At 37.3% G+C, this 72,089-nt stretch overlaps 1 long non-coding RNA gene across 1 annotated transcript; it reads left to right on the top strand.

Moving 5' to 3' along the window:
• The first annotated feature begins 28,816 nt into the window (after positions 1-28,816).
• Positions 28,817-39,839, top strand: LOC136790692 (uncharacterized). The gene is made up of 3 exons (XR_010831116.1): positions 28,817-30,712; positions 34,426-34,547; positions 38,769-39,839. It is a non-coding gene; the product is annotated as an uncharacterized lncRNA (long non-coding RNA).
• The last annotated feature ends 32,250 nt before the right edge of the window (positions 39,840-72,089 follow it).

Here is a 72,089-nt window from a genome sequence, read left to right as displayed (position 1 = left end):
AGAAGGGTCCTCTGAGAGACCAGGCAAGGTAGACAACTGTTTAATGTCCTCTGTCTCCAAAGCAGCTATGCCAAAAGCCCAGCGGAACCCTTTTGGGTCCTTGAAATATCCTCTTCTAAGATAGTCTATGCCAAGGATGCACGGAGCATCTGGGCCAGTCACAATACGGTGCTTTTGCCACTCATTACCGGTTAGACTCACTTCAGCCTCCAATACAGTTAACTGCTGGGATCCCCCCGTCACACCATAAATACAGATGGGCTCTGGCCCTTTATAGCTTGATGGCATTAGAGTACATTGTGCACCGGTGTCTACCAAAGCCTTATACTTCTGTGCGTCTGACGTGCCAGGCCATCGAATCCACACAGTCCAATAAACTCGATTGTCCCTTTCCTCCCCCTGGCTGGAGGCAGGGCCCCTCTAGTCCTGGTCAGAATCTTCATTTCTGTGTTTAAAGGACTGCCTGCTGGAAGTTGGAGCAGCAAACCTTTCAGAGAACTCCTTTTTCCCAATTGTTTTCCTTTGCAATTCACGTACCCGTGCCTCTAGGGTCGCAGTAGATTTTCCATCCCATTTTCTCATGTCCTCTCCATGGTCACGTAGGTAAAACCACAGGGTGGCGCGGTGTGTGTGCCCACCATATTGTCTTCCTTGCATAGATGAACGTTTACCCCTAATAGCTGAGACACTGGTTTGTACAGGTGGGGAGGAAAATAAACTCTCTTTAAGTTGGTGGACCTCTTCAGAGAGTTTCTCCACAGCTGAGACACAGGCCTTTAGGGAAGAGGAGAGATTTCCTTCGTACTGCCGGAGTATTTTAGTCACTTCATTCACTGTGGGATTCTCCTCCGTTTTCCAGGCTAGTATTGCCAATGAGTTGGCATATGATGATGGGGCACTCCGTACAAACTTCCGCCACATGGGTGGTGTACACTGGACTGCATCTGGATCTGCGGATGTTTGTGCGTCATCTAGGTCCTTATAAATTACTTCCCGTACGGCCAATTCCCTCAGGTACTGAATTCCCTTCTCCATGGTGGTCCATTTGCTTGGTAAACATACAAGTTCTTCCTTGAAGAGATACCTTTCCTTCACAGCTGACAGGAGACGCCTCCAGAGGCTGCGAGATTGTGCTCCATCTCCAATTGCTTTGTCAATGCATGCGTCCCTAGCAAGGGATCCCAGCCGCCTGGCTTCCTTGCCCTCCAATTCCACATAATTGGCTCCCGTGTCCCAGCACCGGAGCAGCCAGGTGACAAGCTGCTCGCCTATACAGCGACCAAAATCTTTTCGCACATCTCGTAGCTCACGCTGGTATAGAGTCCGGGTAATTACTGTTGATTTTTCGACATCCTCATCCTCATCTTCAGTCTTCTGCACCTTTGATGGCCGGTGTAGAGTCCGGGTAGTTACTGTTGATTTTCCGACATCCTCATCCTCATCTTCAGTCTCCTGCACCTTTGATGGCTGGTATGGAGTCCGGGTAGTTACTGTTGATTTTTCGCCATCCTCATCCTCATCTTCAGTCTCCTGCACCTTTGATGGCCCAGCCTCGTCTTCACTTCGCCCAGACTTAGCAGAAGACTGTCTGCGTTTTAAACGACCTGAGCCTCTATACCATTTTTTCACCTTGTCTACAGGGGCAACTTGCACTGCTACAGCTCGTTTCTCTGACCCAGCCACAGGGTCTGCCACAGGGGTTGGAATACCCTCTGCGGGGTCAACTTGCACTGCTACAGCTCGTTTCTCTGACCCAGACACAGGGTCTGCCACAGGGCTTGGAATACACTCTGCGGGGTCAACTTGCACTGCTACAGCTCGTTTCTCTGACCCAGACACAGGGTCTGCCACAGGGGTTGGGATACCCTCTGCGGGGTCAACTTGCACTGCTACAGCTCGTTTCTCTGACCCAGCCACAGGAGTGGGAGCAGCTGCACGAGCTGGGGCAGCTGCAGGAGCTGGGGCAGCTGCAGGAGCTGGAGCGGCTGCAGGGGCTGGAGCTGGAGCGGCTGCAGGAGCTGGAGCTGGAGCGGCTGCAGGAGCTGGAGCGGCTGCAGGAGCTGGAGCTGGAGTAGCTGCAGGAGCTGGAGCTGGAGTAGCTGCAGGAGCTGGAGCGGCTGCAGGAGCTGGAACTGGAACGGCTGCAGGAGCTGGAGCTGGAGTAGCTGCAGGAGCTGGAGCTGGAGCGGCTGCAGGAGCTGGAGCGGCTGCAGGAGCTGGAACTGGAACGGCTGCAGGAGCTGGAGCTGGAGTAGCTGCAGGAGCTGGAACTGGAGCGGCTACAGGAGCTGGAGCGGCTGCAGGAGCTGGAGCTGGAGTAGCTGCAGGAGCTGGAACTGGAGCGGCTGCAGGAGCTGGAGCTGGAGCTGGAGCGGCTGCAGGAGCTGGAACTGGAGCGGCTGCAGGAGCTGGAGCTGGAGTAGCTGCAGGAGCTGGAACTGGAGCGGCTGCAGGAGCTGGAGCTGGAGCTGGAGCGGCTGCAGGAGCTGGAACTGGAGCGGCTGCAGGAGCTGCAGCTGGAGCGGCTGCAGGAGCTGGAGCTAGGTTGCTAATAACATCAATTGCAGCTCGATAGGCACAAGCCAGACCCCAGCACGCTACAGTGATTTGTGTCACTTTGGAACTGCCAGAGTCATGACACCTTTTTTTCAAGCATTCTGCCAGCTTTTTAGGATTTTGCAGTTGTTCAGGGGTGAATGTCCAAAACACTGGAGGTGACCACTGCTCTAGAAACCTGCCCATATCCTCCCACACTCCCTGCCACTCGCAACTACCCCGCCTCAAGACAGATCTCCGGATGAGATTCCTAAGTAGTTGTTTAACCCTCCACAAAATCTGAAGCGCATTCAGGAGACATAACAACAAGAGCAGGCTGGTCTGAGTATCCCAAGGATATTCAACATCTCGGAGAACCACCGTAACTAACTCGGGGGATAAGAGAGTGGTGGTGAAGGAGAAAGGGAGAGTGAACAGGTAGGGAAACATGTCTTCCCCTGTCCCCTTCACAGATTGGCTCCCTAACGAAAACAGGCAATAGGTGTAATTGCTAATAGTTTCCGAGATATGGGTTCCAAAGTATAGAGTCGACGTCAGTGCTGAGTACAAATACCAGGTTAAAGTCGTGACCAGATATTTCATCATTTCATAAGCCATTGCTACACCGCACAGTACCATAACAATCTTAAACCAGGGCCCGGAAAGGATAAACAGTGCAACAGGGAGCACATACAGAAAGTAACGCACCATAAAACTCAATTTGGAATACAGGTACAGCAGACTGGAGATTAAGGCAATCAACATCGTGACTAGCAACTATTAAGCAGGTCCAATACTTATACCAATTTTAGTTTAACACACTCTGGTCAGATTTGTCGATATCTCAACCCTTCGGGCCCCACGTTGGGCGCCAAAAAGACTGTTGTGGTTTAACCCGGCTGGCAGCTAAACACCACACAGCCGTTCGCTCACCCTCCCCCCTCCCTCTCTGGGATGGGGGGAGAGAAACGGGAAAGTGAAGCCTGTGAGTTGAGATAAAGACAGTTTATTAAGACAGGAAAATAATAATAACAATAATAATAATAATAGTGATAATGGTAATAGTATTAACAATAATAATGTGTAAGAAAACAAGTGATGCACAATGCAATTGCTCACCACCCGCTGACCGATGCCCAGCCTATTCCCGAGCAGCCGGCCCCCCACCCCGGCCAGCCACCCCTATATATTGTTTAGCATGACGTCAGATGGTATGGAATACCCCTTTGGCCAGTTTGGGTCAGCTGTCCTGGGTCTGTCCCCTCCCAGCTCCTGCTGCACCCCCAGCCTGCTCGCTGGCAGGACAGAGCGAGAAGCCGAAAAGTCCTTGGCCTGGTGTAAACACTGCTCTGCAACAATTAAAACATCAGCATGTTATCAGCGCTCTTCTCATCCTAATCCAAAACATAGCACCCTACCAGCTACTATGAGGGAACATTAACTCTGTCCTAACTGGAACCAGGACAATAAACTTTCAAATGAAAACAATATGGAAAAACTCTGTACCTTAAGGGCAGAACAGCTTTACTGTATAAACCTTTTTATTTGGTCTGTTATGGTTTTCTCTGCAGAACAAAAATATCACTGTCTGCTGGCTAAATGGAAAACAGTTGGATCATAAAAATATCAAATGAATCTATTTGGCAACCACTAATAATCTACACATATTTATGTAACTGTTAGTTTTCTTCTGGAATATACTGTCTGGAGATATAGCCTGGGGCTTCCTCAGATCTCCTGGAAAGAATTAGCATTCAGATCACCTCTGTAAAAATACATTACTTAGAACAGGTTAATTTTTGCTACATTCTTTGATTATTTTTTTTTAATATAAATTATTATTCATTCCTTCATAATGAATTGGTATTAGAATAGTTCTTCTTAGTTATAGCTAACACAGATGTTTACATTACCAGGAAGCCCTAACATCTGCTTTCCAGTGACCATCAAACTTTAGTGAATTAGTAAATATGGAACACATTGTGAGTTTGTTTTGAATGCTTAAAAATGGGAGATTTAATACTTGCCTCAGAGCTTTTGGGCCCCAAAGAAAAAGGAAGTTGCTAATGAATTTCCGATTGTTTAGAGTGCTTAAAGAAATCAGCGCAATCCAGCGTACAGATTCTGAATTTCCCAGTTGCTTAAAGTGAAACATAATTGTTTGTTAAAGCCAGCTAAATTACTTATGAAAATGATTTCTGTTAATGGAGTCACAGGAAGCCTGTTCTACAAGGTGATAGATACGTATCTTTCTTGCATAGTTCATGTGTCCTCAGAAGAAACCAAATCTTTGCTACAATCTCTCTCTAATCTTTTTGCTTGGTACTATTGTTCCCTCTTAGATATAAAACTGTTATGTGAGTTACAGATATGATCTTGCCTTTTGTCTAGACAAAATAATAAGCCCAACGCAGCAGAATCATGTTAGATACCCACTGACTTTATTAAGGTCACTGGCAATATTGCATTAAATTTCAGTGGAACTATTTTTTTTCTCTATAGACGTTTAAAATTTGATTTAAAAGGTCTAAATGATTAATATATCTACTAAAAATAATTTGCCATATTTTTTGCTTTCTACTATCAGATTTCCTAGCCACTTAGAGCCCTTTCTGTAGAAATTGTTTCAGTGGTTGCAAGTAATCATGTTCATCATTTTTATCTGATCCTGTTTGTACACCCCTTACCTTCTCCACAAGAATTTGCTCTTTCATTGTAGACATTAGCTCAAAGATGTAAATTTTATAATTAGAGAATATGTGCTAGAAAGCTCTAGACTAATGGTCATCTACGTTAATTTTGGGGAATTGGAGAGATCTAATCCTTAAACAAAAAGTAAGAAAAGGTGAATGTCATTGAGAAACTGCAAAGAGTAATGCCTTTATGTAGATTAAACTGATGATATAATTTGAAATCTCACTGCTATTGTGAGAATCTGCATTAATGCTTAGGGAACTTCATATGGGTCATTCATGAAAGCCTCATGCATATGTGATCTCACATTCTGTAGTAATACTTTTGTTTAAGTGCCAAGTAGTTTTTACAAATAGCATCTGGGTACCTGGGTCTTCCTACAGTTAAATATTGTCCATTCCTTCCACTCACTAGAATTATTTTTACCTTAGCTTCTTATTTCTGATCTCCAGGACTGCCCATTTTCTTGTGAAGCTCCAGGAAAAAAAAAAAATCTGCTCATTGGTGTTGCTCAAGACGACAGTGGTAGAGAAGTTGCACCTGGTTCCATATACCTCCATAACATTATAACAACTCATAAAATTTATGAAAGCTTTGACACTTTTGCCATTCTGAGGCCAAAACTTTACTAGGACTAGAGATTTTCATTTGTAGTTTGAGTGCAGTTGGTGAGGTCTTCTGGGAGGATTATTGAGCTAAAGATCAAAAATACATCCTGTCACTTAAAATGGGGCCATATGATGCTTCTGAAAGGCAATCAGACTTGCTCTATCTGGTGTCCTCTGAAAGGCAGAGGATCCCTTCAGAGCTGTGTCTCTTTACAGAGGAAATGCATTCTCCCTGGCTCTTGCATGCTTTGTTCTGGCTTCTGTGATCTTCACTCTCAGTGTTCCCTGAAAAAATATCACTGTTTCTGTGATTTATACATCAAAATGCATTCTCTGATGTAGCTGCAGCTTGATCCCTTAACTGCTTTGAAAACTTGAACCAAGGATTTCAGCTGTTATAAGAACGTGACTGGATGTCAGTGGACAGTTTTCAGCATAAGCTACATGTTCCTCCTCAATCCCTGGCCCTGGAAGAAGGAGGGCAGTCACATAAGCACCATCAGGGGCTTTAAGTTATTTTGGCTTTCAGATTTGCCTATGCATTACATAAATGGAGTACAGAAGTAAAAATGCATGAATCATTGTAGCCATTCCATCATCCAAAAGAAACATTTTTCTAAAAAAGTGTGGATGATGGAAGATATCTTTGGAAAATGTTGTCATTCTAAGTATAACTTTGCATCATCTTGATAAGTGGTGGCTTATGTTGTTGTTGGAGGAAAAGGGGGATATCTTTTTGAAAAATTTCTTCTATCTGGTAGCCTTTTGGTCCTTTCTCAGTTCTGTATTAGATTTTTTTTTTTCTTCATTCACAAGTTAAGAGATATGCTGGATTCAAGAGAATTGCCTCATTAGGAAATGCGTGGTTATTGGAATACTGCTTTAGGCTAAACCAGTCTGTCACATGCCATTTTCTCCGCCATGGTTTCCACAAAGAGGGTGGATGAAGTGACCTGTTGAACAGAAGCCTTCAGAAAGGAGGAAGAGACACCCACCAGGGTTCTCCCAGTGGTTTTGGAGAACGTGATGTGCGATGCATGTCCTCTGCTCCTGCCACATAACTGTGCACCTCAGTAGCTCTCTAGAGACTGCCCTGCAGGATGCACAGGCATGACCAGTCCTGTTGCGGCCCTCACACTGTCAGCAACTGGCTTCCACCTACAAGGATGAGGAAGAAGATGAAGAATACAGGCAATCGGCCACAGAACTGACATACCAGCCATGCTACAGCAGCAGTACAGAGGTGCAGCAGACACATCAGGCTAGGGATAAGGGAGGTAGGTTTCTCTTGTCCATGGACACAAGGTGTTTCTTCTGAGTATGCATAAGTTGCTGGAGTTCTTTTGCTTTGGTTTATGCTCTGAGACATTCGGGGTGCTTTTTTAAAAATTGATGTTCCCACTTTTTATTTCTTTTGCCCAGGAAGAGAACATTGGAGCATAATGGTACAGTGGCATATAACTTTCTATTTTGTAGACTCTGATTTTATGTTTTGCTTTTGATGGAATTTGCAGTCCAAGATGTTCTCTTTAACCAACTGAAACAATATATTTATGTGTAAACACAAAAATACATTTGATTATAGCTCATGCAATTGTGGTTAGATTTCATTAGTAGAACTTCCAGAAAAAGAGCTTAAGCTCTGGATTTGAATGTAAACCTGAAATCCAGATATACTGTTTCACATTTATTGTACAACTTCAGTGCACAAGAAGAAAGTCTGATACCTTTTTAAGTGCACCTATGCCAGTACAGTTCAGCTTAATTTTCTGTTCATTCTCCCCCCTGCCCTCCCAACTACAGATAAAAACTGGATAAGGGATAAAACGGGGCAATTGCATTTTGTAGAAAATAAACTAGCTGATTCCATATTTATAACCTTTATTAACCTGACAAGGAGGCATGGAATAGCCAGCAAATCATGTGCAGGATTGAAAATGTCAAAGTTGTGGAACATAGTACCATAATTACCAAAGTACCTCAGGTATTATTAGAATGTTGATAGTTCCCTCTTCTGACAAGTATGGTAATGAGAACAGAAAATATACAAAATTAATTTATTTTCATGACAAAAATAGTAATGAGGTGAGATGATTATATCCAATTCGCAATCTCAGAGTTGTCATTTCCCGTTGGACTGGACCAGTAATCTTAGCAGCTTAATTAAATCAGTAATAATAATTCCTCCTCCCTTCCCCCTCTGCTCAGAAGAGGGAAAATTTAATGGAAAGGCAAGAACATTTCCACAATAAAAGTTGCTTTGAGGTTTGCACTCAAAACAGTGATTAAGCATTTTATTATGTACTTTTATCTATGCTCTTGAACACTGATATTTCAGAACTTGTGAGTTAGTCTTCAGAAGAGACCTTAAGAATAGTTAAACATTTTTCTAAATATGCATTACTTATGTTGCAAGGGAAAACTTGAAAGATTTGTATTTTCTATAAACTCTATACCAAGTTTTTGTTTGTTTGTTTTGTTGTTGTTGTTGTTGTTATTTTTCCTTATACTAATAGTATAATGTGTATATTAATGTTTAAGGAAGTGATCAAATAATAATGTTTGACCTCAACATTATTTATATTGTGAACTTATTAGTGCAGCATTATTGAAAGGATTTTAAAGCAACTGACATTCTGAATAAAAATCATATTAAACAACAGTACACACAAATCCAGAAATTGCTATTTTAATTAGCCAATTAGCAAATTAGCCGCTCTCGTATTTGGTTACACTTCTACCGTAGAAAGTCCAATGCAAATGAAGTATCTTTTTTTTTTTTTTAAATCAGTAGCCATTAGGCTAGAAATTAGTAGCAACAAGTAGCCATTAGGGCACAAATTAAGCTGTCTCCGTGATTTAGACTGTGATTCAGGGGTACCTCCTTCAATAAGAAGGACAAAGGACATAGAAGAAATAAATGGAAAGCTTTCTTATCAAGTCTCGAAGTAGCTACAGCCAATTTGTCTTTGTTTCTCGATACTTCTTTTATTTCTCTGCCTCCTTTTCTCCTCTTTCTCAGGAACAAGGACTTACAGGGGAAGCCTATTTATCTCTATCTGCAATTTTCTGAAACCAGTGTGAAGCTATGTTAACTCTGTTAACTCTGTTAGCATCCCCATCTGATTCTAGGTAATCAATTTCATCTTTTTTTTTTCCTTTTTTTTTTTCCTTTTTTTTCTTTTCCTTTTTTTTTTCTTTCAGTAAGTTCCTCTGATAAACATCAGTCTCCAAGTATAAAAATAATTTCCAAAATCTCTTAGGTTTTCTATCAGCCATCATAATTACCCTACTTATTAGATTCTTATATTAGATTTTTTTTTCTTTGAAATTCAGCACCTCTTAGAAGCTGGAGATAGGGTTAATAGAAACAACCTTAAAAGACTAAGGTGCTCAGTCACACTTCTTAAGTAGTAGGTGGCAAAAAGTACATTATCTAATAATATATCATTATGCTCTGTGGATGTTTCTAATGTGAATCCTTACTGACCTGTTCCAGTGCTATTAGAAACATCAGCAAAAAATCTGGAAGAAAATATATGGACTTGTTACTGAGAAAATGTACAAATGACACCACAGCTGATTGAACAGTAAATAATTATGAAGGTAGCTCATATACATAGATTGGTCTAATTTGGTTTCTAGGGTGTTTCTTTTGGAAAAAAACACTCAGGTTTTAAAAAGGCCAAATGCAAGATTACAGGGTTGAGGACGAAGAATGTAGGCCATAATGTGAGATGATGTCCTGCTAAAACACCACTGGGAAAGACACCTGGCCTCATGGTAAAGGTAATAGCAGTGCATGAGTTGCCAGTCATGTTGTAGATATGGGATGATATGGGATGTTTGAGTAGAGAATATTGAATAAGAGTTGATATACTAACTACAAAAATGTTAAAGGTCTTTCCAGCCAAAATTGTTAGAATATCAAAAGTTGGATCAAGGCATGCAGCTGCCGAAAGGACCCAGCAAGACCTAGGCAAATCAGATCACTGAGAGTTTTGACTTGGCTGCACAGTGGAAGGCATTTACAAAGTCTCTTTAGCTGGTATTCTTCCTTGAGTACTGAGGCATATCAGAGACAAAATCAAAGGGAGAAGGTTACAAGGCAGTGGGTTGTTGCAGCTGTTGTCCAGCCCAGAACACGTGCTGGTGGGGGACCCCAGGGCCAGGGAAGTTGTGCCTACGCTGGTGGGGTGTTTTGTATACTGCTGCCTAGGTAATCATGGCAATATTATTTGTTCCTGATGCAGGTACCTCAGTGCTTCTGGCCTCACAAACCTTGACCCCCACAGAGCTCCCCTCTGAGTGCCAGTGAAGTTTGGCTATTTGTACCCTGGCTCCCCCTCAACCATTGACAAAATCCCTCCACCCCTCCTGTTGTCTATTGCGTGCAGCCGTTTCTCATGTCACGTCCAGCAGTTTTCCATGTCCTTCCAAGTCATTAAACCCCTAACAGAGAAAAACAATACTGATTTAAGAAACATCAAAGTTATGTAAGTGCCTTGTGATTTTTTTCTCACTTGTGTAAACCTGGGTGTGGGCAATGGTGTCATTTGATCCTTTAATTGCTGCTAAAAAGACTGGTCTTGCTCTGGGTAGTAGTTTTACAAACATGTAGTTTTGCACCCAGAGATTTTCATCTGGCATGCTACTTGCTATTTAGAAAAGCTCTACATTAACTTGTGAATATTAGGTATAGTTTGAATCCCGCTGTGAAATCCAGTGTTTGGTTTGGAGCTTTACCTTTTAATTTTTCACAGCTTCAAATGGTCATATAAATAAATACAACACAAGTTGTGAGAGTACATCAGAACTTTAATGAAAAAACAACTAGGGCTTTCACGTATCTATTAACTTTCTATTTTCCCAGAAGAAATTGTTTCTGTCAATATTTTATTATGATTGGGATGAACAGGAGAAAGAAGTGAAGTCTAATCTAAGCAGATGGTTGTCAGAACTGCACAGAGCAACTGAGAATATAGGAAGAAATAAGAAGAGAGTTTCCCTCATTTTGTTTTTATGTCATGAGTAGTGAATAAATCATACATTATAGACAAATCAAAAATACCTTAAAAAATAGATAAAGCATAAAATGAAAAAGAACTAAAACAAGGTTGCTGAAAGTATTTTGTAGATTAATTTGTTATTACGGTTAGACCTTAAATAGTCAGTGAATGCTGATATGACTGAAAACAATAAAAATGGACATATGCATTATATTTATGCATTGATAATCTCATCTTGGAGATATTACAAGGATGATTCACTTTAACAAGAAAAGAAGAATGTCTTTCAAGCTGTTACTTAGTTACTGACAAATCAAGTGTGTTACTTGGGCACAAGGATGGGCAAAGTAAACTTTTAAGACAGGCTGCTATGAGTTTTACATCTGATTGTGGATGAAAATCTGAATGCTAACCCAAACTTTTCTCTCCATTTAGAGACTTCTCTTTAGCCAGTCTACACTCTGATTTTTGATTTGTACTGGAAAAATCATAGAATGGATCTATCTTTCTGTATTTAGACGAGTTTCTAGACTCGGACTGGACTGAATTAGACCTGGACTAATTATTTTCTATGTAGTTGGAAAGTACACAAGTTAAATAGAAAATTGAATTAATGGAACAATATGTATCTACCAGCCTTTTTGACCAGTGTCTGACTGCCTTGCAATATTTGTGTAAATGTGTATATATTGTATTTCAATGCTCATACATGCAAAAGTAATTCTTTAATGGAATTTTATATAAAGAGGTTAGGACTACATAAGTGACTCTTGGTGTCACTGCAGAATGTGCTTGTGGTTACAAGGTTACTTAACCTATCGCTGCAACAGAATTTATCTGACTCACAGATTAGAGGGACTGCAACACGCATTTCCATTTAAGTGGGTGCCTTTGAACTGTGTTAGATTGAGGGTCTTCGTTGACTCAGATTAATAAATCATTACATGTGGTACAGTTAGTATTATTGCATTGTATATATATGTATATGTATGTGTATATGTAAAATATGCATAATATATGAATACAGTAATTATAAGAATTCTAAAGGATAAAAATTCTTCAGAAACAAAGGATCTGATTTTATTCCCAGTTCATTTGTGTCTGAACTTCTACTTTGAAGGGTAAGTTTTTTTTCTCACTCCTTCTGCTCTCCCGGAACAAGGGAATTAAATCCACAGTCTGTTCCCCACTAATTTTCAATTACTAATGCCTCCTATTCAAAACATAAAGAGGTTTCAGTTCCTATACATAAGTATTCCTGTTCTAAAGTAAAAGGTTAATTTGAGTACTGAAAATGTGAACATTGCCTTGGCAGCTTAACAGGTATTTTGAGCCCTTGTAAACTAATTTATACTAGCAAGGATAAAAATTACAAGGGTTACTAATCTTCATGCTGAAATCATTAAGATAATTACCACCAACTGTTTTATTATCCAAGTATATCAAGGGACATGTAGTTGCGTCCTGGAGCAATGAGTGAAAACTGAGTAGGTATGTATGCTTTAAATGGCATGTTGAAAAATGGATACTGAACCTGGTGCGTGTCTTGTACTGGTACATAACTTTCCCATTGGTAAACTTAAAAAGTGTGTGTATTAAGTGGAATACCGTCTTTGCAAGGAGATCTATGATTTCCTAATATAGCCATGTCAGGTCTCCTTAGTTTGGTATTTTCCACTCATTACAGTACTCCCACTGATCTGGTTCACATCTCTTTCTTGTGTCAGATAAAGCTATTACTTGTGTTTATTTTTTTTTCCTAAGTCAAAAAGATAACACTTTCGGGATCTTTTTGTAACTTTTTTTTTTTTTTTATTGAGTCTTGTAAATAAAATGAACAAATCTTAGAGGAATCTCTTTGTAATCAGTGCTGCAAGTTGTTTTTGCTTTCTTTCCCTCTGTGTTCCACGCTAGAAGTATTTCCTGCTTTCCCAACAGGAAAATGTAAGGGCCTCCATGAAGTCTTTTTAGGCTCGTAAAATTCAGAAAAGACACAAAAGTTATCCTGAAAGAGCAAATACTCAGTGCTATCATTCACACCAAATCTGTGCCATCACCTTTCCCAGAACAGCTCAAGCAAATAGGCTAACAACCAAATATAAATAGTTTCTAGACTGTTTTCTTTTACAATAAATAGCAAAGCAAAGTAACTTTAAATTCCTCACACATTGTCTTGTAATTTTTAAAATATCAGAAAAGCCTTTAAGGATTAAAATTAAGGGTTTGCTTTGGAAAAGGGATAAAAGAAGTCAACAACCAATCAAATTCTTCAGTCTTTTTTCCATATTGAAAATAAGAGGAGAAGTCTGTAAGGTAGTGTTTTTCAATTTTTATATATCCTTCTTATGGGAAGGCCCACTATCATAATAAAAGCACCCTCAACCAATGAAACTGTGAAAGCCAGGTTAACAGTGAACAAAATATTCTGTACACAGTTGTATCCTTAACAGGTGCAAATTGACTTTGCTTCATTGACTTCAATGGCCCTATATGTGCAAAATATGTATGTCATCTGTGAATCCAATCCACTGTATTAATTACAATATGAGCTAACTACCCAGGGACTATATTTATACTTCAGATGATCCTACGTAAATACACAAGAAAAACATTTCCTAGAAACTCCCCATTTAGCCTTTTAAACAGGTTCAATTACTCAGTATTTCATTAAAATTACCTACTCTGTGAATTAAGAAGAGGGGAAAACAAAAAAAACCAAACCCTTAGGGACTGTGTTTATGATGTACTTTGAGGTTCTGCCTCATTGTAAAGATGTCTTTGCTTTAACAAACAGAATTCAAGGTTTCACTTACACTGAGGCTCTCACAAATATATATAAACATATGAAGCTTTAATGTAATAATGTAATAAATAATGTAATAAATATATGTAATAAATAATGTAATAAATGTAATAAATAATGTAATAAAGCTTTAAAAGTAATGACTCCCTGGACTTTTAGAAAGGAACAGGAAAAACCGGAGTGAGTGTTTTTGGATGTGGCACCTTTCTTGTTTTTATTTCAGTGTTGTGGTTGTAAAGGATGTGTACAAGTCTAGTGCATTAGACCGATGTAGGGAAAGAACATGTGTAGTTACAGAGAAGTCTGACAGATGGGAAGGGCCCAGGGGATCTGAGGTCAGAGGATAACTGATTGCTCATACATTATCAAGTAAAATAAATAAATAATTGACATTTTAGTCTGTACAAATTCAGTGAAGGGCACATAGGTTGCCAGTTTGGAGTAATATATAGATTCCTGAATGCAGTTGTTAAGATTTTAGAGATAGTATTGAGAGATTTTTCTATTAACAAATAAAATATTGGATCCTGCCTAATTTTAACTGTTGCATACAAGTCAGAAATTACAACAAAATAAAAAGAGTATAGCAGTATTACATTAACTTTCTCGAAAGAATGATGATACTTTTGAATTAAATGACAATTTGGATATTTCCCAGTTCTTACAGAATGCCTGTGAAAAATAGGAAAAGGAAAAAAAAAAAAAAGAGCGCAACGAACGGGAAACATTCTGGTCAAATGGATAAGGAAAGAAAACATGCAAGCCAGATGACCATTTCAGACCCTAAAAACAATTAATTAAAAATAATCTCTGCAACATTCTGGACAATATGGAAAAAACAATGCCACAAGTCATACTCTACATTGCAACAGCTGGCCTGTGGCTTAAGGTTTCTAAGAGCAATTGACTGTCATAGGTGAAGAACAATATCTTGACAGAAAGTAATTGAATCAAATTGAAAATTCAGATCTTTCTGTGCTTTCTTTTTCAGTTTTGTATGGATTTTCTCCTGCTGTGTGCCTCTGTGAATGCGGATGGCAAGACCTGTAAGTGCAGGCACTTTATGTATGTAAGTAGAGAAAGGGAGGGGTGGATTTCCACACCAGCTCTTGGACAGTTTTTTGTCAGTATTGTCAAAGGATGTTAAGGATGGTACAGGGAGTAGTTCCCATTTAGTAGTATAGAAAGGGTCTGACAGACTTTGCTGTTTATGAAAATAGCTGTTGCACGCTTTCTAGCTGCATTCCCAGCCTTTTCTTCAAGTGCTGCTTGTTAGATCTCTAGTAATGCTAGCAACCTTCACTAAATGGGGCTTTGGGGATGCAGTTTCTTGCAACATAAAGCTGAAATATGTTTGCATAGATGTTTTCACCTAGCATCTGGCATCCAAGAGATCTGTGTTTAGGAAAACGCATTTGCCAGTTGCCGGTATACCTAGGAGTGGTTCAGCCGAGATTTCCATAGCCTTATGGGATTTTTAGGCACTCAACTGGGCAGAGCATTATGTAGCAAAGAGCGGTTCATGAAAAAATACAGTGGCTCCCAAACCCTAACTGTCCTTATTGTATTGGTATTGAAGATAAAAATAAGTCAGAACTACATTTCTCAGTCAGAATCCTTATCAGGCATGCAAATATAGAAAAGACGTTACCTTCACAACAACCTCATGGTTTATCATATATTGACACAGAGACATTGATAATTCTATATACACTACTGAATGTCCTCACAACACAGCAGAGTAACTAATGTCATTTGCTTCCTGCAGACTTCAGTGTCAGAAATCTGTTGTTGGCTCAACTCTTATAGAAAGCCACAGTACTTGCAATGCCGAAACCATGCAACTGCAGTGCACAGCCTGTGACCAGTTCAAAGATGAAATACCATCTCTGCTTCCTTCCAGTGTCCAAAAATATTTTGCCCTGGAAACTCCTGTGGGGGTGACTCATCTGTATCATACAGTACACAGATTTGGTTGTGATGCTCAGTTTTTTTAAAAATGTGTCATATTATTTTTGTCCTTGAAATTTGTGGAAAGAAAAGATCACTGACCTAATTTAGATCAATGCAAAAGCCTAAATATCCTGTTGCCTATGACTCAGAAGCATACTTTTTACTGAAGACATACTACTAGTAACTTTAAGTTATAATTATTTATATAATTTTAGTGGCTTACAAGAAAACTGGATGAATAACCATTTAAGAATATTACCAACCAATTTACTTATGTAATTGCAATATCTTTGCATGCGAAATAGCTAGAAAGTGGCATACTGAGTTTTATAAAGCAGTTACCCTGCTCCATTTGAATGTATGGTGCTTTCCATGCTGCACTATCCACAGATAGCTTTAAGAAAAAAGAATAAAAGAATAAAATCATCGTATTTCCCTCTATTATAATCGACCATTTTAACAGAAATGTGGGCCCAATAAATAGTATTAAAAGTTTTAGCCTAAAAGTCTTCAGGATAGATTGATTTGAAATGCTTTCAATGTATTTTGAACTGTAAAAATAATTACCATGCAGATAGAATCCTATAATATTCTATGGTAAAATTCATACTAATTCTAGATGTAAGGAATTGACAAGCACATGAATAGTTCTGTGTGACTTTTCATGTAAAAAGGTAAAAAACAGTTCTTCAGCCTTTCTTGACCTTTATGCAGAAGCAAATTCGACAAATTGTTGATGAACATTCTAAAAAGATAAGCTATTTCAGGGCTAAAAAAGAGTATGAACTGTATTTCAAGGTAGGTTGCAGATATTTTGACAGATACGTGACAACATTGTTAACAACTATTTTGTAAAATTAAAAATGGGGAAAAAAGAAGGAATTTTAACTTTCAATAATTTGTGGTTCATAGTAACAAAGCATAAGAATTTTATACAACCTTCCTTAGAAAATAAGTAATTTTTTGATAATTCTGAAAAGCAAGCACAGTAAACTACATAAGGGCTGATTTCAAATCCTCAACAAAATACTTCTCTTTTGCTATAAGTATTACAATGCGAAACGATATTATACCAAGTTTGTTTTGGAAATTTAAGCAGGTAAGATATTGATTTTGCTGAAGTTTCTTAAATGATGAAACAACCTCTGGGATCTTAAATTGTTTGTTTTCTTGACATTTTAAATACACTTTTAATTGTTAAGAATTAGAAAGAGTAACAAAAGCTGCAGATAATATAGCTTATTCTGAGCAAAATCCAGCCTGAAGGTAGGTTTGTCTTTCAAAGAGAGTGAAAAAAACAACAATTAAATGATGCTTTCACTTTACTAGGCTGATTAGAAGCAATTCAAGTGCCTCAAGTGATGTAAAGTTTTAAATCTATTGATTAAATTTGCATCTCTTAATTTAGAAATGATCATCCATGTGGAGTGCAGCCTAAACAGCAGAATCTTTCACTACTTAAGTATTGATTTTTAATATGTCAAACGTACTAATTAAAATTGATATTTTGTAGATTACATTTTAAATATTAATATTTCCTTGAATTTTAACCACTGACATCTGCGATATTTTGCAGAATTATATGGGTCATCACATGTTATTCCAGCAGAGTTACAGAATGAAAGTGGAAGTAGCTGCTTTCAATACAGAAGTCTATGAAAACTGGACTTCTTCTCTATATGTTATATGGCACAAAAGACTGTTTTAGCTGAGTGGAATGATGCTTTCACTGTATGGTACTGCCATCATGCAGTCTGGCTTAGTTCATTTAATAATGGAGAGCCATGAATAAATGGGTTGAAAACAATGACTGGGCATTATGTCCCTTAGGATTACAGACACAGAGTTCTGCTATATGTTCACCTGTTTTTGTTGCGAGCTAATGCTCACCTGTTTGGAGCTTCTTCCTGACAGTCTTTGACACTTTCATCACTAGAGAATTATTCTACATCAATTAATCTTGGTGATTTGGATTGATGCTCCTCAGGACAAAGGCAGCAGGGCAGAATTTGTCTGGTATTTGTTCCTTCTTCTGTGTTCATCTGTGTAAGGGGAAAAAACCTTTCAAATGTTGAGTTTTGCAATATTACTGCCTTTTCAAGTACAATTTCACCCTCTCCATGGAACCAGACAGGTGGAGTTTTAAGATTATTTTTTCAGTTGACTGATAAAGTGCATTTCAAATTATTTAATAGTGAGTAAAACTTTATTGTTCTCACCTAAAGAAGGAAGGAAGTACAATTATCCAAATTTTGTAGGAGATCAAAAACACTTAGAGAGCTGACATAAGAACCCAGGTGTCTCCAAGTGTGAGCCCAGCCTATGGATGCAAACAGTCAAATAACAGGCTACATGGAAGTTCTCCAAGTAAAACTGTCTTTTTTTAGTAGTTTCTCCTTATTCTCTATGCAGAAACAATATACCCTTGAAATGTATTGTATGAATGTAGCATATTCCCTGCAGACAAGTGGAGCTTAAATGAACAAAATGTAAATGAAGGCTTTATTGCCTGAAAAGTTATGAAACCTGTTGCTCACTATTACGTAAAGAATATATGAAGAATAGGATATCTAAAAAAGCATCAATCATTTAATAAAAATGACAGTGGACTTTGGCAGTCCTCATTCTTTACTAATACCATCTAAAGAATCTCATCGTTATTGACAGACTCCTACTATGGACAGAGAATAAGCACATAAGGAGGTAATGTATTAGTGAACAAAGAATAATGTTACAAGGAAAAAGACAGAAATTTATGTAGAGAACAGGTATATAGCAGAGTTTATTAGAAAATTAAATGTTATTTGCCTCACTATCCTCTGAGTTGTTTGGTGATTTGGCAGCAGTGATTTAGATGTCCTAATTTAGTGAGAGATGAATGAAACCTACTTATTTCCATTGACTGTAAAGGGAACCCAGACAACTAGTTTGAATGTACATGTCTATATTGCAGAAATCAATTCTTGGCAGATGAAATTCTCTCCCCAAATCCAAACTAAATGAACAATGACCAAAGATCAATTGCACATTTTGGGTGAGCCCAGCAATATGGAAAAGGAGAAAAGCTGATCTTGTGCTGCCGCTTAGTGAAGGCCTCAGACTGCATTTATTTGCTGGGTGTATGGACTGGTCCTGGGTACAGGCCTGCATGCTCAGTGTCTGGCTGTCCTTCTGCCGGGAGATCTCATAGTGATATCAACAATGGGCAAACACAGAAACAACATTTTTTTCTGTAAAAGGTTGTATGCACTATGTGATTTCAGGAGAAGTAGTTGTGTTAACCTGGGCTATTTTAAGAAGAGAGGTGGCACATCACCCTGCCTTGGATCCACTGGGGAGTCAGACGAGAGATGGGCCAGATGCTATCCCCTTGACTCTTTGTAAACTTGGGCTACATAAACGAATGGTGAGTTTGGACTTTAAAGCCCTGCCTCTATAGCTGAACATCCTTAAATAGAGTTGCTGTGATCTCAGGTGGACTTCACTGTGCATTTCCATTCTGTTCAAGCATATTTTGTGTTCAAGCAATGTAATTTTTATTACTATCAGAAAGCACAAAATGGAGAATTATAACTAAAAGAGACTCCAGCTTCCTTTATATTTAGCCTGAAATGAATCTTCTTTAATGAAAGGGTTTGTCTGAAGGCTTGAAGTAAATGTAAGTGATACATTTCTCCCAATCATAACATTCATTATTTTCAATTGGTAATATGCATATTTCATTTTAAAAAATACATAAGATGCTCAAATTCCTTGATTACTAGGAAATTCTGTGCAAAGAATTTATGAGAGAATGTTTTCAGGCTTGTCAATAAAGCCTAAAATCCTGCTGTGCTGAAGCTTATATCATATGCTGCATGCGCTTTTCTAGAGTGAACCAGCAGAATTAAATATGACCCAGCTTTACCTTCCTGTATTTAACTCTTACCAAATGAGTCATTTATCCTATACTAAAAGCATTGAAGGAACAAAAAGCAGTAACAGATAACATCATAAAAAATAGAATTGCATTTAGAGCAAATAGCAATCTGTAAGTAATAGAATAGACACGTAGATCACAGGTGTGACTGCTGACTTGGGAGTAGCATTTGTTTATATGGACACTTTTGCAGTTATGTGATTAAAGGAAAACATTTTAAAATACTAACAGCTATATTTTCATTCTTGTTCAGTACATTAAAACACTTTTTTAATTTTTGAAGGAGAAAAAAAAAAACCATGCATTTCTGCTGAGCAGAGAATTTGTGAGGCTGAGCAATTTTCTCAGAGTTGAATTATGGACTATTAACAGATAGAACCTGGCAAGAGAATCGCTAATGTGAAAGAGTGAATGTTCTCCAAGAAAGCAATACATTTAGAAAAAGGGAACAAGTTTAGTTGACATGGTAAGGACTCTTTCATTTAAAGCTCACCACATAGTTGCACATTATGAGTAATACTCACCTGGTATACCTAATTAGTGATCGATTTCATGCAGACAGCTTTTGGTTTTGGTGAGAGATCCTCCAGTAAAGGAAGCGGTGTTTCTGCTCTGGCAGCTCCAGTTCTTTCTAGCTCAATTCCTCTCCATACAGCAGGAATTCAGACATTTCTCTGGTGTTGCATGCTGATAATTTTGCAGGGGAGATTGAACAATTAAAAAAATGGCCTCAGATAACTTTGAAATGTACTCAAAACAGCCTCTCGTTGGCAATTTTTATGTTCAATCCTTATTTTAAAATTGCAATATGTGCACTTTATATACAAGAGTTTGAAAAGAGATATCACAGATGCATTTTTGACTCTCACTTGATATGGGACTCATTTTGAAAGCACGATGTCTTAGCCCTCTAACTTTCTGTATCTTTCTTACTACTGTATATTAGTTATAGTCTCATTTTTTCATCTGTGTTTTCATTCTCTTGAATTACATATAAATATTTGTGTTACCTCCAAGAAGGCAAGGCTTCAATATCTGCCAGAGAAAGATTTCCTGTTCTCATCATGCTTCCTCTAAAGTCTAACAAAAAAGACATACTGTCATTTAGCTAGTTACTAGGCCCAAATAAGTTTCAAAGCTTAAGCAAACACAGCTGGGAGCATGGTACCTGTGGTGGACGAAAAGCGACTCTGATATAAATTGTCTTGTTTCTCGCATCTACTTTAAATTACTAAATTTGAGCCAGTTACAAAGTCACAGTTACAGTCATGACAAGATTTTATTCATTTTACATTGTTTTAACAATTTTCAGCTTAGACAACAAGAAAATGATTTAATGACTTAAGTAGTTGCTTATGTACACTTAAATCTAGACTATTGGTTTAGGCTGTCTAAACACCTAGAGCAAAATTTTGCTCTGCTGACTCCAAACAACTTAGTGCTGCAGAGTTTAGTGGAAAGGATGGAAGTATTAAGAGCATTTAAAAATATGTACAATATGCTTTTAAATGCTTGATATAGAGAATTTGCTGACTTCTCAGAACTTCTACAGGGGTTCTGAAACAAGGGGTTTTAGTGATCAACATTAAAATTTCACTGTTAATAACAGAGCGGGAAAGTTACATGTAGCAGGAATTATTCTCTAAACTAAGGTTTCTTCCCTTCTCATCCCACCATGCAAAAAATGATGCCTGTGAATTCAGTTTTCGTCTTTTCAAAATATAGGACATAAAAATGACACAGGAATGCTGTAGGAAGTAGGTATGTAGGATGCAAGTGAAAAGAATGAGGGTAATTGAATGTACCTTGAAAAAAGAAAACAATGTAAAAGATTATAAGTTAGAGATCTTGTATAAAGCAATGCATACAGAGTGCACGGAAAGAGGCAGGTGACTAGAATGCAGTGATATTTTAAATGACAGTGGAAAAACACATAGGGGCTTAATCTTTTGCTTTCCTTTCTTTCTATTTTTTTCCATTATTTCTTTGGTTTGTATTTGCAGATCTCTGAAATAGCAGTGATTTCTGTGTGGCCTAGGCTTTTTCCAAACTAGAAATATACCTTGAAATAACTTATATAATACATTAAAGCCTCTACCTCACTTTCAGTTTCAGTTTGGAGCTTGAGCTCTGTTTCGTTACAACACACCTGACTCCTGGCACCACATGGACACAAATGCTGTTCCTGAGCATGGGGATCTGGAGGTCAGGATCCCTTCACACCAAAATCTGGTAAACCACTCCTTGAGTCTTCTTGACAAATTTGTTCAAACTTTTAAAATGATCCTGCTTTCTCCACTTACCATGTGGTTTATAGAGTTCAATTAATTAACTTTTCACTTTTTTTTTTCTTTTTTTTTTCTTTTTTCCTCTCTGTGGTGATGGGAGGTGTTGCAATACAACCCAAGCTTGAGCTAGATAGGAAGACAGGTGTTTTCAAAGATAACATATTTGCAGATGGATTTCTCTTCTCTTTCTCAGACTTTTCCTCTCATTTATCTCCCAGGGTCCAAGATTTCTCTCTCTCTCTCTTTTTTTTTTTTTTTTTTAAAGGTGGAAGTTACCAGTATGCTTCACAATATGACAAGGTCCTTATCAGCTGTGGTTGCTTTGCCTTTGTGATAGTCTCTTCATGGTGCTACAATCACAAGGAGGCACTCCCTCCTCTGAAGACCAGAGCTCAGCTCCTCAAAAGTGTTTAGAAGTTCCCACTGAAATGATGGGAAGTTAATTGCCTTGCTCCATCTGGACTCATATGTTGTGCTGTACTGTCCATGTTGAAAATAATAGGACCACGTTTTAACAGTATGGTTTTAGGCATGTGTGAAAACCACGGGCAACTCTCCAGGTACTCATATACTACAGTGATGGAGGCTACATGGGCACTTGCTTAGACAGACAGTTGAACAGATTTCAAAAACAAGGCTTCCAAAATGTGTCTTTTATAATACATTGCTGCTTTTTAACAGCTTGTTGGTGATAGATTTTTAAACCTGAAGCATATGAATAATTCAAATAAGAAAATGTTGCACAGTAATGTTGATTCAGTAACATTTTATATGCTCATTAGCTAGTGTGCATTGTAATTGAACTCTTACATGTGACAGCCACATGAATGCCAAATGAATACATTATGATTAACGTTGTTACAATGAATACCAAATGATTTTTTAATGACTGAACAGTTACCATTTTTCTTTTGATTCTGTGGCATGCAAAGTTTCGATTCTTTTTAAAAATTGGATCTGAGGCAGTGATATGAGTGGCTGATTGTATTTTAACATGGAACATGCTTAGCTGGTGCTGTTGTTATTCTCCAAGACCCCGTGATAATTTTGTTGACTGTTTAAAAAAAGCAACAGGTTAAAAACAAACAAACAAACAAAACTGTTTTCGTAGAAACTTATAATGAATGAAGGATTATTCAGTTGAACCTCTTAGATAGCAGTGATCCATGGATACTAACCAGACATCGCAAGGAAAAGGAAATGGAGGTGACTGCTAAGGCAATAAATCATCTTTCTTTTGGCAAACTGTGGTTCTCAAGTGATGGAAAAATAAAATTAAGATGTTTTATTGTTGTCATGGTTGGATTAAATGCTACTTGAATAAACAAACAAAATGTTCATGCTTTAAATACAAACTTTGTGCTTTATTCAAGTGAGCAATGCTTCCACTGGCTTTCTTAGCCCTCAGACTCTATTTATCTGCAGGGAACAGTTGTCATTAATGCTACCTTATTACCTTGTCTGAATACCAATTTATTTTATAAATGGCCCTACTTGGAGAATGGAGAATGAATGGACCTACCTGGGGAAGTGTTTACCAATAATTGCAAGAATTCTACAGTGAGGTTTGTGCTGAAAAATCACCCTATCTAATAAAACCCTTGGTCCAAAGTGTAAAGCCTCTTCTCACACTACAGACATTTTTCTATTTCACAGAGATGCAACTAAAATTAAAATTGCATTTACTGTGCTTCTGGAGTACGAAAAGGGTCTGCACTGGAGACACTTAGGTAAATCCATTTCACTCTGTTTTTGTGAGCTACACTAAATGTCCTGTAAGCCTTGTATATGCAGACTAGTTGATCTCCTCTGACTTTGGTTGTAAGAACTTCAGCAAAGACAGAGCACAGGTTTGCTCCTGAGTTCAGTAACACCAAGCTGTTACTCCATATCTTTTGCTTTTCTTGGAATTCAATCTCTAAATTGGTATAAAAAGTTATAGTGTTAGTCTATTTACATTTATTGCAAGAAATAATAAAAATAAACTGATGTGAGTAAGAATAAGCAGCTTGCTAGTTAGGTATTCTGTGAGAAACTGCTGTAAATTAGGAAGAAAGTGGTATCCCTTAAATAACTGGCTAACTATGGAGAACAACAATAACATTCCTCATGACAGCAGAAGAAATGATAACAAAATGATAACAAAAGATGAAAAAAGCTTTTCAGGCAAAAAGAATGAAAGGTCAGACTTGACTGTGTGTGGACAGCCCTCAGTCCTCCACTGCTTTCCTCCTTCCTCACCTGCAGACCCTCTCAGAGATCATAAAATCATTTAGGTTGGAAAACATCTCTAAGATCATCAAGTCCAACTGTTATCTTAGCACTTCCAAGTCTACCACTAAACTATGTCCCTAAGCATAACATCTACACATCTTTTAAACCCCTCTAGGGATGGTGACTCAACTACTTCCATGGGCAGCCTGTTCCAATGCTTCACAACTCTTTCAGTGAAGAATTTTTTCCTAATATCCCAAAGTAAACCTTCCCTGGCGCAACTTGAGGTCCCTTTCTTTTGTCCTTGTTTCTTGGGAGAAGAGACTGACCCCCACCTAGCTACAATCTCCTTTAAGGTAGTTGTAGAGAGTGATGATCTCTCCCCTGAGAGACATCCTCCTTTTCTCCAGGCTAAATAACCCCAGTTCCCTCAACTGCTCCTCATAACACTTGCTCTCTAGACCCTTCACCAGCTGTCCGACATCCGACTGCATCTGCCATCAGTGGATCATTCTGCTGTATGAAATACTTAGGTAGGTGGGCATGAAGACAGATTTTGCCCAGGTTTTCTTCAGATGCTGGGTGAATTTTAACCCAAAAGCGTTTTGTGTGTCAGCCTTTGAGCCTTTCAAAGCATTGGTGTTCTGATATTTTTTTATTCTCTTTTTTATTCTCCCTTCCCTCAATATGCTACCTGAATTTTATCTCCAATGTGATATAGCATCATAGTTTTCCATTTTTCTCATTCCCCTATCATATTCAATTCTCTCTGAGAGTTATTCCATCATCCAAAATACTGATTTCCTGAGTGTTTCGTTTCCATAGGCAATGTAACCTATGTAAGACCTCAAATTAGATTATTTTTCTTAAAAATAAAATACAGTTTTAGGTTCCTTCAAATAAGATTGATGTTTATTCAGACAGGAATGTTCATGACCCATATGGGTCACACTGGTTTTGGTTCATGGGAAGTAAAGGCGTAGACCCAAATCAGGAGATGCTGTTGTGAACCTTCCATAGAATAAAATTATAGTTTCATTTTAATGCACTAAATAAATATTTAGTTCCATCGAATAATAGTATGAACTATAGATTGAGTCCTTTTAACTACAGCATACAAGAAATTGATCTGAGGAAGCATGGAGGGACAGACAGACAGATCTATTTTACAAAAGTGGGGAACTGGGGTGCAAAGAGGTAAAGCAGTCTGCATGATGTCAAAAAAAAAAAGCTGGCTGTAGCTGAGCCAGACCTTGTCCTTCCTGGACCTGGCCCTATGTCTTATGCACAAAATCACCAATCTTTGCTTATGCCAGCTCCAGGCATTTTTCTAACACAGTTAAATTTAATCTCCTGCTCCACACTGCAATGTTTTGGAAAACTGCAGTTATGGATGGGCCCAAGGATATGTGAAAGGTGCATACTCTGGGTAAATTTGGAAAGAGCAACTTTTATTTATACATACTAGCAAGTGCTCGTAAACTTCCCCTGCAGAGTTATTTTGGTCTGCTAGCACAAATTTGTCAGCTGCCGAGAGATATTTCTGCGAGCTGAGAGGAGGCTGCTTTTCTGGGCAAGAGCAATGCAGACGCAGACCAGTGGGCTTCCTACCACGGGGGCTCCTCGGGACAGGCGACCTCCGAGCACGGTCAGGGTTCCTCTCCCAGCTCTGGATTTTAGGCTGTGGGCCAGAAACTGCTGGCAGTGCCACCCTGAGAGAATGACAGCGGGTTGAAGATTAGTATTTCATTTTCTTTCTTAGTTTTGTTTTAGTAGGGGGTTGAAGCAATTAAGAGATCAGTGGAGCTACCCTAATTTTTTATTTTTATTTTTGTACTATGCTCACTTTCGCCAGCAGAATACCTAAGACCTTTAATGGGTTTAGAGGCACTTAACAGGGTCTCTGGGAGGGATAGTTTCTCTCATTTCCTCAGCAGATCCAGAAAGGTGATGAGGATCAGGACTAAGGACATTGTGTATGCTTATTCATTTACATACAATTCTATCATATGTTTTAGTATTGCAAATACAGAATCTTTTGCCTAACCTGAAAACTATATATGCACCCATGAAAATTACAGTTACAGTCAAGAGTAGCTCTTAGTATTGTCCTTCACTTTTCTTCTGTGCCATAGGTTCTTATTGTGTTCTTTAACTTTTAAGCATTTTTTTTTAAATACTGTTGACTTGGACATCTTGCTAGGTCTCCATTAGTAAGCAATCTCTTTTCCGTATTTCAGGTTTTTCTCTTAAGAGATGATGGTGTTTCACCCTATGGTGAACTTGTAGATGTCTCTTCAGGTAAGCAAGAAAAGGTCTGTGTGAACCAACTAGATAAGTCTAGGATATTCTTTGTTGCATCTATTTGTGTCATTGGTTTGCTGATTTTTTGGAGCAAAAATCCTGGAGCTGGTCCTGCTATCATAATTTGATCCAGAATTTAACACTTCCATTTATTTTTAGGTTGCATACTACCATTTTATTCTGTTAGTCTATATAGAGGGCACTTGACGCTGTGTTATAATGGAAATGCTGAGAAAGATTTTAATTTAGAGTGTACAATAATATACACTTCAATTTATTATCTCTTGTAGATTACCATTTGTTTCTCCTATGAGACTGAATTTTTCAAAGTTTTATCTTGTGTCACAATTATTTTTGTTAAATGTGTGGAAAAGCATATGAGGTACTTTTTAGGAAGGGATGGTATAGAAATGCACATTGTTCTTAATTAATGTGTGCCTTAATTAGCTGTGCCTTGCCAGGGGCAAAATAAAGACCCTTTCTGCATTCCAGGTTGAAAGTGTAGGGAGGAGTGGGTCACGCTGTTCCTCTTTTAAGCTCAGAAGTTATCATTGCTTTCTGTGCACAGGGATGAGTGAGCTCCAGGGAGCTAATAAGAATCCATTTTGTGCAGACAAGTGGTAAGAGATGGATGAAGATGAAGAATGAGCAGAAGCATAATTCACCAGTGTACCTGATGGCATAATGACGTTGATGTTTCTTGGCTCATATATCACCCCAGGTGCAGATATGTGTCAGTTTATTTCTGTCTGGTACAATGGAGAGACCGGGAGGGATATTATGACTTTTTAAGTCACTATCTTTCAGCCAGGCTGCTTTGGGGGCAATGCAATTACATGCTCTTCCGCCTACGGGCTTGATAGCAAACTGACACTCCCGCCCACAGCTAAAGGAGCGATCAGTTAAGGATGACAGTGTTGCATAAACAGTTAAGTTGGCCCTGTATCATGTCTGTCCTGTGGTGCTGTAGCAGCACCACCTCTGCTGAAGTGGAGCCTGTGAATCCCTGTGGCTAATGTTACCTTTCTCAAATTGCTATTATGCAGATGTCAAATACCTAGTACCTCCTACAAGGTGTAAATCTAGATTTTCCCCTCTGTATCACAAACACACAGATCTGATTTGTTCTTTCCAAATGTGGCAGACAAATATCTTGTCTAGATATGGGACATGAAGCTGTTGACAAGTAAGAAGGGCAGGCTGAATTTCATGCAGCTTTAGAAGATTTTTTAATGTTCCCTAGGGGCCTGACCCCTGACCCTGTGTTCCTTATGTTTGTAAATCTTCTTTCTTTCTTTTAATGGATCCATGTGCAACTAGGCCTAAGGACAATTCACTTGACTAGGAGTTGCAGGACTAAGACTGTATTTTCTGTGACACAAAGTAATGTTGCCAGTAGGCCACATCAATGCATATAAGAAATGGAAAATCCTGATGTACATTGAGCATTGGATTTTCAGAGTAAATCAACAAATCCAGATAAAGTCAACTCTCAGTTACATGTACAATATGCATTCTTGTTGATGTTATCAAGAACATGCATTTTATTGCATTGCAAATGTCTGAAAGGACAGTTTTCAACATCTTTAGGCTTCGTTACAGCATAATGGTTTAGTTTTATAACAACAAGCTGGAATATTGCCTGTCACAGAATTATTTGTTGAACTGAACTCTGTGTTTTCTGTTTTGTTTAAAAATTAAAACTGTCTTTTTATTTCCAACTCTGCCTATAATACCTGTGTTCTGAAGAACACGTAGTTTGAAAACTGTCTGTGTACTGCAACACGAAAAAGACTGCTCTTGGTTCCTATATGCTGTGATTAAATGTAGGACTAAAAAGCCACAAGTGCAAGCCACACGGGGCAGGGTGGTTTACCTTCTACCTTTAATGTCTGAGCATGGTCAGAAATTGGCTTTGAAATATGATTTTAAAATCATTTAAACATATTACAACAGAAAACAGCATTATTTGAATATGTGATTAATTTTGCTGCAAATCCCTGTTACTAATAAATAGACCTTTTTAAATTTATTGAATGCAGTTGCATGGGCACCTCTGTGAAAGAAGATACAAATGCTGTTCAACTCCTGGAACATCAGTCATGGTATGATACACAATTCTCAAAAAGCTGACATTGCACCATGTAGTCAAGCTTTTTTTTATGGAAATAATTAGAAAGTTAATGGTAAAACTATTCATATGTATATGAAAAGCCAATGATACAAATGGAAGTTTCACTTGTTTTGAGGAATAATCACTGAATAAAATGTCACACTTTCTCCCTGAGATGAAACTTAATTTGGTTTGCATTACATATTCTTCATATACAATTATGTTTCATTCAAACGTGTACAGCTTGATCAATAGCCCCTTATACCAATAAGGGCTATAAGAAAACTTACAAATTTCAGTCTATAGTGGTGCGCATGTCAGACCAGGTATGACCTTTCTATCCATTGCTTCAGGAGGATGTTAAAATATGGACATCAGAAACAGATGTGATTTTTGATTTGTGTTTCCAGTGAGTATTTTACAACCTTGTGCATCTCTTTTCTATAAGATTAGAACCAAATTTACCCTTCTCACAGTTGCTGACTTCACTGGTATATCGAGCAGCAGCAGATAGGGTATAGTGCCAACAGAGAAGGGTGACTTCTGTTGTTTATTTCAGGTTTAGCCCGGGACCAACAATTTTTTTTTTTCTTCTACAAGACTGGTTTGATCTGTGTCATTACTAGGGATTACTAGGAAGAACATAAATACTTGTACTCCAGCAAGCTGACAGGTCCCCAGCTCCTGGTATTAATCACGGATAGTTCTCTAGCACTGTGCCATAATTTTCCAAAGACCATTTCTTGTGCAGATATATCCAAAAAAGACACAGGAACATATGGTAATCTTATCAAATGCCTACGCTTACAGTTACAGGAGGAAAGGCATTTTTAGATGAGAGGATACTGAAAAGCAATAGATTTTTGCATATCAACAGCTTGAGTCTTCTCAATTTTTCCACAGTAGGAAATCTGATCTAGAGCATATGGTGAGTTTACATGCAAAAGCATGATAGACTTAAAATGGCAGTTCTTAATTAGCACCTTGTTAATGTTCAGGTGCTAGCCGTGTTTAGCAACAGCATGGAATATACAGCCTAGATTTTTACATCTAGAATGGGATTACACCTGTTTAACACAGGTGCTAGCTATATTGGGGCTGATTTTATTAACGACAGTAGAGGATAGCATACAGCTTTTCTAATACCAAATAACACTATATTTTTGAAATCCTTGAAATATCTTTTGAACTACTAAAAATTAAAACAAAAATCTATGTCAATATACTGCAAATATTCTGCAGGCTGTACTTGCTTTTACCACCCATAATTTTGAGATAAAATATCTAAACTTGCCAAAGGTTTGACAAAGATAATTGCAGCACTGTTGCTAAGCACTCTGTATAAGCAATCTGTATTCAGTTTACACACAGTTACAATTAGAAAGTAAAACTGGAAAACGACTTCTTCTAGTTAGATGCTTGAAATATTTTTTCTAACATTGCTTTTATGAAAGCAAATATTATTTATTTATGGTGTGGGCTTGTCACCTGTCCATCACAGATTAAGAATTATAGGATGAGTGAGGATGGGGGCAAAGCTTTTACCCTACAAATAAAAATCCCTGAAACTCTAGAAATGTAGTATTGTTAATGGAAAAAAAAAAAAAAAAAGCCTTGCTTTGACTGAACAGTTTACCTGCTAGGTATGTCTAGACTGTTCATCTAAATTACTTCACAAACTACACTCTTGTTTTCTGTTTGACGTTAAAACATAAAAACAAAACAAAACAAAACACTGTTAACAAAAGTATTGTAAACAAAAGCAGCAGGAGATTAGTTTATCTAGTGGCAGATAACAGGTATCAAAAATTTACTGTGTAGTAACCACATTGGAAGACTAGTTCCACAAGAAAACTGAAAATTATATTCTTGTTGAGGGAAAGCATCACACACAAATTTCCAACATACTAACTGCTTCCAAGAACTGATTGCTATATTTGCCTATCCATTTAAACCTTAAAAACTTAAGGCATTAAGCATAGTCTTTTGCTTAACCAGAATGTCTTTAATTATTCAAGGTTGTGGGAGTGGGTTTGGGGTGAGCTAGGTTTCTACTATACAATAACCAGAGAGAAAAGTAATTAGTTGAAGACCTTGTAGATGACTTTTCAGGAAATAAAGGATGATTTAAAGCACCTGGGCAGCCTGAAAGCCAAACTCACCTAGTTGTTATAGGCCCTTTTTGCTGAGTTGTACGTGACTGTTCTATGTGAGATATAGAAGTTAAGGGGAAGAAATATTAAAGACGTGCAAGGAAAAGCTATCAGAAATCGTAAGTTTTTATTTGAGTGATAGAATAGCCAAAAATAAGTCAATTTTTACTGCTTTGCATGTGGTGAGAAACAATGATAGCTTTGAACAAAAAGGTGACCCTTTCTTATAATAGCAATGTGAAGTGGGATGGTTTTAGTTTGCCAAGAGCTAGTCCCTAACTGAGTTTTCAGAGGCTTGTAATGTGAGGTAAGGTACATGTTCAAATCAATACTAATAGTCTTTCTAACTTGTTTAATGCTTGGAACAGACTAAAAACAAAGCTGAAAAAAAAAAAAGAAAATCTGTGATAAATGATGTATCTGGCTATTGTTGTTTCTTCTTGTGGTTAAATTCGTGTGAACGAATGTTTTCTTTTTTTTTTGTTGTTTGCCTTTTTTGTTGTTTTTTTTTTGGGGGGGCGGCATATTCACTGTTATAGGCTATCTTTATTTAATTCTGTGGCTGGCTATTAATAGCAATATTCAGATTTGAAACTTGTGGGTTTTTTGTCTTTTTTCTTTTTTTTTTGTGACAATACCAGTCATGCAGCATCACATACATTCTTTACAAAATAAATTTAGGGAATATAAGCAGTTCTAGCACAGGCTGTTGCCCAAAATGGCAGCTTGAGGAAGCTAAGAGTGTTACAGAAATGAACTGTCTTTTTTTATTATTATTATTTTATTTTTAGCGTTGTTGTATTTAGAGATTTGAATATTCACAAAAACGAATGTAGAGGTTTCATGTTTTTTCATTATCTTCACTGGAAAGTAGTGTGCCTGAACAAATTAGTGAAATCTGTTTAGAGAACTAAATATGACCATGGGAGGATAATTTTAGTGTCTAATCTTACACAGTCATGCCAAGATAATTTTATTCTCCCTTTTCCCTTTTTTAACTTGATGTCTTACTAAAATCAAGATAACTTTCTCTTTACAAATACTTACATGACAAAATATTTATTGTATGTTGTGAAATATATTTATAGAGATATAAACCATCAGCTATAATACTAAAATACAGTAAAATATAGTAAAGTATTTAAAATATGCATATTGGTGTTTCTTGATGAAGGGAACAAAAATAAATGTTAGGTTGAGCTGTGGATTTCTTTCTTTTGGATGTGGATTTGTTAACGCCTCTAACTTTCTACCAATCTGCTTTAGCTTTTTTAATAAGTACAAAATGATTAAACAAAAGAAATTAATTATGCATTCTGACTTGGATCTTGCACTTGAATATGCACTGATGTATTTTCTGAGTAACTTATGTTATTACTTGTGCTATGAAGCTAAAGTTTTTTTGTTTTTTTTTAAAAGAAGTTCAAGACTGCGTCATGGTAAATGTTGTTTCTATGTGATATAAGAGAAGTGAGGATGATCTATTGCCTATGCATAGGAAAGAAAGGAATTGTAATATTTTTTAACCTGTGTTCTCAATTTTCATGCCCTGATAATTAGAGGGGTGGTCTGAAATGTAGATGTTAGGATAGGTTTTTCAAAATTTTCTTATTACTTTTTATAGCTAAACATGGCCAACTTTCTACTACTTCTCTCTGGAAGGCTAATCTGAGTTTTTGTCACTTCTAGTATTCTCCTACCTCTCCAAAATGAGAATTACCACTTCTGGTATCATTAATAGTACATAATAGTACAGGAAACATACAGACAAAATTTGTTGAAGGAGGTAAATGATCATTAAATGATCATTACTTTCTTGCTAAAAGGGGGAATAGTGACTTTAAACATGCTCTGTAGAACAAGAGTATGACATACCAATATAGGTGATACGAAGGAAGAAATTACCAATAGTAAACTTCAAAATGCATTATCTATGCTGGGCAATGAAGTTTTTTCCAATGAACTGATGGACAAAAATGTGATTATTTAGCTATCTCTGTCAGAAACCATTGCTTAGAAGCCAAAAGAAGACAAATGTTTCCGTAGACAGATGAGTACACTTCTTAGGAAAAGATATTACAGCTTTATTTGTAATAGTGATATCCTGTTATTCACTTAATCCTGTCTTACATAGAAAAGAGATTTTTCTTTCTCTGTTATGAAGAGTTGTAATTCTCAGAAAGTGAGTATAGAACCTTATGGACATTTAGCCACAAAGACTGGATGCTATATAGCATTTAATCAGAGTAGCAGCAAGACTGAGGTTGTAAGTGAACTTGCAATATCTACAGGCACAGCAAAACAAGTTAAGGACAAAACAAGGTCTGATCAAGTACAACTTCACCTTCTGCCCTTGGTTTTCCTTTCTATTGTTGAATGAAGTCAAATGCAGTGTTTTACTTGAATGTTTTGCTTAGTATTTCCACATAAGTTGTAACAGTAAACATAATCATATATGCTCACATTCAAGAGCTTTACTGTTTATAAACACATACGGTAGGCACATGTGTAAACAAACAGGTGAGCGTGGGATCACAAGTCTGTATGAATGCATAAAACCATGACCAAGATGACAGCTGCCACCTCTCTGTGATGTAATGCACAAGCTGGGTACTGTCGGCAAGTCTTTCCCTGCAGTTTGAGATCGCCTCTCATGTCCTGCGGGGCTGCACAAGCATGGCATGCACAAGCCAGCTCATATGGGTGCGGGAAGAAGACTTGCTCTTTTAGTGGCAGTGTGACGTGGTTGCTCAAACTCAGCATTAAAGTGCAGCTTTCAAACTAAAGGATAGGACTTTCCTTCTCTCCCTATTTGGGAAGGTGTTTGGACAGTGACAGTGTGAAGAGTTTGATTTCTAAACTTTAAGTGTATGTGTGGCAGAAAATTCAGTCATAGTGTACAGATACTTTCCTTCTAACTGTTCTTGCTTTATGTCCTTGAAGAGTTTGAAAAGGAGGTTAAACTTCATTAAATGTAAAGACTTAGATGAGAAATATTTGAGAAACCTGCTGAATTGCTTTACGACCTGTAAAGCTATATTTTCATCTAAAGCAGCTCTTTGTTAGGTGTACGTACATCCTAGCAGTAGACCTGGTAAGGTAAAAGGACAGATTGCTCCTAGAACAAGCCATCAGGAGAGGCAAGAGAGCAACAGTACAACATGAGGAAAATAGGAAAACAATCAAGCTGTAGTGATGGGTGATTTCAATTTTCCAGTACGAACTGGGAAAACTGAAAAGCATGGCACAATGAAAAGTAAAATTATAGAAGAAATAAAGACTTATTGACCTGTGGTGTCAGACTCCTAATAGGACTTGTCCTATTCAATTTCAGCAAAAATGTGCAGTTAGTAGATTAGAAACAGCAGAGCTACTTGGCTCAAGTGACCCCATGATTAAATTCAATATAACTTAGAACACTAAGCCAAATATATCAGAACCACAATATGAATTCTCAAAGGTCTACTTTAAAGGTATAAGAAAACTGTGAAAAATGTACAAAGAAACAATAATGGAGAATATCTCCAGTGAAGAGAAAAAGGTTTTTCTGACATTTCCGAGATGCAATTTTTGGGGGAAGGAAGATAATGATGTGGTTGTGGGAAAGTAATCCCTACAGTTTGACTGCTATATTTTCTTTAAACTCATGATTTAATAAACGTGTTCCATTACTGAATTTCTGCTAAAACTATTGTGTGTGAACTATAGCTACAGCCATACCTGGGTTTGTGGGGGCACCAATCATTGCCTATCCTTTTGATAACCATAGATGGGTTGCTCAGAAGATGCATATTCCTATAGTAAGTGATTTAACCTCAACTGCTGTCTACAGCACAGGACCACCTTTGGAAAAAGAAATCTGTTAGATTGTTTGGACCTCACAGAAAAATGATGAGCATCTAGGAATCAAGCTGGGGAGGAACTGCGGCTTCTAGAGATGCACTGGGTGGTTACGTAAGTGCGATATTAATGGTTTTGTGCTAAATGTCTGCTAAAATGAATAGTTATCAGTGTAGACATTGAATCATGTCTGGTAGGATTTTAAACTTGGCATTATGTATGTTAGGTGAATCAATCTTAAAACTAGACATGTTTGTGTTTATCTGTATAATTTGAATTTCCTTGGTTTTCTTTGTCCCTGTAACTCAGACACATAATTGGACCAAACATTATATAAATGACTTAAAATAACTAGAGACTTTAGTCTCTCAGAATGCTTAAAATTCATATGAAACCTCTTTGTGCTTAAAAATAGTTATGTTAAGTAGGAAAGACAAAACTAGTCATGGGTTATGGTAAGTGGGAAGAACTGTGAAATGACTGCAAAAAACATGATACTGACCCTAATCTTTGTAAAGCTTAGATTTTTCATAATGGGCATCTAAAAATGTCTTAAATTTGAACAAAGACAGTGTTTTCAACTGTAAAATAGCAGAAGACTGGTTCTTGAAGCTTTCAGATTCTACTGTGAAATAACCATTTATGACCAAGATAAATAAGCTTTACAGATCATTAAACTCTGTTGCTGAGATACCTCCTTATAACTTGTCCCACATTTCAATGTGTGTAGGCTTTTTAGATGACCATTTCTCTTCTTCTTTAGTATTTAATGTATTTTTTTTAAATCTGTATCATATAGCTTCCATTTGTCTGGGACATATGATAGCTCCCAATGATAGAAGATGACTTTACAGTGATGAAATCAAAGTCAACAAAATGGAAAGAGAAGGGTTAAATACCTATTTAGGAATTAAGTAGGAGGAGGCAGCAGTGTCTTTGTGCACTCAAACATAATGAAAAATGCTGACAATTTACAATATTACAGTGCTATAAGACTCATATGTTAATTTCACTTCCAAATTAGTTGTAGTGTTCTCTATAGTAGTAGTGACTCTATTCTCGTGCAGCAAATTGATTGAACACCTCAACTACTGTATAGTTGCCAAGGTCATACCTCTTTTTTTCTTTTCTGTCGTTCTATGTTTCGCAAAGACATCATCCTGTGGCCGGTGGTAACATAGTGGGCAGTGAGAATGTATGCCCTGTTTCATTGCTTGCCTTGTTTCAATCTTCTGCCTATGGCTTTCATGTCATTTCAGACTCCACCATCTATTTTGCCCTACTCTGTGTTATGACCTTTATAGTATAGCCTAAGAATGCGTTTGTAGAATTCAGACTTTGGGGGGGAACTGTGACAATGGTAAAGATAAAGGACAAATGTCACATGTAAACTACAATTACTTTCATGGCTTCTCTCTCATTTACATTATGTTTGTTACTTGAGCATTGGTTCTTTGTCTTGGCTCTTCTGTATGTGTTGCAGAGGAAGAAAGATCTTTTTCTTTAAGAGCTCTAGTCAGACCAGGCCTTCTGTCATCTTTCATGAAACCTTTTTTAAGGGTTCAGCATGTTCTTTTTTTCTCATTAGACACTTCAAAATTATTTTTTTTAAAAAGTTTTGAAAAATAAGAGGAATAGAAAGAGCACTTTCATGGTAGTGAAGTAGTACTAGCTAGTAGCACTTGCTGTAGTCCTGACTATCCAGCTTAGTATAAGGACATGCACTGGCATCTCCTGCTCTTGATAAATATCACACAATCTGCACTGTTTTTTTGTTGCCACAGACCAGAAATGCTGTCCTGCACCTGAGAAGCATTATGGATCAAAAGCACTGGAGGACTGTTCCGTGTTAAATTTAATTTTCATAGCAAGATTTTCAAAGCAGTCTTTAGGAGATAGTTCTGCTCATTTAATTGAAATTATATGCTATGGCAGAATAATTTTAACATGTTTGAAAATTCTAGCTTTTGTTTTAAATGTCAAAATAAATATCTGGATTTAAAAAGAAGAATCTGCCTCAGATACCATATTTGGGAGGCCAATGAGCTTTCATAAGGGCGTAAATGACAGCATTTTTTCTGTAGCTCATGGGCATAACAGGTTGAGAGGTTCTCCACTTGTTCAATTTGCAGATTAACATCTAGATCAGCTAAAGGCCGACATTTTCCAAGTGTTAAGTCTGCAGTTTGTTCTAAACATATGTAATACCATATGGCCACTGAAGGGTTATGGACATTTTTTATTAGGAAAACTAACAGAGTTAATATTAGGTATGAAGTAACATATACTATTGAGTCTTGTGTCACCAAAATAGAAAAGAAACAAAGCAAAGATTTAAAAATAAGTTTAAAAAAAATCGACTGGAGAAAGGAGGGGGTTGGGGGGGGGGGGGGGGGGGGGGAAGCACAACCTCTTACTACTGTTGGTGTATGGAGGTATAAAATAGGTATAATGAATCCTGTGGAGACAATCAGGTTAGCCCTGTAAAACACAGAGCTGTATGCTGTATTTACTAGCAACAATAAAATGAAATGCTCGTGGTCTTACCCTGCACAGTAAATTAAAGCACTGATGTCCAGGTATTTGTTTGTAATAGCTCTCTGGGCAGGGTGGGGAAGCTGGGAAGAGATATGCTCTCACAGAGGACAAGCAGGCACTGAGTAGAATATAATCTGAGTCTTCTTTAGTCACATAATCCTTCACTTTATCTGTTACCATGTCTGTATCACAGATATTTAGTACCCATCCATTTCATATATAACTCATGTAAGTATGCATTTGAGTATATAATGATGAAAATATCATAAATACTTATTTTTTGTAACAAATTCAATTTTTAGGGAGAAATGTCCACAGAACTGTGCATTACATAGTATAAATTTTATACTGCAGGCCAGTGTTAGCCTTACATGATCATATCATCACATGTATAAGAAAGGGGTGGAACAATCTAAGTTATAAGATCCAGTCCTCAGGTACATCTATACAACTAATACTTAATACCTACATTCATCCTGAAGGAATTAAGCACCCAGGTATATTTGGTAGCCCTCAAATCTGCATGTATGCCTTTTAGGAGCAGTTCTCTGGCCAAGCAATGTATCGGTATCTTCTGCTAGCAAATGGGTAAAGCTGGCAGCAGCAGTTTTTCCACCTATAATGAGCTTCTCAGCTTGCATCTGTTGTGTCCAGCTGCAGTCCTGTTTTTCAAGAAATCTACTTCTCTCCAGTTCCTCCTCTTCAAACACCAAAATCCAAGACTGTTGTTGGAGTTCAAGAGGTGTTTGGACACCACCCTCAGAAATATGGCTTGATTTTATTTATTTTTTTCGGGGCGGTCCTGTGTGGAGTCAGGAGTTGGACTTGATGATCCTTGTGGGTCACTTCAAACTTGGGATATTCTATGATTCTGTAGTCTTGCCTGTGTGCTGCCTCCCCACTCCCCCTGCTGTGCTACTGCAGGCCTTGATCCAATATAGACAGATATCTGCTCTGACCAGTATACTATAAATTTTTTGAACTGTTATCATGATTTTTTTGCTATTTTTTTGCTATAGTATCTCAGTTATTTATCAAAGTTTTCCCGGGTCCCTAGTGCTCTAGGGGAATTAAAAACTTTCAAAGACCTTTACATTTACAGTGCTAAACATGGTATGCAATTAAAAAATAACTGTAGTTGCTGGTTTATGCCTAACCACAGGTAGCTTCTCATTAAATTGGTGCTTCACTGTCTGTATTACTGGCTTCCGATTTCTGAGAGTTTTCATAGTAACTAAAAGTAATGCATTTTTTGTTTCTGAAAATCTTAAGCTAGAGAAGTAAGGAACATATGTTCTGGCAATGGTACTTATATGTACTCAAATTAAGGCCAAACTAAGTCCTAAAACTCACTAAATATGAATTTTAAATAATATAAATGAAACAGTTGAAACTTTATTCAATGTGGTTGAATGTCTGTGTTGTATTGTTTCATCATTCCCAAATGTTTCCCTCAGGCAAGAATTGGTTGCTTTGAAAAATCTGGGATTTATATTTTTATTTTTATTTAACTAAATGATCTTGATTAGAGCTGAGATAAAATCAGTATTTCCACCTAGTGGGAAAATGGTATTCCACATTTTTACCAAATCTGGTTGAAACTGAAGCTGAAATATCGAAATTTCTGACTTAAAAGCTCATGGAAAGATATTAATGAGATGATAAAACATTTTTGGAAACATTTCAATATTAAATTGTATTTTCTGTGGTGCAGATTTGCCCCACTGTGTTATAGCTCATAAATCTAATGGACTTTTTCTCCTTTCTTGGTTCTCTGAACTGACTGCATCTCCCTAGGTGCAACCTGTGTGGACTCGTAGAGAATTTCTCTGAAGGGAAAGTTTGATCAACAAGGTCATGGGGGACAGAATGCAATAAAAGAGGAAGTGAGTTTTCTTCAGGACATGGGAGGAGAACAACTTGGAGTGATTTGCTATTTAATGAAATAACAGTGAAGGAAGCAAACGTTGCAATACCAAGCAGTAGAATTTGGTGGAGAGAAAAAAATAAAAAAATAAAAAAACAACCAAACAAAAAAAAAAAACCAGCCAACTCCTTGCTGCAAGTGAATGTAAGTTAAAATAAAGAAAGGGCATTGGAAGGCACTAGATCAATCAGCTAGCAGAAACTGTGCTGACTATATTATGATTTTTTGAGTTGTGCATGCAGAAAAGGAATCAAACCCCAGAGGTGATGGCTGTGCTACACCTCGTACTTTCAGTTTGCACATGGACTCCCTTGCTGTTGCTGAGAGAGGTCATGGTGGAGACTGCACAGGGACTGCTTATCTTGGCACAGGGCTGCGGGGTGGCCCCAGCGCGAATCCAGTCTGGGAGCAGGTGCCACAGCACAGCAGAGCTGAGTGATGGCATTTCAGTGGTTTATTTGATTTCCATTTGTAATTCGTCTGGTTGCTGTGATATGTTTGGAATTGGTTTGTAATACACTTATACTAGCAGATATGGATATTTTAGTGGAGCAGCTACAAGGTTGGATTTTTCTGACCTCAGGAAGTTTAATAAGATATTTGTAAGATCACTGCAACCCTAATGATGTTATTAATGTAGGTACAATACACACAGAACTGAATTATAGTCTAATAAATAGAATAAAATGCACTGTATAAAAATGCTTTATAGCTTTAGAGGAATGTATGACATATATGGATTGGTTTATGAAATGACAGACTTTAAAAAGTGTTCTTCAGTTCTTCCCCTAATACACTGGTTTGAACATCAGTTAATATCATGTCCTGCCAGGCCAAAGAGATCATGAAGATGAAAAGGCTGGCTTTTACTTTGGGTCAGGAAAAGAAGGCAGTAGCTTTTACAACTGTTTTTTTGATTTATTTTTTTTGTCTCCCTACTGCAAAATATATTTTAGTGGAAAATTCCTGACCAGCTTTAATTTCTGTTGATGACTACACACAGTTTCCTGGTAGGCACAGCCATAAAGTGTGAAGTCTCGGCTGAGCTCAGGCACAATTCCAATGCTCTCAGCCTCTCCTGACCAGGAGGCAGCTGCAGAGGTTTCAGGACACATTAATTAGCTCCAACCAGTGCTTACCAGCAGAGCAATACACTGAGATCACTAGTCTCAGGTCAGGTTTTGCCTTCCCTTTAATTTGGAATATTGTATCTAAAAAAATGTCCTTTAATCTATACTCAGTGGTCAAAAGAGATATATGGAAGTTTTGTTTTTCTGAAACCTTCAACAAGATTTCAATAGAAAAGTATTTATATGTCTGTTTATTTGCTGATTTGACGAGCTTTGTTTTTAAACAATGAAAAACACGTTTTTTTAGCAAAATTAATCTTAAGTCCTGTTGGGTTTTGTGTGTGCCCAGAGATTTCGATTTAAACATGCAAATCACCAAGAGATTACTTATATGCCTAAAATTACACGCATCTGCAAATACTATGCTCATTGGACACGTGCGAAATTCCAGGATTCAAATGCCTGTGCTCTGAATATGCGGAGATAGTTCTTTTCGGGGCTGATCTTTCCCCCTCCTCCCCTTTGTCGCTGATGCACATTGCATAAGGTATGCATCACAACACGAAGAGGCTGCTTGCCCAGCGGTGAGCCCCCTGCTTGCTGCAGGCTCTCTCGGGGCCAGGGAACTCTGGTGCGGCTGCTGCTGGCCCTGTGAAGGGTGGTGTGGGGCTGGCTGGAGCTGGAGCTTTGTCACTCTGTGCGTCCCGGTGCCCAGCTCCTGGGAAAGGTGATTATCTCGGGCACGGTGCCGCGGGAGATCAGGGTGCTGGCTCGGGGCCGTCGCTGTGCTCGGGCTAGTAACAGCCTGCCAGAGCGGGATGCATCGAGCACAGGCGTTCCGGTGGCTCCGCAGGCAACCAGCCCAGGTCAGCTGGGGACAGAGCTGAGCAGTGTCTTATGAGCCTTGCTTGATTTGAGTTGACTCTACAGAGCTGTTTAGATCCCTGCAATATGCTCACAAAATGCCTTTAATGTTGGATTTTTTCATTATCCAGAGTATTCCAGTCCGCTATCATGCCAGGTAGCAGGGAGCTGACTGTAGCTAGTAAGGCCGGACCCCTTGTAAATACTTGAACTGTTTGGCTTTTTTAATTTCTCACAACTTTGCACTTGACTAATTTTGCATCCCTGCTAGTTGTTGCATTTAATATTCTATTTGTGTTTTCCATTCTGCTGCTACGAATATATGCACCTTCACCAACATTACTGCTAATGACTTTTTCTTCTTTTCATCAATAAACAAGTATTCTCCAGAATGACAGCAAGATCATCTGCTAGAAACCACATTACTGTTAATAAGACAATACAAAGAAGAAAGAAAAATTATTTTAGCTCAGCAGCTGTAGCATCACTTTAGCATTGGTGGTTGTGTGATTGTTGGGGGGGTGGGAGGGGAGGGGAGGAGAGGAGAGGAGTAGGCTTGCTTCTTCCTTCCATTACCATAAGCCTTAAGAGGTTTGTTTTTCTATATCTATCCACCAAGTGAGTCAAAACAGATACCAGATAACAAATGCTTTGACAGGCTGCATGAAATACAGCCTATGAGATGAGGTGGCCTTATACTCTAGCAGCTGATTTCATGGGCATCTTTGTCTACACAGAATATCCCTCTCTATCTCTACCTGGAACAAAGGCATTATTTATAACAGGAGTTTCTTCATGTCTGGGAAGCATTGGCAGAAGCCTATGAGAGCTGTTAACTGGATAAGCAGTACTAGGAGTCTGGTTGTACAAGCATATCTTAGTGGTTTTGCAGCTATCTCAGTCCTCACCAACATAGCATGGAGTTACATTCCAAATACTTAAACATAAGGTTTTTTTGGGGTTTACAAATTATAAATTAGCCTTTGACAACTAGACCTGCTATTTCAGGAAAATGAGAAATTTCATAGGGCCTTTTGTTTTATGTGTACCTTGTACTAAATATATTAGCTTGTAATCTTGTAATCTTTTCTGTGGTCAAAAGCACTACTGTGCTTGTCTATGGGAGTAATAATCTGAACATGGCTGACCAAAACAATCTATTGTTTGTGCTCCCTCTTTTGTATAGGAAAAAAATAAATTCACAAGTGTTCATTAGCGATATGAATCCCCAGTTACTACAGTCTATTTAATCATATTAATTCATTAATTTACATGCATGAGAAAGTGAGTGGCCTTGTGATTAGACAACAGACACAGAGCCACACAGGAGATGCTGTCCCTCCTGCAGTGAAGTGCAGAATGGAGCAGCTTCCAAAAAACATTAGCTCATGGGGTGATGTGTTGGTGCATGTTGATGGTGTCCCCCCTGCCCCTTCTGTGCTAACTCTGCTTTTCCCTGCTTCCTGCAGCAGCAAATGGCTTCATGTAGCTGGATGTGAACACAGAAATAAGGGATTTTGTCAAACTGATGAGTTGCAAGCAGTTTAAATTTACAATCTTTTTCCTGGGGAAACCAGACTGTTTTCTTTTTGGTATAAAGTCATTTTCAGAGCTACAGTCTGCATAAGCAGAAGCCGTCAGGTGTGGAGGAGTTGCAGGGTAGTAGAGTGCTGGACAGACACTGATTTTTAAAATAAAACAATAAAAAGTTGTCAGCAAGGGTCTTGATTTGAGTGTTTCAGTAGGATGGGGATCCTCTGTGGATGTCTGTAGCTAAGACTCTTTGGTGTCTGTGATTCCCATTCCAGGCCAGTTTTGGTCCCATTGACTTGTCCCCACAAGATGATTCCCAATATATTAAGATACTTTAAATAAAAAAAATAGATTTTTTTGTTCCAAAACTGATTCTCACATATCTAAGAATAAACACCTCTGGACATTTTTAAAGCCAATAGGAATAAAGAAAGCAAATCATCTTCTGAACTCTGAAGACTAGAGGCTGTATTATAACATTCATGATGAGTTTTGCCTTTTAACACACATATCCTCAGTAGACACAATCATATGCAGCAAAAGAAAAACGGCTATCATATATCTATCACTCCTTGGATAGAGAAATAATTGTAGTAGACCCCTGAATCTGCACATGGAACAAGAGAAAGCTGTGAAAATGGAAAGAAATCTGATGATAATGCATAAAATGGTATAAAAGACAAGATTAAGAAGCTTATTTGCATACACTCATAAGATGAAGAAAGAGTAAATCAATGTTTTATTTCTGTTCCATCTAAATATTTTAATAATTGACTTGTGGCTAACATGTACAAAAAGAGCAAAACTTTGTTTAATTATTTAAGTATGAGCATTCAAACATTAATATAAGCACTCTGTATGTTTCTAATACGATAATCATAAAAAGGGCCCTTTTTAATGGCTGAGGTTTTTGCCTAGAAATTATGCCAACAGAGACTCCCATAATAGTTCAGGCATGTGCCTTCTGCTTCTGGGGCATTAAGCTTTAGTTCTTCTGGGTTTTGTTGTATAAAATTCCTATTCATAGAGTAACTCTAATTAATTCTTGACCCTCCCAAAAGGAATTCCCCCTTGTCTAAAATCTTTCCAAGGTAAAGAAGTGTCTTTTGAAAGTACGGTAATAACCCCATGAAGCAGCAGTATTGCTAATGAACAAAGATATTTTCAGATGTGTACTAAAATATATAGAATCAATTGGCTTTCAGTGTGGCTGATCTAGGGAACAGTCCCATGAGCTGAGTGCTTGTAGGAGCATTAAAGCTGGTTGTGTGTTCATTTATCCCACTTGAGGGATATTACTCACAAAATTTAGAGTCAACATAAACTATCAGAAATGCTTATGCTACAAACTTTACATTCTCTCTGAGACTCGTCTTTGAGCAGGATAAGCATGGGTACAGTGAAGATTCTGGATTACAACTATAAACAAAAAATTAACCCTTTGTTAGCAGGAAAGCTTTCAGGCACCAATGGTCAACTTACACAAGAGGAATCTGAAGCCATTTGAGAAGGAAGTCCTCTCCATATGATTTGCCTGTAAAGAATCACAACAATCACACTACTTATCCCTGATAATTACTGGCTACTATCCCAGTACTGCACTTAAATTTTCAGAGGTTTGCTTCAATATCTATATATCTATCTACTCATCAATGTCAGTGATAAGTGTGATGAGCCATTCCCATCCAAGCAGAGATGGGCTCTGTGGGTTGGAAGACTGTACACAAAAAAAACACTTCTAGAAATCCTGCTGGTAAGAATGTATCATAGAACTCTTTATCTTGAGCAATAGTTTTAGGTTTGCCACTGATTTTTTTTCACCATTAATTTTGGCACACAGAGACCTTAGCTACAGTTAGAATTTGCAATTTCAGAGAACTTATAGTATGCGCTTAATGCCACTATTTCTACAGTGTTGTGTTTTTTTATTATTATTTTTTATTTTAGGCCAGTCATGGGCTGGTTTGGGATAAAACAGAGGGTTTCTGACTTGCCCCAACTGTGGAAGAGGCAGGGTGTGTGTGCTTCAATTCAAAAAACTGCACATAGTTGTCTGGTGCACACAACCCGAGGGTTGTGTCAACCCCTGTCAGCTTGAAAGTTAAGATTTCCTTCTATATCCCTCTTTTACTACATCACATGCTTTCAGGTATGATCTGCTGCCTGTTTTGCACAGATGATCAATTACTGTTTGTGATTTTGGAACATTTTTTGCCTTAAACTGGAGCTTTTAGCTAATGGTAAGGGGAAGGAGACAAGGTCTTTTGGTAAGTTCCTGTGCAGGCAAATATTTTGGCCTTAGAGGTATCACATTTATATATGAATGGCTTCTTTTTAATTCAAGATGACATTTGCTGTTAATAAGATGAATAACTGGCTTTCTAAAACATAAGTTTGTGAGTGGTTTAGCGTGTATTGCATCTCCACTTTATTTCAAACATATCCCAAAAAATAGTTAAAAATTGTATTTTGGGTGTTTATTTTACTCTTAAGAATGATTTAAGTGGAAAGAGACATGCTACAAGTGATGTTGATTATACAAATTATAGTATTTGTGAATGTACATGCTAAATAGATGGTATAGAGCCATTAACAATGTCTGAAATTTTTGTTAAAGGGGGTAATTTCCTATAGAAGAAATGTCTACTGTCTGTTAATTATCTTACTAGTACTAACTCTACAGGATTGTGAATATGGCAACCAATTGTATTGTCATAGGATTTAAAATGTGTAGGTTGTTTTTCCTGTTTTGCAAGCACACAGTATTTCCTATATTAATTTATGCATAACTGCTTACGAGTATAAACCTAATTAAATAACAGGTATTTAACTGGCATTTCTTTATCTTTACTTCACAGTATGCAATTTGCTTCTAAATTGTTACCTTTGTGGTGATATAAAAAAAAAAAATCTGCTACGTATTACTCTGTCCTCTGGCTTATATTTTAGCTAGATCTTAATAAGAAGCTTCACTTTTTTTTTGGACTTTTTTCCTTTTACATAGCTCCAGTGAACCTATGAAATATTTCATTATAATAAGTTCCTACCATTCTGCTTCCTCTTGACACTTATGTCAGATTCATAGTTAAAGCTGGAAGAAGTCTTTAATAACAGGACATCATTTTCCTTACCAATTCGGAAATATGAAAGCCTTCGTAACCTACTCTAAATGCTTCCCATGAGCTCTCAAGAGCAACAGCCAGAGTTTGATAGGTGTAGTGTGTACTTCCACATATGTTATATTTATAGGTCTTGTAAAGTCTTTCTTTCCTCAGAACTCCTTTCATAACATTATTCCTGGGAGTGCAATTGATCAATAAAAAGCTACTACAGAAGCTACTGCACTGCAAAGGGTGAGGGGTGGCTACTTAGCATTTCTTAAATCATGTGCCAGCTCTATGTTTTGTCCTTATTTCCAGGAATGTGCTCCATTATTATTTATGATATTATTAATTATTTGGGATAGTGACAACATATTAAATTGACAAGTGTGGATGTTAAAGGTTACAGAACTGGTAACTTTTTGAAGTGTATATGATGCTGACAGACACGGGCCCAATGATGATCTACGCTGTGTTGGTGAAATTATCTTTGTGTTGCACTCCTTGGTCTGACTTTCAGCATTGTCTGCAAATGAATTTTGAAATGGAGGAGGAATGGGCCTTTAGGGTTGGTGGATTTCATATTATCATCCTCTTTGCTGATTATGGCTCGTTCTGCTCAATCTTTGGTCAGGAGGAGGCTCTTTCATCCTAGTTGCCAAATAGAAAGAGAGGACGCTGCAGCAAAGTGTTATGCCTGCCCTAGCTAAACAAATACTAGGCAAAAACAGTGGGCAAACAGGGAGACAGATGTGGGTACTGATAGCCAAAGGGTACGGCTGATTAAGCTGTACCTTTAAGCATTACTGTTTGTCCCATGTCCATCTCTGAGAATAGTTATGATGTTGTCCCCACAACCTGGTCAACTCTAGCTATGGTAGTGGTGGCAGAACTGCTGGTACAACCCAGAGTCCAGCTGCTGAAATAGCTCAGGACTTTCCTAGACTGCAAGTTTTTATTCCTCTGGACAGGAGTAGGCAATGACTGTGGAGGAGACCAAAAGAAGTTGAGCAAAAGGAAGGGGCAGTTTTTAGTGAGGGGTGTTTATTAATTGAAAGAGATTGCAATGAGAAGTATGCTACCTTGGCACTAACCAGAATAATTTTGCTTTCGCTCACAAATGAACAGTCAGAAGGGTTCTGTTGAGCAGATGATGTGCTGCTGCAGAAGTAATACAAGACTGTTGGAGATTGTTTGGCTCTGAGTGGCTACTGAGAGCAAAATGCTTTATTAGTCATTGAAACAATCAGTGAAGAGATGTTGTATCTTCCAAAAAGCCTACTTTAATGAATTAATTTTCACATTTTTAATACTCCTGTTATATTAAGATTTATATGCAACTGAGTTATGGCTGTTGTGGGAAACAGCTTTAGAATTTCTTGGCATTTATATATTTAAATTCCTTAACCATAATATTACATTAACATAGTTGCACTGAACATTAAATTGATTTAAATGTATTAATACTACATGCAATATACACTCCTTAGAGTGTAAATATCATAAAGCAGTAACAAAATGCAAATTGGAAAAATATTTCTCACATTCTTGGTGTAAGTATTAACTTTTTGCATTAATTCCTGATGGTTTATCATACTCATTATAGCAAGATGACTTAAATGATTTTTTAAAATTTATTTCAAAACGTGTAAATGAGCTCTGAATCAATTTCTGGATCTTGTGAAGTTAAAATACATCTTTGTCTTATGCTCTTGTAGAGTGGGATGGGAGAACCCTCATAAAGCCATCCATAAAATAGCTACCTCTAGCAATATATTTGATTTGAAATCATGAATGTTTCAGAGAAGACTGTTGTGGTAAGTCTTGAGAGCAAGAACCTAGAATAGAAAAGCCCCATATCCTAGCATTTGTTTATAAGGAAAAAAAGAAGTGCAGTTATATATGCAATTAGATATGCACATCATTAAAATGTTTGCATGTGAGTGATCTGTATGAGTCTAAATAAACTTAAATCCATTTGATGGCAGTCCCTACTGGCTGAGTATAATAAATCTGTGATTTTTGTGAGCGCATCCCTAAAAAAGCAGAAGACTACTGACCATCGCCAGTACTGGTAAAAAACAGAGAATGTGATGATTGCCATCTCAAATGCTTCACGCAGAATAAAGAAATTAATTGATCAGAAACTCTAAGCTTCCTAAGCTATCCTAAGGGGCTCTCCAGGCCTGCTGTGGTACTGTGGAGGTCTGGCTACTCTTTCCTGTTGTGGTAAGGATGTGATTATGGTCTTAAGCAAGGCACATCACCTCTGAGACTCCATTTACTCTTTCTTTTATCTCCAACCCCTCCCTTTTAAACTTAAAAATGGTCCAACCTTCAGGGAAGAAGCTTTCTTCTTTGTGTTGGTGTACTGCCTTGCCCTCTCTGACTTGAGCCTTTGGGTGTTGTTTTGATGCACACCGTACTCAAATCCAGAATCTGCACTGTCAGAAAGACTTCTGAAAGAAAATAAAATAATGCATTTATAGCAATTATGAATTATATTTCACTTATCTAAACCAGCAATTCACCTACCACCACTGTAGTATGTGCTTCTGACAGGAATGCAGTAAGTAAATGTAGTCAAAAGATTATAATTTTTGCTGAAATTTTCCATGCTAATGCAGCTTTTATGCAAAACAATCACTAGATTTTTTTCTAAATATGCTTTCATTATGCAGAGACTGTTAATGGAAACACATTCTATACTGAAAACTGTTTACTGTTTGATTTTAAAAACAGCTTCTATAACAGATCTCTTTAATGGAAATGTATTGTAAACACAAAACTTTATGATATACTATAAAATATTTTTATGCTGCAGCACTCTAATGGAAATGTACTGTATATACTGCACTGATTATTTTCTATTAAAACACATTAAACAAAGCCTGCTTTAAACCAATACCTAGTTCATAATTTACATTAACAATTTTAGGTAGGCATTCTAAAAACAATCAACTTCATACAGAAAAACGTTTTAATGTATTATTTTTTTAACTAACTGTTCAGTGATTTCTCATTATTTTCAACAAAAAAGTGGGGATATAAAAGTAATATCAATTAGTTTTGAAGGCAGTCATGTTAACATGTTCTCACTTGCAGGTAGGTAAAAGCATTCTCAGACTAAGGTACATTGAACTACATCTACAGTCTTCCACCTCTACTCTTGGATTAGGAGACTTTATTACCACTGCCCTTTCAGCCAGACAGGGCTTATATTTATACAAATTCGCATAGTAAAGGCCAACAACAGTGAAAATAACTCCACTGGGTAATAGTCTGAGCTCTTTAGAGACCCAGCAAAAAAGAGATTTCAGCTGGAGAGAAGTGTGTTCTCTCAGGAGAAAGTGTGTTAATCTATAAGCTTGTTTTCACAGAGAAGTACTCTGCAAATCAGTTTTGTGGCTTGCAGCTGCTCCATTGTGGACAACAGGAACTCTGTAGACCTGGCTCTGCATTGTTTCCCTTAAATCCTTGCTTGGTGAGGATGTTCCCATCCTCTTCATTGCAATGCCTGAACATGCTGCTGGATGGCATTGAGGGTGCTCATGCTTAGGTCTTCCTCACTGAGACCCTGCTGGTGGAGGGATTGTGTGTTAGCTGAGGAGGTTTTAGACTGAAGAGAGGAAATATGAAAAAGAGCATCTTGTAATGAGACCTAGGAGGTTGGAGATTCTTGGGTCCTTAGACACTCTTTCTCTGAAGGAAAAAAAAAAAAAAGTTCAATCACTGAGACTACTAACCTTTATTTTTACAGTTAAGCCTGGGCTTCTCACAGGACTGGGAGCTGCTAACAATGCAGTTTGCCAACTCTCTCTGTCCCCATTGGTTTTGCAAGAGGTAGTGGCTTGTAAGAGCAATTTATCTTTTTTTTTTTTTTCCCCTTAAAACTCAGTTGCCCAGGGTTTTAATCTATGTGAAACTAAATGGTTGCTTTATTTCACCCTCTCTGTACAAGCTTGTGCAACCAAATAAACCTGTGAGTCTCTCTCAGGGCTGTGCAAGGTGACAGCCTGAAATATTTATCTCTGAGTCCATCAGATGGTACACTGGGAATCATAATGCCATTTAAATGGGAGGAGATATATTTTACATTCTTTATTAATTTGTGAGTGGATTTGTTGCAGTCTGGGAAGGATCAGTTCTCTGAAAGATTAAATATTACTATAAACCTAATTTAAAAATCAACATTCTTTAACATGTTTGGGTTTTTATAAAGTACAGCTCCAGCAAAGCAAATACATTGGAAAATACATTTCAGATCTGTTAAGGAACACACTGAAAAAGTACAAGGGTAATATGGGTGAAAGAGTTAATGTCTTGACTTGCTTTTTTTTTCAGTGCCCAGATTTCACATTACCTTATGGAAAGGATAGAGCTTGGCATTTTCACTAGTACCTAAGCCTATTTCAGAAATTTCCAGGATTTTGCATCACATCAGGTAGAAAGATGTTATTTTAAAGTTTAAGTCACTCTAAATGGACTCATACAATATATGAAGTTATTGTTTCCTAGTGTAGAACAGTGTGGAATTGATATAACCATTTTTGTTGTACCTGATTTTAATCCACAGGACTAGATACAATCCCAAGAGATAAATTCACAAGTGGCTAGAGAGACAGTTATATTTAACATCTTAGCTGTTTCTTATATCGAGCTGGTTTCAAGGGTTATAACTATTTTAAAGCAAATTACCTGTTATCCTGGTTCAGGCTTTACGTGAGAGGCTGTCCATTTCATTTTGATAAATATTAGGTTATATTTCCCTGAAAACTCCAGGAAACAAACAAACATGCACACCCCAAAATACCCCTCCCAAAACAAACAAAAAAACAAAACAACAAAAAAAAATCTCAGCACTTAAGTAGCTTGCATGATGTTGCTAGCATGCATCTTTCACCCCTAGCAATAAGAGTATAAGGTCTTTAACAAAAACAAGTGTTGAGAAAAGGCTCCAGCTTCCACAACAGGTAGTTGTTTGAGATGATTCACCATGCAAAAAGGGACAAATTTTAAAGGTGGCTTTTGTTTTGATGTAATTTTACAGTACATAAACATTTAATAACAGTCAACTATGACATTAGCAAAGAGAAAACGTGAATACTTAGGCTTGGCAAATTCTTGGGTTTCTCAATGGTAAATCTAAAATACTACATCTTATTGTACCTAGTAGAACACTATGATCAGTCACTAAGAAAAACTACTTTGTTGTAGATCAGATTTCTAAATGTGTCCATTTTCCCCTGGCAATCTTACCCAACTGAATTTGGTTCATACTTTGAATTTTGGTCTTCTCATTTGAGTTGTTACATACAGTCTTTGGGAAACAAGAAAGGTGACTAAGTTTTGGTGCTGAAAAAAAAACACACATATTTTTACTTGAAACATTTGAGCTTCAGTGTAAAAATATCACTTAAATAGGGGACTGAGGGATTGGAGTCTACCCAAAGGAGCCGTATCTATTGTTCTCTGTGGATTTTAAGGAAGGTAAAATGGTTTATAGTGTCCCTTTATTCTCACTGCCTAGAGCAGCTGAGCAAAGAAAAAGAGGAAATGGCTTTCTCCCAGTCCATGTCAAATAACTCATCTGCAAATTACCCCTCCAAGGCATAAGTTAGACAATGAGAGTATGTTCAAAAATCAGGAGTAAACTTGCAGTACTTCAAACAACATTCAGAGAAAAGGATTAGAATAAAGGTTTATTGGATTGAAACTTGATTAAATTTAATGAACAATTTCATTAAAAATCTACCTGGGCTATATGAATAAAATTAATAAACGGAGTCTGTATTATGTGATTATCAAACTTGAACATGTATGAAATATATAGACACACAACATGCATATAGAATGAATAATGCTCAGTAAATGAGCATGTACCCAATATTTCCAGATATCTTTTGTTTAAGGGAGTCTGATTCAATAGCCTGTGTAAGATGCAAAGGAAACAAGGAAGTTCTTGCAACAAATACAGCTTGTGAAAATGAAATCTCTTTTCTTCAGTATCATGCAGAAGCTACTCAACATGTTATGCTAACATACTCTTTGATAGGAAATAACCAATTTCTTGAACTTGCAATTGCTTGGTTGAATGAATTTAACAAAACGTTACAGTACAGAAAATCTAGTCGTTTGATTTTATTTTCTGTTGTACAGTGAAGAAACAGAGCACAGCCTAACACAATACTTAAACGTTTATAAGCTGAAATGTATTTCAGTTACATCTGATTAGAAGTTAATATCTTAAGCGATCTATCATTATCAGTATTAAATGTATTATCCCAACTGGAATAATAAATTTCATTTTACTTGTGTTTAATAGCAAACATGAATCAGAAAGTGTTTCCTAAATTTTATTAAAATTCTGTTACAGTTCATTTATAACTGAGGACAATGAAGTACTTACAGAATACAAAATGATACAATCAGTGAAAAGATAAAGAGCTCCAAGCTACCTGTTCTATATTGTTAGCATAAATGGGAAATAAGATTGGATCGAGATAAGAGTTTTGCAAGACTGCCTTGGTTTTATTCTCAATAAAATAAAATAAAAAATTTAAATTCTATTGCTATCTGATTTGACATGCAGTTTATTCTGAATGAGGGCCTAATATTGAAGTCCTTACCTAGAAAATTAATGCATGGGCTGCACTTGGCCTTAGGCCTACATGGACTGTGTTTGGTAGGACTTAATGCAATTAAGGCACATCAATAAAATGAAGTTTTAAGGACTTCAGCATGAGCCTACAGCACTTCAGCACTAGCTGACAGAGTCCCCCATCATATTTTCTGTGATCCATGTATATTAGGAAATGTGTGGTCTACAGAAATTTAGTGAGCAAAGGAGCATAATTGGGTTTCTGCAGTAAAAGTTGCATTAATATTTTTTTTCAGTGTTTTCAGTAGGTTTTCAATGGTATCACAATTTCTTTTTTTAATGGGTATTGCAATAAGAACAGTCTTTAGAGGTGACTTTTGAACTTTGACTTTCTTGAAAAAAGTGTGTGCTTCTGTATATGTAAATGCATGTGTCTGCACATATTCTAATTCTGAAGCTCTGAGGAGAGAACAATGATTGTATGCACTTATCAAATGCTTTCATGTTTTCTTTTTGTCTAAGATATCAGAATGTTTTGGTTTACCTTCAAAGTAATATAGAGGTCTATTTTTCATAGCCACTGCAGTGTTGACTTTAGCACAGGTGAGAAGAGCAGGTGTTTGTCACCTGCAGCAGTATTTCTAGTTAGTTTGGAGCAAACAGCATTTAGTACTGGCCAAGATCATGCTGTTAGATCTGTAGGTGAAGAACTTGAAACTATGGCTATAATTTTTTATTAGTGGAACCACTGCATATAAAAACGTTCTTGTCCTTTTCTTGTAACTTTCTACATTTGATTATTATTTTTCTCTGTGAGTGCTGTTACAAACATAAGTGGAAAACTGAAGCAATAAGAGCCGTGATGTATACTATATAAACTGTGAATTCATTTTATAAAGCCATAAAGGCTGGAAATGTAAGGAATTAAAAAGGCTTCTGTGAAGTTTAGGAAGTACTATTATTTGGTGAGAGTATTGCTTGATGATTCAGTAATTCGCTTTTTTCCTCGTATGTTTTCCTGTTTCCCTTTTCCATACGTGGTGTATGTTCATGGTGCCTCAGGTCATTCACAGTTAGAGATGTGTAAAGCAAACTGCATGCATACACTATTACTATACCCCTACTGATGACTGCTGCTGGATGATAAGTAGGTGATAACTGTTGGACACTTCTCTCCACTGATAATCTGATGGCCCTGAGAAGATCAATGCAAAAACAACCAATCCTATAAAGGCAAAAATACCCAGGCAAACAAACAAATTTTCAGATAAATGATAAATTTGGAGCTAAATGATTCATTTTTCCTATCTTCTAGGAACATCTGTAAAGTTAATTAATTATTTATTTATTTTTGCAGAAGTCCTTAGTTAGCGTTTTTAGTGACCGTTGCTGATGTGTAACTGCAAGAACTCATTTGTGGCAATTCCTAAGAAAAAGCAACTGGGCACATTAGCATAGTAACAAGATGTTTCTCTTAGAGACTCTCCAAGTAAAAACTTCCAACAGTTGTCTTACCTGAGTGATTTTGAAAGGCTGTAACTTTCAAATGGAGAGCAACAATGCTACGAGCCACATTTCAAGGAAATCTTTCTTGTCTGTCTATCTTTCTTTTATACTATTCCAGAAACATTCCATACAAGATCTTTTTCTCTTCCTTTTTGATTTGTTTCACATTTATTTCAGATGCTGGTCAGCTGGGAGGGCATTAGGCTGTATCACCTCCAGAGGTTCCTCTCAACTTTAATTACTCTGTGTGTGTATGTTTGCATGCATATAACTTTAGGCACACAAGGAATTATCTACTTCAGATATTTATTGCTGTCTTAAATCTCTTACAGCTCAACAGACACCTCTTGTAGTCATCTGAGAGTGACTCTGACAGTTTTTAGAAAATATCTAGTGTGTGCACTAGTGTAATGAACACTCTACAGTAACTGAAATAAGCCTGCATGTTACATAGTTCTCCATCAAAGAATATTTATTCTTTTTCAGCTCTTATTCCAGAGTGAACTGAAAAATATTGTTTTGTAGCTAATATATAGCAAGCTTTGTAAATGCAAGCTAAGGGGTGATCTGAATCTAATGTCCTCTTTCTAACATTAGAGCAAGCAGATAAACCCACTCTCTCCATGAGTACCTGTGCATAAATGGAATGGGTGCACATAGAAGGGAATTACAAGCAACATCTACATGCATTTTTATTATGGAATAAAAAAACACATCTAGGGGCTGAGCCATCTCAGATTCCTTCTCAGATGAAGGAAAAATACACACACACACACATGTTCATATGGACGTAATTTTTATTTTCTTCCTTGTTGTAGATATTGGATTATTTGTAGGACTAACCTAAGACTGATTCCAAGTTTAGCATCCAAGTTAGTGGCTTGGATTTTCCGAGGTGATTGTTGTTACAGCCCCATGCCCTAGTGCAGCAAAAATATTGCCTGTTGGTAGGAACTTGACACTTAAAATTAGTTGATCCTCACTGTAAATATCTTTTAAATGCAAAAAGCTTCAAAGAAAGACTAAGGATTGGTAAAGATCTGGTAATGATTAATAAACCCAACTAACCCCAAGTATGCCTTAGATGTGTATCTGTGTCCACCATTAATTTCTGTCCCTGACAATTCACTTGTGGGTGATTGCTGACTTCCTGCACAGCAATGCTCTATTTGTCAAAGCTTCAGATCCTAATATAGTTCTTGAATTTACACCATTATAACTTTTATCCTATAAATAGAATTGAGTGCAAGTTCATTCCTTTTTGCATAAAAGATTATTCCTTGTTCTAGGAATTTAAAAATATTAATATTGATTCACTTCCATGTGCATAAATGCAGAACTTTTTATCATTATAGAATCAATCCTACCTGCTAGAAATATATTTAAGAGTCAGAAAATGAAGTAAGCCATCTAGCCAATAAGGGTAGACAATATTTCTTCTTCCAGGAATTTGTAGTGCTCCCTGCATGGTTGCAGTATATAAAAAATAACTGCAGCTGGCACTCTTAGTTTAATGTTTTGCAACTCTGGTCACCTCAGCAGAGAAGTTAATAATGGGCTCACACAAGATGCTGATCCCTGGGCACCTGGGTTCATACACGTTGAGGAAGAACTGGGAGAAGGATGAAATACTTTCTGTGGCCAGGAGACTTATTGTTAAAACAAGTATTTTATCTGTGTATAGATGTATGACTGCTTTGAACAGTGGTTAATAGCTATTAATTACCATTAGTGAGTTCAAAGCATTAAATTCAGTGACAAACCAGACAAAAACTGAAACCTGATTTGAACATGTTGACCCTCACCTTGCTTTTTAAACTGCAGCTTTCACCACAGTGTGTGTATGTCTGTTCAGATGGTTAATAGTAATTGCTGTAATAACCACCATATAGGGCAGTTTGTTTCTAAGCCTATTTCATAAATAGAGTTCCAGAGTACTTTCAGAGAATGCTTTATTTGTTCTGTTTTGACTTCAAATGAGAATTGAGTAGCTTTGTGTCCGAGTTGTTCCATCTCTGCAGTGTGTGTATCCATTCTCTCTGTCTTCTGAAAACCGTGGGTGTTTTTTTTTGTTTTGTTTTATGAAAGAAAAACCCACATAAAGTAGAGGCTGCTCAAATTGATTAAGACAACTATAAACGAAGAGAACTTCACTTACCGTGAGGATTTTGATCCAGAACCTTTCTGTGTGAAAGATGAGGACAGACATAATTCTGATGAGTGTTCGCTCTGTTACAAATCAGGGTTGAAGAGTAGGTTACAGATGCAAGACTAAGGAAGTGTGAGTACATGCATAGGTATCAACATATTTCTATTTTACTGTCATCTTTGCCTACAGTATAATTTGTCTATCAAAAGAAAAAGAATTGTAGAACATAAGGTTCTTGTTCCTGATTATTTTTGAAGATGCTATACAGGCTAAAATGCTATAAGTAGTCTTTCTTTTTTTTTTTTTTTTTCTGCATTGTCATTTGGACTTCAGTACTTAGATCTTGGATCTAATTATACCAGCCTATCTTGGACCGCATGAATGAAGAATTTGCCAAAGATGTTAAAGTTAATTCAGTCTAGGTTTACATTTTCAAACATTGTTAATTGGTGTGTATCTAAGATCATTTTTACTATGCAAAGTTACTGAAATTGAAGATCTGGATCCTAGAGATTGTTTTTGAATACGCATAATCAAAAAAGGTGTTAATTTTTTTTACTACACAATAATTCAGAAGAATCTCTAGGAGTAATTGTACTGTAGCAAGTTAATAGGGCTGAGCTGGGTTAGCTTCAGAAGATGAAACATGATAAAGTCTGTCTATTTCAAAAAGTTTTTAAGTGGTTCTGAGATGGCTAAAAAAAATTAAATATTTGTATATGGGACTTGGTAGCTTTATACAAAAACAAAATGAACTTTGGAGTTCATACTTAGTTATACATTGTGTATAGGCATCTGTCCATACCTCTTTTTTTAAACTCATATAGACATAATCTAGGCATGAATTGATATAAATCATAACAATGGGACTTAGGTGAGTGGAGTAGGATAAAAGTGCGCATAATTTGGAGCCAACTGTGCCACTGCCTGTTGTGATGGAAATGGCAATTATGATTGCTACACGTTTGCCTAGTTGCTGAGATATTTAATAAATGAACATTGGTTTGGATTAGTATGAAGCTAGTATGGAAAAATCAGCAGGAAGGAAACAGAGTAGATGAAGGTAAGACAGTGTTTCACAGATACTCTGAGATTGTTAAAACGCACTGACAATACAGAATGTCTCTCCAATCTAAATTCAAACACACTTTAGTAATAAAAAGCAAGGAGTTGTTTTGAGAGAACATAAAAGTTACAGGATCCCACTGACCTCTGCAATATCTTTGCCTGCCCTCTCAGGAGGGTGGTTTAGAGAGGAAAGTTATGTTAATTGCAGACTGTCTGAAGTGGGGTTTTGCTATTGTTACTGAGTTTAATTTCCATTAATGAAATCAATAGTAATTTGTAAGAAAGCCACCAGAAGTAGGTCAGTAATGCTATAACATAGCGATGGAAAATCGGGTGAGATTTGCCCCTTGGAGGGTGCAGGTGGCTGGGGCCATGAGGGCACCTGTGCCCTCCCACAACACCCCCAGCCTCTTCCGCACCAGGGGGAGGCGCTCACACATCCCTTGATTTTCTTCCATTCTTGGAGGAGTAAACAAGAGTGTTGTTTACTGTATCTGGGCCTTGAAAGCTCGAGAAGCACATTTCACACAGCGTTATGCCTGAAGAAAACTTCACTCCATTCTGATGTATGAGGCCAAGCTATTTAAGTATGGCTGTTATGTAAATATTTACATTTGTCTTAAATATCTATCTATATAAAATACTGTCTTAAAATAATTATATCTATTCAATGCATACCATCCTTGCTTAATAGCAAACACTAAAACAAGATACTTACAAAGAGAAACCCTTGTCATTTGGCAAAGAAAACTGCTATAGTCCTCTGATACTTGCCCCCCCCCCCCCCCCCCCCCATTTTAATTGTTAATATCTTTTCAGCATGCGGGAGAAGTAATCTCCTACCACGCTAAAGCAGTCAGCCTAATTGAAAAGAAATACAAGTCATCTAGTGCACAGCTGAAAAATTCAGCTAAAATGCAATCTGTCATTATCTTTCCAATGCCAATTTTAAATAGGTATTAAAGTAAATGGGGGAAACATCTTCTCATTTCTCTCATGGTATCATTTCGTTTTTACAGAAATCCCTAATCCTCAAATGAAGATTCTGCCTGATATCCAACAAAACACTCAAGACTCAGCCTCAAGTGTTTGGAAACCAGATCCAAAAATAGAGGAATAATTTTCCTATCATGAATTAATCTCATTTGAAAATGATTTTAAAAATACAGTTTATGCAATGCAAATCCTCACTCCCAGAATAACCTGCATTTGTGGTTGTTATGCCACAGTCAAGAGATAAATTACTGCTCAGTGAGCTGTTTCAGCATGGCAACGTGAACTGCAGCTAGGATTAAGGAAACTGATGAAGCATAACATACCATGAAAGAAATGAAAACATTTTATAGGACACATGGGTATTATTGACAGGTTTCTACTTTTTAGATACAATGAACTCTTTCAGCAGGAGATCCTGTTTGAAAAGTATCCTTTATTAGAAATTTATATGCCACATTTAAAAGTATTCACACTTTCAGTCCCCAAATTATTATGCGCTATATAACACATTTCAATTTAATTGGAGAAACGTTGTATTGTGATGTTGAACGCTTGTTTAATGGAGATAATACTTTAGCTTTGTAGGGCAAGTTAGACTTGTTTGAAGATGAGACTTCCTAGGATTTGTAATTGGTAGTACATAGTTCTGTGTAGGTAGAAGTATATCGAAACTATGTTAGATGAGGCCTCAGAAAATCCATCAAGTCCTTTAACAGGTCAAGCCCAAACAAAATCTTACTAAAGCTATTACTATCAAAGTTTATTTGGCTCTGATCTCAAGAAAGACAACTTTCTTCAGACTTCTGCACCTACTTAAACCCCCACAACTTTAGGAATCTCTAGATCTGTATGGTATTGCATATGCTCAGCAAGTGTTAGGAAATAGGTTGGTAAAATAATACCCATACACAAAGACTGTCAAACTGAAAAAGACAGTTTTTATCATTCTACTGTAACAATAGCTAAATATTTCTTCTTCAGGAGCTTTGCTTTCTCATTTCTTTCTTGAAGTAGTGAAAGGTTGAGCTAGATTGAGACTATACTCTCAAAAGTAATCATGTTGGTAGAAAATGATGGGGCGTCTTTACTTTCTGTTCCTCCTGGTATCAAAAATTGGAAAATTTTGTAGTTAAAGTGCAACCAAGATCCAGTCTCTGTTGTAGCTGTGGAGCTCATAAAGAGAAAAGAGGGGAAAAAAATAAAAAGGAATCAGGAAGAATCCAACCCTAATGTGTGCTTCCTACTCAGTTCTTTCATTTGAATCAATAGCAATTGGTACTTTAGTGGGATTCAGTTCAGTGTTTTTAAAGTTTTTTTCAGTGACTGGTGTAAGTATCTCTTGTGTCTTTTCTCTCAGTGCACGTATAGTCCCAGATTCATGGAACACAGAGACTTTAGAACAAGATGTCTTTACAGACTGCTACCATAAACTATGTTTTCATCCAGGCTTCATTCTGCAATGTTTTGCACATAAACATGCTCAATAGCAAAGCTTATCATCTCTGTGATGGTGAGATTCAGCACTAGGTTAAATGGCCTTGCTGGAGTGTAATGGGTGAAGGGTTTTCTGCACTTTTATTTCCTCCAACAGCTCTGCAATTTTACTGCTGGAAAAGTCTGGGCAGTGAGATCCTGGTATGTGAAAATGTAGGATGAAATTGGTCCTCTTGTAGCTGGTGATGTGGTAGCTGTTGCATTGCAATGTCACTTACTCAGATTTTCAAAGAGCTATTACAGGGCAGTGGCCTTTGGATATTTCAGGGAAACATAAAACAAAAACACCTTCTTCTTTGATTACTATACTTGTTCTGGTACTGAGGCTTAAGCCAAAGCTGAGGAGCTGTTAAATTTATTGGGGTGGGGGACACAGGGCATATAGATGGAGGAAGACAAAACAACACTGAAGATAATCTGGCTGAACACTGGTGTGAATATGAACTGCATGATGTTAGATAAGCTGCATTATTCTTTACTGCAGACCAAAATCTAGAAAATACAATTTTTCTGCTCACTGTGTTTCATTTGGAATCTGTGGGGAAGGGATGGAACAATGACAACAATGACAATAATAAAAGTAATAATAGTAATAATCTCTTGTGGGGGCCAGGGGAAAAATAAGGAATTTAGGTGATATATGTAGTGAGACTGCATGTGGAATGCAGATTAGTATGAATTAGGAGAAAGAAAATGTTTGTGCTAAACACCACCTGTCTGAATACAGATTTCATAATCAGCACAGGAAGACAACGAAAACAGTAATATTTTTTTGTTCTACAAAATTTCATAGTATTTCAGAACATCCTATGATGTATATGGTACTGTATGAATCATATTATGCAGCACAGAGTCTAGATGAGAAAATCAGGACAGAAAACTCAAAACACCTAATGTGTCTGTTTTTCAAAAGCTAGTACACTGTTAAAACTAAAGAGAGCAAAGACAGAGGAATAATATTTTATCAGCATTTGGTAGCGATGAGATGCCTGTGGTTATAACTGCCATGCAGAAAGTTTTGGCTACCCCCCCCTCCATCTGGGCTACTAGTTGCAACTACCTATTCCTATTCTGTTTGTTCTATACCACACATAACAAAATTATTAGAAGGCCTTAAATTATACTTCTGTGTGTATAGTATAGGAGAATTATTAACATGCAATTATGGAAACAGAATGTGGCTTCTCAATATTAACTCTGTTGCACTGTGCTAGTGGTGGTGAGGTTAAAGATAGTCAGGTTCTGGTAAGAAGGAAGAACATAAGCAGAACACCATGTACTAGAATCCAGATTAAATATTTACAGGTTATACTTATCACAGTTTTCATTAATTTCGAAAAGATGCCAGCCTGCTGGTGGTTGGATGTTTAAAGGCTACTTACAGTTCCATGCATGAGTGTGCACCTAAATTTCCAAATTTTTTTACTGAAAAAAAGCTGTCCTCAATCTCTTGTGAAAATGTATCAGTTAATAAAAAGACTTTATATTCACCATTGCTGAAAATAAACCTAACTCCATTGATTGCAATAAATTTTTTATCTTTGAAAATATGTTGCCATCACAAACGCAAAAAAAAAAAAAAGAGGAATAAGTTAAAACTGTAGATTGCTGTGTTTTCACAGTTTTTATGGTCTTTCTGATACTAGAGAGAAAAAAAATAAGCAACATTGACTACAGAACTACCCTCATTATTTATTACGTTTTGACTGAGTGACCAATGTTTTCTGTACTCTTCATCAGTCTGTCCCAAATACATCCCACAAATGCCTTCAGTTGAACTTTAGATCCTGGTCGATTTTGCTCCTAACAATTGAAACTCCCAGTCAGATTCATGCTGAGGCTGAAAATAGCAATAAATACAAGCAGGAATGCAACAAATACCCAAGGAATATCTAACACAGGAATACAACAAAAATGATGCAAATGAAAAAACAAATCTGCATTTAGAAAAATAATTGGAATATCTTTTGTTTCTGGTAAATGCAAAATATCCTTAGCTAAAGTTATCTGCCACAGAAACTACCCCCAGTTTCCTCATCGCCAACCACGGGACAAGTCCCAGCTGGAACCATTTATTGGCTTAGTCAAGTGCTCCACTATTTTGTTCTAAATATGTCAACCTTGATTCATCCTTGGGCGTAGTTGCTGTCAAACACAGTTAAATGGAACTGGAATCAGCATTGCACCTAGGTTTCCACTAAGCCAAAAACATAATCGCTTCTGTAGAAATATTAGTATTCTGTGGCACTGAAGAGTCACTTTGATAAAGAGAACAGCATTTCTGTGAATGTATCTTGTAAGTAAACGGAAGTCTGGACAGAGCTTTGGTACCAGCTAGAGGTAAAAAGATTCTAACGTCAGTAGTGAAAGCTTTGGCAACAAGTTTTGTCCCTTGGAGGTGCCAAACTTCTTATTTATTTGCAGGATTTATATTGTCAGCGCACGTGCAGGGGTATATTATGAAACCCAAATCAGGACTATCACTGTCAGCAAGGGCATTGGCAACATTTAGCTTCATGCTTAGTTAGTTTGGTGTTATAAGTAAGGCTAAACAGGAAAACTGAATCGTTCTGAGAAGTGAACGGTAAGGTGAAAGATATTCTTAAGAGTGAATAAGGGAAGAATAGGTTTCATCCCCCATCAGCAAAAGGCAGTTAAAGAAATATACCCAAAAGAGCATGTTACCTACTTCCGTACATCACGTGCAGTGGTTTGAGGAAGCATTTACATAGAATTCAGGCTGTGTTCCAAAGGAAAACAGCATCTGAAGGAAGTATATACTTGCACACTATGTGAGATACAAGGAAGGAAGCATGAATGCTACCAATAGCTGCTAATGTACTTTATATTTTGGTGAAAACTAAAAATGGAAGGAATGTTGTATGAGGAGATATTCACAGGACTGCTGAGTACATGGTGATCAGTTCTGAACACTCTCATCTGCTTAGTAGAGGTCTTCAAAATGTGAAAATGGACCACTTGGCCTTCAAAGGATGCGTATCTTTATGAATGTCAGCAGTTGAGTTTTTGACCCTACCATTTTCTTTACTGTGAAATGGAGGAAGAACGTGATGTTTTCAGTGGCACATGAAGATACATTCTCAGTAATTTATCTTAAATCATGTCATATATATCACTAGGCATTCAGTAAACCCTCTGCTGCATAAACCTACTCCTTCTTCCTTCTTATCTACTGTACTCTGTATGTCCCCTGAAGGTAGGACTCTGAAGGTCCCCTTCATTTCACCAGTGACCATTTCTCCTGTGAAACTGCAGTGCTGTCTACTTTTTTTTTTTCTTTTCAAAAAAATCGGGGTTCTTGGAGTAGGGAAGAGAGATTACCAAGCACTTAACAAGGCATATTACAAATGCAGTAATTGATTTTCATTTCCCCCTCCCCCCTATGGTTTCTAACAACAAACTACTCTGGATGTGAAAAATCTTTCATATATGTGTATGAGCTTGTGGCTAGGCTGGGTTTGAAGAAGAGCAAATGCCAGATTCCAGTTTGTCAGCAGTTTATCTTCACAGAATTGTTGACTGTGCTTTTTTAGTGCCTAATGTTCTTTCTGTGTGTCCACTTTATATAAATGTACAAGAATAAAACCATCGGTGAATAAGAATTATTCACTCAGTTTCTCTAGTAACAATGTTTTGAATCCTTTGTGCTCTGGTGTAAATTCCTTCCCCGGGGCAAAGCATGGGAAGAGTTAAGCCATGTTTATTTTTCAACCTGCCACAATATTTGCTTTTGTGTTTACATTATTGAGTGCATCTGGCTCAAGCAAGGATAAGAAAGATTTCACCTTAAATCATTGACATAACAGAAACAAAAAACTTCTAATACATTTTTTTCACTGTATTTTAAGGAGAAATAACATAAAAAATCTATTGCATCAGTGGTTAAATCTGCTAAAAATCTTCGTGAATGCATTTTTAAAATTTAATTTCACATTTACTAGGTATTAATAACTTGTTAACCCCTTTCATGTTATGTGCATTTAATTTTATAGCAATCTGAAAAGAATCCTGACAACTGCTTGGCCGCACATTAGACCAGAAACATTAACATTATTGTATTTCGTTAATGAAGAAAGCACTGTGCATAACTAATGGATTTTATTAAGGCTAATATATGTAACAGCAGGAGCAGTTGGTAAACCAAAGGAAGATTTTTAGCAAGCACTCTGTGGAACTAAAAGTCACTGAAAGGTAAAAATAATAAACGTTTGACACACTGAGGGACTGGTGTAACTTCTGTAGTTGTAGGGTGAAGACACAGTGCTTGATACTTCTGCAGCTAGGAGGGCCCTGAAGTAACGGTGTTTGACATGGCTGAGGCATGTCATCAAAGGGAAAGAAAGAATCCTGACATGAGAGATTCTGAAAAGGACTCCTGCTGGGGAAGTTGCTGCCATGCAGGAAACTGCATGAGACAAAGTTATCTGAGAAACTTGTCCCTCCTGGGATGCTGCAGGGGTCTAATAACTGATGGAATATTATTAAGATGTGGTGTTAAAGATGCTTTTGGAGCTGTGTAAATAGCACAAAGTGTACGTTAATGAAGTAATTAGTTTATCTTTGTTCATTCTTAAGAAACTTGTCTTGATGAACTTTTAATGTACATCACAGATGGGTTAGTACTGTTGCTGTTTTAGCCCCCTTTTAATACAGCATTTCCAAAAAGGTATTTCACTAGATTTTCTGCATCAGCAGTGAGCTGTTGAGCCTAGGAAAGCAGAAAATTGCCCACATTAAAAACTCCAGCTACTTGGGAATCAGTTTCCAAAATGGCTACTACAAAGTTGTTTGCTACTTAAATATCTCATTTCAATTACTTTCTTAAATCAATTATTTTCTTAAAGATTGTCAAAATGCATCAATAAAATACCCCTTTCTATGAAGCTTAAAACACAAAAGCAGATGGTCACATGTTAATTCAACTGTTGTAAATATTACAGTATCATAATGCGTTCGTGTAGACCTAATGTGCACTATTGCACTGCCTCTTCTCTCAAGTTCGGTGCTAAAAGGTAACAGCTTTGTTTATCTAATGCACAACACTAACTTTAAGCACAGCACTTTCTTTTGTGTTAATAAAGAAAACCAAACTTTCTGGCTTATGAAAAAGCCTCGTGTAGCGTACGGTATGCGTAGGGCATACCTATGTTTAGAAGGGATTGGTTGGTCATCCAACAGCAAATATGAGATGAGCACATCTGAAAAGGAGCTCTGTTCTGGCACTGAATTACTTCTGCAAGGCCACCTGGTCCAAAACTGCTTTATGAAGTCCCAGATGGTATCACCTATCAGCTAAAGGGCAGGCTGCAAAGTAGTAGCCAATATGGAGGGGAACAGGTGTAGAATAAGTAAAGAAATAAAATGCAGTGAAAAGAACCATAAGTGCAAGAAAAGTTATCTTTCTGCTAAAAGTTACTGACCCAAAAACTGCTTTTTCCATCTGGCTGAACTTGGTTTGAACTTTAGGTGTGATCTGATGATCTGAAAATCATATCACCTTTTGTTCCAGGTCTTTAAAGATCACTGGCCATGGGGGGGGATAAAAAAAAAAAAAAAAAAAAAAAAAAGTTTTGTGCTTACAAAGCCAGCTATGTTACAATATTTAAAAGCTTGTTCTTTTTCCCTGTTTGAAGCTAGAAGTGTGCATGCAAAGTTTGTCTGTGTGACAATTATACTGCTGCCACAGTTGATGGGTCTTGTGATAACTCAAGCAGTGCCTACAATCCAAAAGCAAAATATTACAAAAGAAACAATTAAGTCTATTTTGTTCTACCAGCTTTGTGTTTTGCATGCAAATACAAATTTCGAGGAGGAATTAGCCCTTCAAGACACAGGACATGCTAAATTTATGTTTGTAGATTATAAATCCAGAAAGAGACCATTATAACTGTCTAGACTTGCTACCTACAGAGCAACAGCCTTTCCCTTCCTGAATGAATTCTCACTTTAACATTATTTGAGCTTCAAAAGTAAGTTTTGAACAATTCACTTCAATATTGGTCAGCAATGCAGTAAAGTTGTTATTACCATTACTGGAAAGAGCCTATGGACTTGGCAAGGCCCTGGAGCTTTGCCCTCCTAGGCTTGCTTTGGTTGCCCTTCTTCGGGCTTGCCTGGAGTTCTGTTTTAGCTCATTTACCTCTTGAGAAGTTGAATATCACCTAACTTGTCCTAGCTCAGGTTAGCTCCATGCAGTTGTGTAGTATAGTGTTACAATAATTTTGATGTATCTCTGTAAGTAACAGCAATAATAATTGGTTATTCTGTGTAGTGTGAACTATCTCTGACCCCATGATAATAACATGGAGTGGAGGAGAACAGGGGAAGGGTGGTAACAAAGGCCTTTAAAATACATCTTGTGGGTGACAGCAGAGGTTATAAACAAACTGCGAACGTTGCAATGGAATGCAGCACTGGAAATCAGATAAAACCAGTTTCATGGCCAAACAAAAGAAAGGGCAAACGTCTAGAATATTCAATACCTACCATCTAAATCATAGTATATTAGAATATGATATGGGGTTGTGAATTAGTGATGATCAAGGTACGGCATGTGCTAGAATTGAACAAAACGAAAGCCATGGAGACCTTGGAGTGGGGAAGAGGCAGAAACCCACTGCTAGCATGATACTCCTCCTGGTAAAGAAGGCAGGATGATGCTGACTTTGATCCCAGATCCCCTACCTCTTCTTCCTGCAGACAATTGTCCTTGCTGACCTTAGGACCCAGAGGGGCATGAGTGGGGAGCACAACAGCAGTGAAACAGGGCAGATACTCAGGTAACACAGATAACAGATGTAAATGTGCTATTAATAGTCTTTTATATAATAATTTGATAATTTTGACAATAAGCATTAGTATTGTTGCAACTGTGGTAAGCCTTTGATTAGACACATGAGTTTAGACCAGCAGTGAATTACTGGCTGTAAATACAAGATATATTTCTCTAGCCCACATAATCTGCATGAGTTGCAGATTCTACTGTTAATTAGCCTCACTTAGAATTGTGCATTTTACCATCTGACTATATCTGCCCAGATTAACTTCTGCCTAACAAATCACTACCACCTCTTAATTCATCATGACCAGTTTCTGGTGTGTGAGTCTGTCTGAGAGACTGTACAGCTCTCTGTTATCAAATTAATATTCCACAGACAAGTATTTAGAGATCAAGTCAGTCTTTAACATCCTCTTTGGACAGAAGAAATAAGTATAGTCTGATTTACCAGAAGTTTTTGATAACAAAATATTATTTCTAACCTTATTCTCATGTTTCTTTTTACTTTTTCAATTTAACATAATCTTCTGAAATCAAAATGTAGCGGACTCAGATTATGTCGGTACTGGTTATTCCATTGACAAGCAAGACATATTTGTTACTCCTACCTGGTGTGCCTTACGTATTTGCTTTTTGTGCCACAATAGGACACTAGAAATTCATTTTGGCTGACAATTTCATTAGCTGTCCTAAAGGCAACACTACCTACCAGGGACCAATTAAAACATGAAGATCTTTTTCATAGCTAATATATAATAAAATCTGTTTTGAATTCTTTTGCTCTGCTGACTTTAAGATCTCTCCTGTCTTTCTGTTTTTCTTACTATTTTACTAATTTCCTTGTTTGTAATGGTGAAGTGGTTACTGCTGGCTGTCTTGGCCACAGTGCACATTAAAGAGTCATTTTGCAAAATTTTGGTGATAGAAGAAAAACAGCCAGCAGAACTTCAACACTGCATATGGGGAGAGCAGACTTCAGGCTGCTCAGTGAACTAGTTAGTAAGATCTCCTGGGAATCTTCTTTTGAAGATGTTGGAGTCCATCAGTGCTGGTCACATTTTAAGAGCCATCTCTTTAACAGTGCAGGAGCAGGTGATCCCAAAATGTTGGAAGTCAAGCAAGCTGGACAGAAGTCTGGCTTTGCTTGTCAAGGATCTTCTAATAGAACTTAAGTGGGAAAAGATAGTGTACGGACATTGGAGAGATGCTGTTCACCATTGTAGGGAGAAAATTTGTGCCGCCAAATTAGAGTTGAATCTGGTCAGTACTGTAGGGGACACAAAAAAGGGGCTTTTAAAGAATGTTAACAGCAAAAGGAGGACCAGAGGTAACATTGGTTTGTTACTTGATGGGGCTGGTGACCTAACAAGCAGGGACGTAGGTAAAGCAGAGATATTTAATGCTTTCTTCACCTTTTATCTTTATCTTATGATGGGCCCTGAGAACCTGCATGGCGGCCTGCAGCTTCCTCAGGAGGGGAGCGGAGGGACAGGCGCTGAGCTCTTCTCTCTGGGGACAGTGACAGGACCCTAGGGAATGGCATGGAGCTAGGACAGGGGAGGGTCAGGCTGAGGGGGTGCTCGGGCACTGGAGCAAGCTCCCCAGGGCAGTGGTCACGACCCCAAGCCTGCTGGAGTTCAGGAAGCATTTGGACAACGCTCTCAGATGTAGAATCTAGTTTTTGAGTGGTCCTGTGTGAACCAGGAATTGGACTCAATGATTCTTCTGAGTCCCTTCCAACTTGGGATATGCTATGAACTGCGCTATATTATATTTTCATTATTGCCTATTTTCCCCTTTCCTTTTCTAATAGCTGTTTATATTGAAAATGTTGAGATTTAATTTTACTTCTATTAACCTGGTCTTTCTTGTTCAGCAGAATTTTAAGACAGGGACAAAAGTTCACATAAATACCACTGCTGTTTTCCTGCTTATTTCTTTCATGATTTATCTGATAACGATTATCTCCTTGTGAGAATATCTTCAACCTTGAGATTTTTACTTAAACAGTGTAAACCCATAGTTTTTGCATTAAATGTAATTAAGCTACACTGACTGTATTTAAACAACCAGCCTTTAAGTTTGTTTTATCCATTTCTCACTGTTGTTAGGATGAGATATAAGAGTCCAGCATGCTGGACTACTTACATTAAAAAGTTATGACCTACACTTGTTAAATATTGTTTAAGAAAATGTCAGATTATTTTTTTTATTATTGGAACAATGATACCTTTGTCACAAGTAGGTTATACTGAAATCACTCCTGATAATAAAGCTCTTCTGTGATATATTAAGCATTACAACTAACTTGATATGGCATTCTTTTATGTGGACAGAGTATAATCTACTTATTTTGCTATCCAGCTATCTAGTATTTTTTTCTCTATTACCCTTGTTGCCTTGCTAATCTTACTCTCAGCATAAATGATATACACGTCAGCACTTGTTCTTGCCTTCATTCTTATTGTTTGCATAAATTAATATCATTCAGTTGACTCATCCCCAACAAATGTAAGGTTCAATGAAGGTAACTGAAGGACTTCCATTGATTTCACTCTGATTTGAATGAGACATTTATTCTGGTATCAGGAATATTATGTGAAGATAATCAAGTTGCACCAAGAAAGTGCAAATACATAGCACGACTGAGAGCACAAGATGCCTTATTTTTTACAGAGTTCGTGAAAACATATTTTGATGCTAACGTGAAACTTAAAAAAAAAAATAAATTGACAACCTGTCTTTTTTGGCAGGCAAACTCTGGGATTCATACAGCAAAAATGCCTTAGTAAATTTTGGAACAAACCTATTTTTAAAATTAGAAATCACTGAACTCTCAGAAAGTATATATTTATAGGCTTACTATTTAAAAAAGAACTCCAAAATAGGTTGGTTTCTAAATATGCCGATTATATGTATATTAGTCTTATTCCTATTGGAAATCCTCACGCTTCATAGATCAAATTGTTTTGATTAAACATCTATTAGCAAATATTGAGCAGTTATTTTGCCAGTGAAATCAAAGCAAGGCATCTTAAAGAGATATTCTGTTGCATATCACAGCAAACTCTCTGGATTTTCAGTCCACCTATAACTATAATCCCCTTTTTCTTACATGTAGCGATGGATTGACCCAATAGGTTGAAAATTAACATAATTGACCTTCACAGTTCATTTTACTCGCTGACCTTGGTGCATTTTTATGTGTGGGTCAGATAGTTATCCAGTGGCAAATGTTGCTAATCGAAGTATGATGGTAGTATCACGGCGTTGAAATGCTGATAACTAAAATGTAGTCCTTCTTACTCAGCATAAACCTCTCAAGTTGCCTTCCTTTCAGTAGTTGAGACCTCCTTAGCATGTTGTTTCATGGATGACACCTGGGTTTGCCCAGGCAGAAGCGTCAGTCACCGGGAGCAACAAGCAGGAGAGGAGCGGGTCTGTCCTCTGAGCACTTGAAACAAAAGGCAATTCTCAGAGACTCACACAGTAAAGGAGATTTAAGAGGTCTGTGGATAATGCATGATGCACGAACGGCAAGTGCTTGTCAGATGCCTTTATTATGAGCTTGAATGCTCATAATAAGCAGAGGAGGTAGGGAGTTTGAGTCTGCTAAATAACCTGTTCTTTTGTTAATCCAAGATCAGAAGGAAACCATGATATAGACTTCGTGATCACTTGCTCATTTGCAAGTTAGATTGTGCTGAAAAATAATTTACCTCGGTATATTCTGGTTTCTTAAAGCTACCTTCTGAAAAGTTTCACTAACTGTGTATCTGTTATGTTAAATAAGTCACTAAATAGAGCTTATATGCATTAAAACAGGAATTGTGCATTACCAGCTCATACTGCACCACTGCTGTGACTCACCTTTGTAGGTGCTATTCCTTCAGCTAATCTGTTGGCCTGCTTTTACATGAAGTTTTTCTTTAGCACTTGACACAATAGGGGAAAAAAGATGAAAGACTTTGATGTCTCAGCAGTAACATAAGCATGTGGTACAACACTGTTTTTCAATATCTCGATAGAGCTCATATGAATATTAGAGTTGTATTTACTTAAGAGAGACTCAGCTAACCATCACATTTGTCTTTGTCACAAGAAAATGTTTTACACGGAAAACAAAATGTATGCACTTTATTTATAGACAAAATAAAAGAATGCAGCTATAACTCCATGATCTAAGCAATAAAATTCAGAATTCCTCCAGGAAAATGAATCCTATAAAATGTAAGAATTTTACAAACAGCTAAATCTTTCATGTTCGGGCAGAAGAAAATTTAAGATCTTTAAAATATGAGTTTCCATTTGCATATTTAAAAATAAAAAAAAAAATAATAAAAAAACATAGGAAAACCACATCTATATATCTCTGTGGCAATTATTATGGGATCTGTCCCTTCCAACCACCTGAGATATCTATTGTAAACCTGTAATACACAGTATTCTTCAATACTTTGTATCCCTCAATTTGCAGCACCTATGAAAGGATATATACATAGCATTTATAAATAAAGTATCACTTCAGCTTCAAGCAAGTAACCGAGTGACCCACACCACAGAAGCAAACAGAAAAAGATTATACGCTGTTTTTTTAGAGGTTGGGCTTATCAACATCATTACTCACAGGACGTTGCTTAGGGAAGGAGCATGGGTAATATTCTTGTCTGCACGCACAAAGTCTGTTAATAAGGATTAATGTGAGGCTTAGTCATAGAACTTTAAATATTTACAATACACCTATTTACACAGTCTTTGAGGTTAAATACCCAGCTAAATACTCATGCCCACTCTTACTGTCCTTTTTACCATATTATTTTAACAATTAGCGAATAAATGAAAGGAATAAAGAATGTAATTTTGCATAAGTACATGCTCATAATATTGAGGTTTTTCATATCCATCAGTATCTGTATTGTAAGAAGCGTTTATAATGAGAATCAGTCCTGTCTGGCTGCAAAGTATTGGCTGGTGTCATATTAACTAGTGATATGAAAACTTTTGCATTGTTCCTTGCTGCTATTTCAGGTGCTTATCCAATCCTTTGAAAAAGATTTATTTATTTTTTATAATGAAGTATAGATGTTGATATGGACAAACCTTAGTCGGTATGTGCGTGTGTACTGTTATACTAGCTGAGAAACATCTTGTTGTGAGGGACCTCCAGAAGTTAACCTTTCTTTCTTCCTTGGGGGATATTAATATATATATATATATTTTTAACAGAGGTTTGAGCAACTTACTAAAAAGTTCAGTAGACTGTTTTCTCACTATTGTAACCATTTAATAAAAATCTTTCTTATTCCAATCATCTAAACTTTTTTTTTTTTTTTTCCTGTAGCAGTGACACTAACTTTTTCCATATGGGGAAATGATAATTTCTTTCATTTTAGTAAAGTATCTCACACACTTGATATGTAATGTTACGTAGTTTTCCCTGGTACTCTTTTATTCCCACCTTTCTCTAGAGAAGGAAACACTGATTGTTTCAGAGCTGCCTTGCATGTCACCCTCTTTGCACCTCTGATGCTCCTTTGTGTTCTCTCCTGGCATCTGATGAGGCCCTGCCAGCACTTAGTAGAGCAGGAGCATTGCTTCATGCATTCTTCGGGATAGACATGTACTTATACATCCCGCTGTGATGCCTGCCTGTCCTGTGAATGCATGGCATTGCTGATTCTTCTTGAGCATGCAATACCCCCTAACCTCAAGATCCTTTCCTGAAGGAGTGCTGTCTACTTGGTTGTTCCCTGCTCGATACATCTACAGCTGATTGTTTCTCAGTAATCTGTACCTGTACCTTCTGAATTACTCCCAGACTATTTCTCTACTTGGTTGAGCTCTCTTAGATTGTTAGTCCCAACTTTCAACATAGTCCTTCCCATCTTTTGTGTTTTCTGTGATTTTCCACAGAAGCTTAGTCTCTCTCCTCTCTTCTTTCATTAATTAAAGATTGAATGGAGCTGTATGAAAGACAAAGCCCTGTGGGGAGCCATTTGATATTTACTTC

This window comes from Anser cygnoides, chromosome 4, assembly GCF_040182565.1.
Source record: "Anser cygnoides isolate HZ-2024a breed goose chromosome 4, Taihu_goose_T2T_genome, whole genome shotgun sequence".
Classification (NCBI taxonomy): domain Eukaryota; kingdom Metazoa; phylum Chordata; class Aves; order Anseriformes; family Anatidae; genus Anser; species Anser cygnoides.
Note: the sequence above shows the minus strand (reverse complement) of the source record. Positions and strands in the feature narration are given on the sequence as shown.